The sequence below is a fragment of the Podarcis gaigeae genome (assembly GCF_964106915.1).
Source record: "Podarcis gaigeae genome assembly, chromosome: Z".
Classification (NCBI taxonomy): domain Eukaryota; kingdom Metazoa; phylum Chordata; class Lepidosauria; order Squamata; family Lacertidae; genus Podarcis; species Podarcis gaigeae.
In genome coordinates, this window is record NC_139691.1 from 32,268,809 (window position 1) to 32,339,438 (window position 70,630).

The 70,630-nt window shown below is 44.9% G+C and overlaps 4 protein-coding genes across 10 annotated transcripts in view; 2 read left to right on the forward strand and 2 right to left on the reverse strand.

Moving 5' to 3' along the window:
* The first annotated feature begins 2,774 nt into the window (after positions 1–2,774).
* Positions 2,775–10,807, forward strand: LOC310836768 (uncharacterized protein). Its single transcript, XM_083722627.1, has 5 exons — positions 2,775–3,868; positions 4,234–4,392; positions 5,633–5,673; positions 6,752–6,856; positions 8,662–10,807. Exons 1-5 carry the CDS (start codon positions 3,775–3,777, stop codon positions 8,824–8,826), a joined length of 564 nt encoding a protein of 187 aa, XP_083578753.1. The 5' UTR covers positions 2,775–3,774; the 3' UTR covers positions 8,827–10,807.
* Positions 10,808–13,152: 2,345 nt separating this feature from the next.
* Positions 13,153–35,290, reverse strand: LOC310836751 (chloride intracellular channel protein 2-like). Its single transcript, XM_083722550.1, has 6 exons — positions 34,431–35,290; positions 23,042–23,151; positions 22,205–22,330; positions 17,629–17,735; positions 15,975–16,156; positions 13,153–14,777 (listed from the first exon to the last, which is right to left on the reverse strand). Exons 1-6 carry the CDS (start codon positions 34,485–34,487, stop codon positions 14,616–14,618), a joined length of 744 nt encoding a protein of 247 aa, XP_083578676.1. The 5' UTR covers positions 34,488–35,290; the 3' UTR covers positions 13,153–14,615.
* LOC310836690 (protein eva-1 homolog C-like) lies at positions 30,513–55,053 on the forward strand. 3 transcript variants are annotated; one of them, XM_083722388.1, is made up of 8 exons: positions 30,513–30,596; positions 40,071–40,270; positions 44,421–44,544; positions 45,112–45,264; positions 46,960–47,103; positions 48,661–48,735; positions 52,465–52,554; positions 53,876–55,053. In XM_083722388.1, exons 2-8 carry the CDS (start codon positions 40,127–40,129, stop codon positions 54,259–54,261), a joined length of 1,116 nt encoding a protein of 371 aa, XP_083578514.1. In that variant the 5' UTR covers positions 30,513–30,596; positions 40,071–40,126; the 3' UTR covers positions 54,262–55,053. The 3 variants fall into 3 exon arrangements, with proteins under 3 accessions (XP_083578514.1, XP_083578512.1, XP_083578513.1); XM_083722386.1 differs by lacking the exon at positions 30,513–30,596 and adding an exon at positions 37,005–37,247; XM_083722387.1 differs by lacking the exons at positions 30,513–30,596; positions 52,465–52,554 and adding an exon at positions 37,006–37,247.
* Positions 55,054–64,735: 9,682 nt separating this feature from the next.
* The window catches only part of NHSL2 (NHS like 2), a 113,224-nt gene continuing 107,329 nt past the window's right edge, over positions 64,736–70,630 (reverse strand). For all 5 annotated transcript variants that reach the window (XM_083722075.1, XM_083722074.1, XM_083722078.1 and 2 more), the window contains one exon: positions 64,736–70,630. This exon is cut by the window's right edge and continues 1,296 nt beyond it. The gene's annotated coding sequence lies outside the window, so the exon portion shown is untranslated.

Here is a 70,630-nt window from a genome sequence, read left to right on the forward strand (position 1 = left end):
CAGTCTCATTACATTTCCAGCATTTACTATTGGGCAAATGATAAATCTTAGCAAGCTTGACTGGGGTCATGTACCACCTATAAATCATTTTCATAATGTTTTCTCTTAAGGCATTACAAGCCGTAAATTTTATACCTGTGGTCCACAACTGTTCCCAGTCAGCAAACATGATGTCATGTCCTAGGTCCTGTGCCCATCTAACCATTGCTGATTTAACAGTTTCATCAATTGTATTCCACTTCAACAGCAAGTTATACATCTTTGATAGGTTCTTAGTATTGGATTCTAACAATTCAGTTTCTAACTTCGATTTTTCCACCTGGAACCCAATTTTCCTGTCTTGTTTAAAGGCCTCCATTATTTGATAATAATGGAGCCAATCTCGTACCTTGGACTTTATCTTCTCAAAGCTCTGTAATTTAAATTCGCCACTTTCTATTTCTAAAATCTCAGAATATTTTGGCCAATTAATTCTCATGTTTATAGTGACACAATCTAAAGTCCTGGTATGCACTTGAATCCCTCTTGCAAAACACCATCGTTCAGGGTAGATAAAAGGAAGTTATCCTTCAAGCAGCTAAACTGTGGAACTCACACAAGCAGGAGGCAGTGATGGCCATCAATCTACAAGGCTTTAAAAGAAAATACTTCTGAATACTAATTGCTGGAAACCACAAGAGGGGTGAGTGCGCTTGTGCTCTGGTCCTGCTTGCAATTGGTTTGGCCACTGTGAGAATAGGATGCTGGGCTGGATTTGCCGCTGACCTGATCCAGTAGGTTCTTCTTATGTGCATGTATTCTAGAGGCACTCACAGTCATGTGGTTTAGAAAAGTAGTGGAATTTTTATCCGTTCCTTGGCTGGCTGCTCTTGCCAGCCCTACTGGCAATACTGGCTTCACCTCTTAATCCAGCACAAGGAAAAGATCACCTAGCCAATTAACAGTCATTAAAGTCACAACAGAACCAAAAAAAAGGGGGGAGCTCAGAAATAGGCACAGGTGGTGGTTCTGCTGGCAAGAACGGGAAAGATCCAGTTTGCAAGGAGGAACTTTGATTTGAGGGTTAATAGAGGAAGCTACAGGGGAGGGGAGGTCTCGCAACAACCGTTAGGCATAGCGCACCTGTGATTAGCAATGCTGGAGACAAAACAGTTGAGAGGGGCTGCTGATTTCATGTCTCTCCAGTCAGTGGCGTAGCGTGGGTTGTCAGCACCCGGGGCAAGGCAAGTAATTTGCGCCCCCTAACCCGTGGATTTGCGCCCCCTAACCCGTGGATTTGCGCCCCCTAACCCGTGGATTTGCACCCCCTAACCCTAACCCCCAGATGTTGCGCCCGGTGCGGCCGGCCCCCCCTGCACCCCCCACGCTACGCCACTGTCTCCAGTTGAGGGCTTCCTGGAGATCTGGCTGGACACTATTTGAAACTAGAACTTGATTTGTTCCAGGAGGGTGGGTGTCTCCTTTAAAACATTGGAGCAATGGGCAGCTGAAACTTGCCAATAGAAGAATAGCAATGGGACTCTTCTAGTAGCCTTCCCTTGCAGCGATTTCTTGGACTCTTATAATGGGGGTGGGACACTTCAGGCCATGGGGCCTGGAGAGCCACTGCCAGCCAGGGTTGACAATACTGAATGCAGTAGGCTAATGATCTGACCTTGTATAAGACAGCTTTACATGTTCCTATGATACTGAGTTTTGTTTGCCTGACAGGAGGATAGTAAGTATGTAAGTGTGTGCAGAAGCTACTATAATCATAATCATAATCATTTTATTATCTATACCCTGCCCATCTGGCTGGGTTTCCCCAACCACTCTGGGCAGTTCCCAACTGAAGACTAAAAACAGAATAAAACTTCAAACATTAAAAACTTCCCTAAACAGGACTGCCTTCAGAATGTCTTCTAAAAGTCAGATAGCTGTTTATTTCCTTGCCATCTGATGGGAGGGCGTTCCACAGGGTGGGCGCCCCCACCAAAAGGCCCTTTGCCTGGTTCCCTGTAACCTCACTTCTTGCAGGGAGGGAACCGCCAGAAGGCCCGCGACACTGGACCTCAGTGTCTGAACGATGGGTATATAATTATATATATATAATTCAATTTATATACCAAAAGATACATAATTAAGATACATTATGGAATGTCAATGATAAAAACATATAATAGCAAAAAGCATACTGACAGACAGCCTAATAAAAAAAATAGTTGTCATAATAACAGTCCTCCGTCCTCCCCCCTTTTACAGGCCCTAAACGGCTTCAACCCTGTATACCTGAAGGAGGCGCTCCACCCATATCGTCCAGCTCAGAGGGTCTTCTGGTGGTTCCCTCATTGCAAGAGGTGAGGTTACAGGTAACCAGAGAGAGGGCCTTTTCAGTAGTGGTGCCTGCCCAGTGGAACACCCTCCCATCAGATGTCAAAAAGATAAACAGCCAGTGCTTTTTTTCTTTAAAAAGTGCTTAGGGGTACTCTCATTTTGACTCAAGAAAATCACCATTTTATATTCAAATCAGGAAAAATAATTACAGTAAAGTACAAAGATTCACAAAATGTTTAGGGGTATGTGTACCCCTGAGTCCCCCCCCAGAAAAAAAGCACTGTAAACAGCTATGTCATTTTTAGAAGACATCTGAAGGCAGCCCTGTTCAAGGAAGATTTTAGTGTGGGATGCTGTATTGCATTTTTACTATTTTTGTTTGGGAGCTGCCCAGTCAGATGATGATGATGATGATGATGATGATGATGATAATAATAATAATAATAATAATGATATTTAATATTCATAGGCCTGGGTAAAGAGGAATGTTTTTGCCTGGTGCCTAAAGACATGTAATGAAGGTCCCAGGTAAGCCTCTCTGGGGAGAGCATTCCACAATTGGGGAGCCACCACAGAAAAGGCCCGTTCTCTTGTTGCCACCCTCTGAATCTCTGTGGGATGGAGGACATAGAGAAGGGCCTCAGATGACAAGCACAGGGTCTGGGTTGGTTCGTATGGGGAGAGGCGATGCTTAAGGTGTTGCAGTCCTGAGCCATGTAAGGCTATACTATACAAAGGTAATTTTTTTAAGTTGCTCCGCCTCCTTTTGCCTCTGGCACATGGCTCCCAGAAAGTTGCCCAGAAGGAAGTACAGCCCTCAGGCTGAAAAGGGTTTCCCATCCTTGCGCTTATGAGACTGTGCTTTTCAGCTTGGATGGACTCTTGACTCCAGCAAAACTTTGGCAGGAAGCAAAGGAAATGCATCATCACGGAGGTGGCATTTGCTACCAAGAAGCGTCCACCTCTGCAGGGCTTTTCATAAGGCAGGGGAAGTGGGTAATCTTTACACAGTAACATCCTGTGAAGCGGAAATGCTGGTTTGCATTTTGCATATAACAAAAAATAAAATAAAATGGTACCATCTATTTTTCTGTCCATTCCATTCAGTCCAGGCCAAACTCATTGTTAACTTCAGAGAGTTGTTGACGTCACGACATCTCATTTCTACCCCAGGTTCTCCCAGCCAAACCAAACAGTAATGAACTGTCTGATCTAGTCCAAACATTTGTTAAGGGCTACCTGTTCAAGCGACGATAGAATGGAAGTGTAAAAGGATGGTGGTGCATTAGGATGACAAACTGTCACTGAGATAGATGGATGACTGGGATGATGAGAATCTCTTGCAAAATAATAACATATTGATCCTGCAGAGATAGATGGGTGGAGAGGATATAAAGGAGGGTCCAAGCACGCAGGCCGCTGCGAGATCCTCACAGTTTGGCCAAGCTGCAAAGGAGGACAATGAAGATGCAGTTCCAGATTCTGGCGTATGTCATGGTAGCTATCTGCTGCGTAGAGGCCTATCCTGTTTACCCAGACATTGAGGCCATGCAAGGTAAGAAACAATCTTGATTATGATTTGGGGTGGAGGTTGGTCAGTGCTGTTGTAATGGTTTCACGCTAGGCTACAAATGCATGTCAATATAAGCAGAGCATTGCTAGATCAGACCAAGGCCCATCTTGGCCTTCGCTTATCTGGTGCCTTCTATAGGTTATCAGGCTCTAACTCTCTTCAGTCCTTCTTAACATGGTCAATGGGAGTTGTAGTCCAAAAGTCCAGTGGTTGTACTCCAATGGTCAGGGATGATGGGAGTTGTAGTCTTTCCGGAGAGCACCAGATTAAGGAACTTCTGATGCATCTGTCCTGCTTCCCATAGTGGGAAAGTTACAAGCACACATTTTTTAAAATGTTCTGTCCAGATTTTGTTCCTACGGATTTTAACTTGGTGGATAATGCTGTTGGATTCATACCTGATGATGCAGCTTCTTTTGGACTTCGTCCATCCCGGAATCTGAATGCAGCTCACTCTGCCCTGGAAGAAGGAATTAATCAGGTCCAGAAAAGTAGACAATGGAACGGTTAGTGTGGGTACATGATTTGGGGGCACTTCCCGATGGGCTGTTCATTCACACAAAATGTAGTTAACATCCCACACTTTTCTAGTGCAATCATCCCATCACTTTTCTAACCACAGGGAGTCCAATAAGAAAAATGACAGAAAATGGTAATGGAAAGTGCAGGATCACATCCGCTAGCTGGCATCGTCGTATAACCTCTGCACAAATGTATCTGCATGAATGCTAAATAATCAACTGGTCTAAAAAAAACCTTAAAATCCCCTCTTTTACTGTACTCCTCCTCCCCATCAGCTCTGCATCGTATCAATATCAATTATATTGATCCAATATCAATATAATAGGCTGGAATTAGGCTAGTAGGATGCTCCCTTAATTCTTTTTTCTTTTCTTTTTTTGCTATCTCAAAATTATTTTTATTAATTTTCCAAACTATTACAAATCAAACCAAATTAATTAATTAAATTTAATACAGTTTCTTAAAATCAAGTTTCCAGCTCCTGTTCCAAACGCATGACCATCATCATTTCCACACATTGCCTCATGGTTTCTTATTTGGAGTCCTGTTGATACCCTTCACTTGAAGTTAAACCATTATTCCAGCTGGCTGCTTTTTTCACCTTACAAAAAGCACCTACGTTACATCTTATAAATAAGTAACCCATTTCACATGTGTAGTCCTTCATATACATTGTTGTTCCAAACCTGGGAGAGTTAATTACTGTCTTCCATTGTTCAGTTCTTTGCAGTGTTTATCTGGATGGTATAAGGTCACATTCCATTCCTTCCGCTGTTTGCTGACTAGCATAAGAGCTGCAGCCATAAATAACTCACAGAATACATATCCAGTTAGGATTTATTCAGAAAGAATGGATGCATCATAGAATCATAGAATTATAGATTCCAGTGCTTATCTTGGTTACCTGGGGCATTAACTGTCAGACCAGATAGGTCCTGCCCCTTCATTGTTTGTGATGTCCAGAATGTGTTCATTTGTCCTTCTCAGCAAATGATGCTCATTACAGTTCTCGGTTTCAGACTGAGATTAGTTCCTCCTTAAAAAGTTGCTTCCAACAATAGAGTGTGCTTGACATTTTCTTCATTTTGCTTTCCAAATTACCAACTGGCATTGCCTGCCTCCCCTTTCTTCCTTTTTTTCCGCTTGAAAAATAACTGCGCGGCAAAAGCTCAGTTTCTTTCTGACTATTTGTGGGCCGTTTCCAGATGTATTCTGTCATTGCAGGAGTCAAGGAGTCACTGCAAGATGACAGTGCCAATAACCTGGTGAGTGTCAAAGACATGCCCTCCCAACTTTTCACAGATTAATGTAGGACACTCTTGTATACGTATAACATCTCTACCCTCAGCAAATGTGATGCTTTGCATGCAAAAGGTCCCAGGTTAAATCCCCAGCCCCTCCACATGGGACTAGAGAAAGCTCCTGTCTTGAAGCCTTGGAGTTGCACTGCCAGTCAGTGCAAACAGTACTAAACTAAATGGACCAATGGCCTAACTTAGTATAAATCAGCTTCTATGCTGCTAGATGTTGCCTGTACCTTTTCAGCCTCCAAAGCCTGTATCCATCCACACTAGCTCTTTTCTCTGGAACTCCCAAACCTTCATGTTTTTAATAGAGTATCCACATGTGAATGGCATTCATTCAGTGCATTTAGAGAATTCAGTTCCCAAAATGACATGGAAACCAAAACACAGCCATTCTTTGCAATATGCACACCTCTGAATTTTGCAATGCATTTCCCCAATCAAATAATGTGTACAGAAGTGCAGATACCAGGATAAAATGTGCATAAAAATGCATATATTGTGAAAATAACATACAAAACCGCATTCTATGGGGGGGGGAGTGGCTTTGCAAAATTGCATATAAAAATGTGTATATTAACAGAACTTGTCTGTAACATGTTGATTAATTTTCATGAGTACTTTAAAAAAATCACAAACTAATGTGAAAATGTGGGGAACTGAAATTATAATCTGCGTAACAAGTAATATCAAGAAATCAAAATTGACAGATTTGCCCATCCCTAACCCAGAGAATCAGATTGTTTTTTTTCTACAGTTCTTAAGTGTGTCTGTTCCTCCCTTTTCTGACACGCCTTTCTATATCACTGAGATCTGATTGGTAGTATAAAAATGCATGTCAGAGGATGAAACGTAGAAATGTGTATTTTGAGAGAAAATGGGTTTAAAAACACATGTGTAAATATGAACTTCCCAGGCAGATTTGAGGGAAGAATTGCAATATTATGTGGCACAGAGTTAGAACAGTCTTATGAATGAATACACGCAAACCTGACATGCCGACTACCAGTGGACTGATTTCTCCATCTTCAATTTTCAGGTAGAGGATATAAAGCCATTCTGTGGAAGCTGGCAGCAGCAGACAAGTTCCGCAGCCAGGCCTTTGTCAAAGCAGACCAGTCTCCTCAGAAGCCGAGCAAGAGAGGTGAGATGCCTCTGGATCTCAGTAACGTGGTTGAAAGGAGAACTTGAACTGCTTTCTAAAATATGCAGGTGGTAGAATTCTGGGTCATGTACAGGTGTAAGGTCCCTGGGCAGAGGCCTCATAGAATTCTCAAACAGGGTTGGAGAAGAATTTCAATTCAGTTTTCATTTAAAGGTGAATCTACCTAATTTGCTCTTTTAATAATAATAACCAGTCCTTTTTTCTGGGGGGATGCAGGGGTACGCATACCCCCAAACATTTTGTGAATCTAAGGGTGGCCTCATTGAGGGGCAGTATTTCAATATGAGTAGAAAAATGAGAGTACCCCTAAACATTTTTTTAAGAAAAAAGCACTGATAACAACAACAACAAATTTATTAAATTGTGTTGTTTTTTTAAAAAATGAAAAAAATATTGATATAAGTATATACAAAATACAGTAAAAGTAATAAATTGCTTTCAAGTTTTCCTCCCTATGGTAGCTTCATTTTACTTTTTCTGTTTCTGCATGCATGCATTTGTATTGGTTACTCTAGTTTGCTCTTTCTGAAACAATGCAAGAACCCAGAAACATCTAAAGAACACCACATGGCCCACCCCTGACTAAATGCATAGGGGGAAACAAGATGAATGTAATTTACACAATAGTGATTTTAAAAATAAAACAAAAAACAAATAGCAGATTGAGGGGTGGGAGGGATCTGGACTGGGGCAAAGGCTAGGGACAGGGAAGACATTCATACCTATATGAATATTGTAGTGCAGTTCCCCAGCCAAGTAATGTATACAAAAATGCATACGTTAGGATAAAATGTGCATCAGATGAGTAGATTGGTGAAAATAATGGATAATAATACAATTACATTATGGAAGACCACATTGCAGAAAGTGTGAAAGGCAAAAACTGCATGCAAAAATGTGTATATTAAAAGAAATTCGCACTAAAATACAGTGGTACCTCGGGTTAAGTACTTAATTCACTCCGGAGGTCCGTTCTTAACCTGAAACTGTACTTAACCTGAAGCATCACTTTAGCTAATGGGGCCTCCTGCTGCCACTGTGCTGCCGGAGCACAATTTCTGTTCTCATCCTGAAGCAAAGTTCTTAACCCGAGGTACCATTTCTGGTTTAGCAGAGTCTGTATCCTGAAGCGTATGCAACCTGATGCGTATGTAACCTGGGGTACCACACATTTTTGTATGAATACGGTCACATGAAGTGAGCAGTTAGTAAAGTGTTTTGCTGGTGCTGGGATGTGGGTGGCGCTGTAGTCTAAACCACTGAGCCTAGGGCTTGCCGATTTGAAGGTCAGTGGTTTGAATCCCCCTGAAGGGGTGAGTGCCCATTTCTCGGTCCCAGCTCCTGCCAACCTAATAGTTCGAAAGCACGTCAAAGTGCAAGTAGATAAATAGGTACCGCTCTGGTGGGAAGATAAGCAGCGTTTCTGTTTGCTGCTCTAGTTTTGCCAGAACCAGCTTAGTCATGCTGGCCACATGACCCGGAAGGTGTCTGTGGACAAACGGCAGCTCCCTCGGCCTATAGAGTGAGTTGAGCGCCGCAACCCCAGAGTCGTTCGCAACTGGACTTAACTGTCAGGGGACCTTTACCTTTACCTTTTGCTGGTGCTATGTATTTGGCCTGTGCTGTTTAATTTTAACCACAGGCTTAGCCACACATACCCACTTCTTTAGGTCAATTTGCGGTTCATAGACAAATTAGTGCATCCCAAAATAAGAGCAGTGTTTCTTGCCATTAATTGTGGTGACTTCTTCCTTCCTGCCCCCCCTTTCACTTTTCTTTGCCAGCTTGTTTCTGGAAGTACTGTGTTACCAACTGAAGGCCAGGATCCGACTGATCTTCTCTGCGCATGCGTGCCCGTCTCCCCAAATGCCTCCAGAGACTGCCTTCAAACCCAGTCTGTCCAGAATGTGGACTCCTTGCTTACAGCTGCGCTTCAGTGCACCAGTTAACCTTGAATCATGCCATGCCATTTTGGTTATGCAGAAGAATTTGCTTTGCCTTGCAGATAGAATCCTTCATATCACCACAACAGCCCCATGGTGGAGAACAGAAACCAGTTCTGATACAGCTGCTGGCTTTGTTCATGGCATAGCAGATGAGGAAAAGGGAGACAGCTCAAGGAAAAAGCTTGCACCTTCATTAAACTGGGTGGGGTAGTTGTGGAAGAGTCTGTTCTTCCAAAGCTCAAAGCCTAAACTCACCAAAACACATTGCCCTCCAGGTGGTGCTGAACTACAACTCCCATCAGAACCAGCCAACATGGCCAACGTTGAAGGGAGTTGGAGTCCAGTAACAACTGGGAGGCCACTGGTTCCCCACTCCTGCTTGGGCAGCAGGTGAATTAAACTGGGCCTTGGATTATCTTAAAATCAGATTCCATCATGAATAAACTTTGTTCCTGAAGTCAAAACACAACAGCCTGAGTTGGCTGTTGTGTGAAGCTCCCACAAAGGCAAACCCCTTCCAGTTAGCAGACTTCAGAAAAAAGCACCGGAAGAAGAACAGCAAGTTGCAAGATGCCTATTTTTATGTATTTATTTTATATATTTATTTGCTGCTTAATCCACAAAAAAAACCATAGGCTGTTTTCATAAAAACAATGTAAAATATTCATCAGAAAAAGCAAACTTTAAAATGGAGTAGGCATAACATTTATCAAAATAAAACCAGCAGTTTTTAAAATTAATAAAATTACATGCATGTAAATTATTAATACCATTAAGATAGTGACATCGGGATGAATGGCCTCTTGCAATGTTTAGCAATGCTTGGATGCAAGCAGACACTCCTTTATAAAATAACAATGGGGTGTATCCAGTACTAGTTCTAATCAGGGTAGCTCCATTGAAGTTACTAGACATGTTAGGTTCATTTATTTCCATGGACCTACTCTGAATAGACCTTAGTTGGATACAACCTAATTGATTTAAGACTGCCTTGAAAATAAGCCCACAAAATTTATTAGCCTGCAGAGCTGTATTCTTCACCCTTCTAGAGGCTGGCAGAGAAGAGAGAGAGGGAGCTCCCTCTTTTGGCATTTCTATTCTGGCTGTAAAGGAAATGTGTGTTCTTTCCTCTGGCAGGCCAGTTGTATGCTTGACACAGAGAAGGAGTTGGAGGTGCATTCTGTACCACCTCTTCCTCCCCTAACCTGCTCACTAACTTCTTATTGCAATGGTAGGGTTAGGGTATTGATTAGATTCAATTCACATTAAAAGCCAAACCTATCTAATATGCACTTTCTCTGAACAGAAACACAACCAACCTTCAAAATCCATGGCTCTCTGAATTTTGCAGTCCAGTTCTCCAGGGTACATAAATGCATATATTAGGGCATAATGTGCATAGAAATGCATATATCAGTGAAAATAAAATGCAAATAGGCATAATAAAGGGGGAAGTTGCTTCATATAAAATTTGTATACACAAATGGGCGTATTAGGATAAACCCTCACTAAAATGCTGGTGGGTTTTCATGCTAAAAAAACAATAATACAAACTTACTGTGGAAATATGGAGAACTGAACTGAAGATTTGGGGGGTGGGAAACTGAAATGGAAACTGAAATGGATAAGATGCATCTATTCTTAATTGCAAGTGATGGTTTGTTCCCCGAGTGCTGCAAGGCATCTGCCACAGAATGCTTACTCACCTGGGGAGCAAGTAAAGTCCTAGTCTGTCCCATTTGACCACTGTGGGTAATGATGCAAGTCTATAGGCCCTGCTGTGTAAGGGAGTGAAGATCTCATGCCACAACTGTTTAGACTGGGGTGATTATCCAAAGCAAGACCCCAAACAATGATGATTTTGCACAACATATTCCCTCATCCTGCTTCCTTCTGCATTAATATGACCTACTTCATTGATCCCCATGACAGCAAGCCTGTGTTGTTTTTCCTTGTTGTACTGATTAAAATCTTTCTGTATTTATTACTGGGATTATTGTCTTTTCGTTTGCATTGCTGCCTGTTTCCATGGTCTTGCCTTCAGCTAATTTTGGTTGTGCAATGCTCAATAAAGAACTGGCTATAATCTAACCTCTGCACAAACTGTGTACAAGCAAATCAGGTTGAATGCTCAAATAAACCAGTCATTTATAGGGGCCATAATGGGGAGGCTGAACTTAAGCGTTATTTGGACCACTATATTTATCACAGTGGGGCAGGCACATGGATGCCAGTATGAATTGTTCTGCATAGAAACAATTGCAAGGCAGCGAACTGACTGTGTGAAACTTTCTTCGTGCTGCACATACATGGCAAAAAGAATCTGGAAAAAACCTACTAACAACTGTGCCATCTTAAGTACATGGAGAAGACTGTAGTGGGAATTTCCACAGAACTGTGCTTTAACAGCCAACAAACCGAATGTCAAAATATAAAGAATTTTATGTAGGGGAGGGAAAGGGGTAAGACGAAAACCTCTTACTCATGCATGCACACACACACACACACAAACCTGCAAAAAAATAAAATAATGTCAGTCTCTGGATGCAAACATGACATTTTATTTCAGCATCAGTGAAGACTCCAGATTTGGGGTTTTTTACGTAGCCCACACACCAACAGTCTAGTTCTATGGCATATTTTCTTGCCCCTGGAAAGAAACTGGTTTCATTCTGAAAATAAAAGTTCATTGCCAATAATGGTGCCCCTTTGAAAATAGTCCTAGCAATGGGGAGCATATCCACAACTGCCCAATTATGTTGTGGGTAGGTGTACAACAAAGTTGCCACCACCACTTCCTTCTTAGTTCACTTGACATAGGAGCCAACTCATAGGGGCCAAGGGGTCCTCAGGCCCCCCAAATAAAATGTTTGGGACTCCCAAAGTTGATGGCATTGCCATTCAAATAGTGTCTGTGCATCACGTCATGCAATTGAATATGCAGGCCAGAGCTTACTTGGGTCCCCCTAATATTTTATTCAAGTTGGCTCCTCTCTCACCTGAGGCACATGCAGGGAAGAATAACCTAATCAAGAGAAGGGTTTTCAAATGTGTATCAAGTAATGACCAGTGGCGTAGCGTGGGTTGTCAGCACCCGGGGCAAGGCAAGTAATTTGTGCCCCCTAACCCGTGGATTTGCGCCCCCTAACCCGTGGATTTGTGCCCCCTAACCCTAACCCCCAGATGTTGTGCCCAGTGCGGCCGGCCCCCCCTGCAGCCCCCACGCTATGCCACTGGTAACGACACACACCCTTGTAGACAACAGGATCTAGAATGAATCTAGACTGAAAGCAGCACATTGAGGACAAGCATAAACATTGTCCCTGTCCCCGGACTCATGATTTAAAAAGGATGAGGAGGGAAAAGGTTTCATAATAAAACATATAAGCATGCAGCTCCAACTTTCATCATAAAGCGATACCATCCAGGCACAGTGTTGCCATTTCATTTGCTGTTGCTATTAGTTGGGCATTTTGCTAATTAGGAGGGATACAAACCAATAAAAGGCCTGCCTAATTCTGTCCTCCATCCAGGGCTGTCTTTACCTGGGGATGCAAGGGGTGCAGGGCAACCTGGCTCCAAATTCTGGGGGTGCCAGGTGGGCAACCAGTGCTTGCTGCTGAAGCTGCCCAGGCGCCTCCCTGCCGAAGAGCAGCGCTATGGCTGAGGATGGGCTTGGTCAAGGGCGCTAGCGGCGGCAGCAGCAGTGGGAGCTCTCCGAAGTCCCAGCTGTGGGCAGGGGAGGGGCGAAGGCAAGGTTCATTTTCTTCACCTAGGCTGACTTCCCAGGCCGCTGGAGCAGCCTGCCAAGGCTGCTACCTGTCCTGCGCACTCCTTGAGCCCTGATCTCCCTCTGTGAAGCCCCTGCTGCCCCCGAAAGCGGAGCTCGTGGGACAATGGCGCCAGCCCTGTTTTGCCCACGCGTGGCGCCGGGAGGAGCAGTGCAGCGCCGCCCTGGGCGCTCGGCAGGTTGGCCTCCCCTTTGCCCCCAGGCTCCCCTGCGTGAAGGCACCCCACAACCCCGGTCTCTCCTGCCTGAATGTAGGGTCCCCCTTCCTCAGCCACACACCTGTCTCCCCTGTGTGAAGGCAGCACCTCCCTTCCTCAACCACATACCCCCTGTCTTCCCTTCGTGAAAGTAGCATTTATTACTACTCGGGAGGCAGTGGTGGCGGTGGCAGCAAGATGGTGGCGCTGGGCGGATCTTTGCAACCTGGCGCTGCATATGCTAAAGACAGCCCTGCCTCCATCATGGGAAATGCAGCAATCATACTCAAGCAGTCTCCAGCAATGATTTTCCATACACATATCCAGGCCAAGTTGTGGAAGTTGTATATAAAATAAAGTTTATTATAAAGTTGTATATAAAATAAATGTTTTTTTAATAGACAGTAAACTGGCACATCTATTTTTTTAAGTGGAAAGTTTCCTTGTTCTAGTGCAATGGAAGAAGGCTAAGAGATTCCTTGAGAGACAAGCACACCAGCAAGTGCCTTTGTGGCACCTGAAACACTAATACACATTATTGTGGCATAAGGGACCATGGTCAGCTGACACAGACCAGACCAGACTAGTTACCTATTTAGCGTAATATTACCTCCTTTGACGGGCAGCCCAACTCTAGCTTCCTGGCCAAAGCAGAGTAAATGGCAGCCTGCCTCCCACTTGCATTAGTACCAATACTTTCAAAAGGATTGCCCAGAGTCATTCATGGGAAGAGAGAGGGTTAGGAATGTCTCCTGCCTGAAACCTAAGACCCACTCCCAGACAATGCTGAGCAATATGGCTCAATGGCCCAACTTTCAGAATAAGCAGCCTCCTATGTTCCTATGTGTGATGAAGTGGGCTCTGGCCAAGGTGCATTTATTAGGCAACAATACATGCCTTAAATCTTTAATGTGCCATAAGGACATGTCTGTGTGTTTGTTTTTTGTTTTGCTACAACAAACCTAGCTATTCCTCTGAAATTTATCCTTTAGAATCATAGAACTGTAGAGTTGGAAGGATCCTGAGGGTCATGTAGTCCATTCCTCTGCAATGTAGGGATCCTGCCCACAGCTGTCCCTGGGTGGCCTCAAACCATCAACCTTCTGGTTAACAGCCAGACGCACTGATCCAATGCGCCACAGGAGGGGCAGAGATATATTTAATTGTTTTCCCCAGTGCATGGTACATACCTGTATATTTGATTACATTGCAAACATTGCTACTACCCTCATACAGTATCATTAGCTATTAACTGGGGCGGGCAACCAGCACAGATAGGGCACAATCTTGTCAGCTGAGATGGAGCCAAAGGGGAACCTGGAGTGTTGTGGTTAGAAAATGGCAACATTTAGTGATGATTGCCTTCACCGGCCCCAAGCAAGCATTTTACAGGTGTATGTTTCCCAGCCCCCACCCATCAGCTCTGGCTCCACCTACTGTTGGCCTCCCAGCTTCCCGCCATACTAGTCTCAATGGCCACCAGCCCCCCACTGCCACATACCAACCATGTCCAAAGGTCATGGGTGGTTAGCTACTTCTGCCACCACAAAGTGGAATGTATAGCACTTCTGGGCAACTCATCATGGGAAGAAGGCACTCAGATGTGACAGAACAGAAAGAATGAAGAGACATCTTTTCCCCTAAAAAAGTTTGAAGAACTCCTTTAGGTCTAGTGTAGTGGAGTGTCCAGAACAAATGTGAGGGATGTCTCTTGAAGCCAGCATGATGAAAAGAACTTGCTGACAAGAGCCTCTCAAGAAGGAGAGTTGGAAATGCCAGGAGCCAACGTGAATGGAATATGGCTCTTAGCTCATCTTCTTGGCCACAGTGGCATAGGTGCGTTCAATCTCCTCATCAGCTGGGCAGGTGTGACTGAACTCATCGCGGGCGTAGGCGTTGTGGAGATAGCGCCAAACTGCTGTCATCTCCAAGGGGATCTCAAAGTTGCGGTACTTTTTTGCAGCGATCTGAGGGGAAGGGATGGATGTAGAGAAATAATAATAATTAGAGACTGATTTCCTCTTAAGCACAAAGTGTTGCTCAGGAGAGAGAAAAGTTGGGGCAATTAATTGGTGATTAAAGCTGGTGCCAGGTTTGGCATGATCCCTGGGCAGGATTATCCAGCACCCCACCTTAGCAAGCTTCCTTGGTGGTAGAATTCCAGTGGGAAATGTGCAGCTGTCTGCCCCTGGTTGGTTCCAAGAGGCAGCCATTTTAAATTGCCTACAGTGGCCCAGAGTGCAGAACATTGGGCGCTCCAAGGCATCATGGGAAATTTTAAATGGCAGTCTCCCAGAACCCACTGCAGAGAGGGGCTTGTGGCAGCCATCAGCACTGGTGGGCCCTGACGGAGTGTGTGGGCCTGGCCAGCTGCATGTCGATGCCAGATGTAGTTAAGGTAGAGAGCGTGACCTTGACAGAAGTTGACAACAGTCTCTCTGTGCTTTAGCTTACATAGAGGAACACAGGAAGATGCTTTAAACTGAGTCAGACCATTGGTTTATCTAGTTCAATACTGCCTGCACTAACTGGCAGTGGCACTCCAGGGATTCAGAGGGAGGACATTCTTATTCCTGCCTGGAGATGCTGGGAACTGAACCTGGGACATTCTGCATGGAAAGCAGATGCTCTGCCAATGAGCTAAGGCCCTTCCCAGCCCTTGTTTGTTGTATGGCAGAATTTGGGAAATTCTGATCCTGTGGTCTAGTAACAAATATTTAGCCCATCTCAAGTCAAGGCTGCAATCAAGCAACATCTTGGGTGGAAGACAAGCTGCAGTGGAACAGAAACAGTGCTGTTAAGTGACAGATGTGGTGTATAAGAGTGTTGAACTCTGACCTGGGAGACCAGGATTCGAATCCCCATTTAGCTGTGAAGCTCACTGGGTGACCTTGGGCCAGCCACCGTCTCCCAGCCCCACCAACCTCGTGGAGTTGTTGTGAGGATGCAATGCAGATTGGTGAACCAAGAGCACCACCCTGAGCTCCTTGGAGGAAAAGGTGGTATATAAATTTAATAACTAAAATAAAATACAATAATAATAAACATGGGGCAGAAAGGGAAATGCCTTCCTGCATCCCTACCCATAAGCAGCCGCTTGGAGAACTGAGCCTTGATCTCTGGAATAGACATCATCAGCTGAGTATACTGGGAAATGTACTCACCTTGATTATGTGGAGTTTAGGGAGCAGGTTGCAATCAGCTAATGTCATCCAATTCCCATCTAGGAACTTTCTCTTGGAGACCACCACATCTTCTGCACAATCTTGGTCAATTTCCTCTGGGAGTGGGGTGCTTAAATAATCATCCAGGCGCTTGAATTCTCTCAACAAAGCCTTTTCCATATCTGAATCGTAAGAACCAGCCACGAATTTAAGCGTTTGTCCAATTTAAACAGTTAAAGCCTCAGCGCCTAGGACTTGCCGATCGAAAGGTCGGCGGTTCGAATCCCCGCGGCCGGGGTGCGCTCCCCCTGCTCGGTCCCAGCGCCTGCCAACCTAGCAGTTCGAAAGCACCTCCGGGTGCAAGTAGATAAATAGGGACCGCTTACCAGCGGGAAGGTAAACGGCGTTTCCGTGTGCGGCTCTGGCTCGCCAGAGCAGCGATGTCACGCTGGCCACGTGACCCGGAAGTGTCTCCGGACAGCGCTGGCCCCTGGCCTCTTGAGTGAGATGGGCGCACAACCCCAGAGTCTGTCAAGACTGGCCCGTACGGGCAGGGGTACCTTTACTTTACCTTTTTAGTTCATCATTTCGCTTTTGCTTTCTAACCAATTTTATCTATTGATTGATGGACTGCCCTGAAATATGTCAACACTGTTATATTTTAAGGGCTTTGCAGATGGGCAAGATAATGGCTACATTTGGCTGCCAAGCTACAGTATACCATAGCTCAGCATGAACAAACCTAGGAAAGCCTTGGGCTTGCACAAACACCTTTCCTTCTGTCCACCCCTGGCACAACCAGGAGGAGAATGGGGGTGCTTGTTGCTTCCAGTTTTGCTTAACCATCAGGGCTGGTCCAGCCATTAGATGGGGTGAGGCTCCCACCGCAGGTGGTCGAAGCCCCCCAGATGGCAACCCTTTCATTGCTTCCGTCAGTGGCAGAGAAGTGATGCCTGCATCAGCACTGATTTTGGCTGACACCTTGCCAATTTCAGGCAAGATATTGCCGAAATCAGACAAGATCTCACAGAGCATGGGAGATCTCACTTGAAATCGACAAGATCTCACCCCAAATCAGTGCTGATGCTAGTGCCACTTCTCTGTCATCAATGGAGGTGGCAGGGCAGGTGGTGCAGGCAATTTGGTGATTAAAACCAATTAAAAAACCCTCGAGGAAATTAATCTGGATTTTAGTGCAAATCTATTCTTGTAAACACATTTTTTGCCCACAGTGTTCACTCACGTACAGACTTCTGTAATGCACTTTTGAATATGATTCTCACTAATATATTTGCTTTTATGCCCTAATATGTGCATTTTTGTAAACATTGTTTGGTTGGAAAAGTGGCACCACAAAATTTGGATAAGTGCACATGGCAAAGGACAGCGGTATTTTAGTTTGTGTATCATTTTGGGAAGGAGAAATTCAATTAAATAAATTTAAATACTTAACTAACTGACCAACTGCATCCCAGATAACTCGGTTCTGTCCCCCCTAACATGAAGCCTGCCCCCCTAAAATAAATGCCATGACTCCCAGATTATCGAGTCCCCTCTTATGAATATGATAATACAATTAGCATCACCCCTATGTATTATCCTTGCTTATTTCATTCTAGATATTTCCCAAAGGAAATAAAGTTAATAATCTTACTTTTGTTTGCTTCCTTGTGGGGGTTCTTGATGTACGCAGAGAACTTGGCAAAAATGTTCCTGCCAACAGCCATAGAATCCTGGTTTTGTGGGGTGAGCCGGGGGTATCTTAATTAGAAGTACAGAGTTAATTTAGATGTGCAGGAAAATAACTCAGAACTCTCATGCTTCCATTGAACTAGCCACTTGCTTATCTTATTGTCTCGAACCCCATCTCATAAGAGCTTGAAAGCACAAGAGACACAATTCTGGACACCATAACAAGGTATTCTAGAGACATGGCATACAACTGAGCACAACACAAGGTCTCTGAAGCCTCAGAAGGGTAAAAAGGGGCAGAGTCTGGTAGGGGAGGGGTGGAGGCTAGTGGTACCCAGCAGAAACAGGAGGTGGAACCTGGCAGGTTATAGGAAATACCTGGTAGCTGAGTAAACAGTGTTATCTCTCAAGCTAAGCAGAAAACAACCTGCCCCCCTGATTCTGGCTTCTCCCCACTAAGATTTTACACCTCATTCTGAAGACTCTAAGAGGCAAGCTAAACCCTGAAGCTTCAAGTCAACTGTTGAGATGGTACAGAGAAATCCTGTATCTAAGTGGAAGTGTTGTCTTCAGTTTTGCATGGAGGGTAAGTCCTGGACAAGATGCCTTCAGCCACCACTGTCTGGGCATCCACCTCCTCGTTGCTTTTGCCACTGTGTGCTGATTTGTGTTGTCAAAATGACATAAGGAAAAGCCCTGCTGCTGCACCAGGCCGGCCACTGGCCCATCTAGTCCTGCATCCTGTTTTTGCAGTGGTCATAGGAAACCCGCAAGGGACCCCTTGGACCAATTTGCATCACCACTGAAAAGGATGCTGCTCCTCCTCTTTGCTCAGCCCTCCAGCTTGCTGCTTTAGAGAAGACAGGCGAGCAGGCAGCAAAATCAAGGAGGAGGAAAATCAGGGTCAGAGGACTCTAGGGGTTGCCAGTGGGGGACCACTACTGGGAGCCCAATGATGCTGACCTTTTAAAAATAAGCTTTGCTACTAGGCAACAAAATTTGATCAGGCAGGGCTGGCAATTTGCTGAGCATTCAGCCTCTGCACAGCTGTTAAAGCCCTTCTGGTGCTGGTTTGTGGGAAGAGAAAAGCATGTAGGTACCAGCAATGCAACTTACAACCAGCAGAGGGTACTGCTGTAATACTTTGCATTTCCTTCGAGCGCTTGGCACTGACCTTTTAGGCTGTGGACACGCCATATATTTAAAGCACATCGTTTCCCCCAAAGAATCCTGGAAACTGCAGTTTGTCCCTCACTGAGTTATAATTCCCAGCACCTTTAATAAACAACAGTGCCCAGGATCCTTTAGGGAGTGTCACGTGGTTTAAACATGCTTTAAATATATGGCATGCCTTAGTGTAAGGGTGGCGCTGTGGGTAAAACCTCAGCGCCTAGGACTTGCCGATCGCATGGTCGGCGGTTCAAATCCCCGTGGCGGGGTGAGCTCCCGTCAAAGCACCTCGGGTGCAAGTAGATAAATAGGGACCGCTTACCAGCGGGAAAGTAAACAGTGTTCCGTGTGCTGCGCTGGCTCGCCAGATGCAGCTTGTCACGCTGGCCACGTGACCCGGAAGTGTCTGCGTACAGCGCTGGCTCCCGGCCTATAGAGTGAGATGAGCGCACAACCCTAGAGTCTGGCAAGACTGGCCTGTATGGGCAGGGGTACCTTTACCTTTTTATGCCTTAGTGTCTTAAGCTGAAATTTTGACACCAAAGTGTCTTTTGGGATTTTTTCTTTCTTTTTTTTTTTTACAACAAAGGGATGTGGAACATGAAAACAGCATAGTTCTCTGGGAGCAATCTATACTCTCGTGTGACACCTGAAAGACTAGATTCAGAGTGGCATACACTTTCTTTCTCCCCAAGAAGATAAGAACCATTGCAGCCTAGTGGTTAGAGCTGGGATACAGTACTTGTGGCCCTCTGGGTGTCATTGGACTCCAGCTCCCATCAGTCCCAGCCAGCAAAGCATCTGCGTTTCTCTTGCGCTTGCGACTGATTGCAAGGGAGACCCTATGCAGAGCATTAGTCCTTTAAAGTGCCTCCTGTTTACTGCAGCTGTAGCCAGAGAATTGAGAGAGCACGTGCCAACTATGACCGCATCTTGGCTATGCTCCTATCCTTAGCTCTCTTGTTTCCCTTGGCTTGGCTATGGATGCACAGTCCTTTAAAGAGCAAAGAGACCCCATAAGGGAGTGGGGGTGGAAATAAATTCTTGAACATCTCTGCCATTGCATCCCTACAATTGAACACTGGGGCATGCATGTAGTCTTCCCATCTGCAACCTTCTTTGTGCCTCTTCCACTTTCTTTGGGGCTCTCTGTGTCCTTCTCTCTCCTCCTCGACACCCCCCCCCTTCCCTGCAGTGATAGAGAACTTCCCTTTATTGTTTTTTAATCTCTCCAGCCAATACACTTCCTCCCCGATCCTGGTGGGGAAACAGATGGGTTTTACAAGCAGTCCCTGTCTCTCAACGGGAGGTCAAAATCACGGTCACTCCACCCCCTGCAAGAGGTCGTTGCTTAGTTGCATATGTTCATTTCACATTCCGAAAGACACAGCTATCACGTTGGTGAGCATCCTAGCAGAGCTAAAATTGTGTCGCTCTGGACCCTGTTGCTGTCGCCTTCTGTACAGGGGTCGGAAAATTTGGGGATGGGAAACCTGTGCACTTCAACTCCCATCAGCCCTAGCCTTCATGGTCAAGGATCAAGGATGGTGGGACTCACTAGTCCAAAGGCAAAGGACAAAATGCTGCCCCCTCTGCATTCCTTGTAGAGAATCCAACTAGATTGGCAATTGATTCTTATTACTTCAGTCCTGATGACAGGCCAGAATCCTCTTAGCACACCTGAAGGCATCAAATCAGCTTGAGGGGGAGCATGGCAGGCCAAGAAGCATGCACCGGTCTGCCCCACCATCAGACGAGAAAGGCCAGTGGATTTGGAAGGAACAACCAGAGAGCAGCTACCACTGCTCACCAGTGTCTGTTGCTTGAGGCAGTAGCCTCAGTGTGCCTTGTGGTAGGGCAGGCCCTGCCTTGAGTCACACATCCCTGCCACGGTGGAGGCAAAAACCAGTTTTGTCTGGTGAGGACAGAAAGAAAAGCAACAGGGAAAGGGTGGAGGCACTTCCAGACCGATGCTAATTTTTGGTGGGATTCAACCACATACCAGCAAAATCAAGCTGTGTAACTGGGAGACCTTTCACTTACTCTGACGCAACGTCATCTGACCTCCCTACAAACAAAGCAAGATGGATGCTCATTAAGTAGCCAATATTCAATAATCTCCGTGCATACATATTGGGGTGAATGCTCCATAAACAGGGTGTTTGGAAGCACTCAGAAATGAGTTTTTGGTTTCACCCGGGGAGCTGGATTTCCTAAATTAAAAAATTCCAAGTAGACTGACATTACGTGTTGGGCTAGCAAGGCCTGCATGTGTTTTTGCTTCTGCGCCCTTATATCTTTCTCGAAACACAAATGATTACGATGGCACAACCATTTACCAGTGGCCTAAAGAAAATAGATGCTGTAAGGGCTGGCCATGGGCTTCCTACAGTACATGGGAGGAGTCTGATATAATAGTGCCTTATTCTCCTTTCCCCAACAATAGAATGTTGAGATATTCTTTGGACGAAGGAGTGCTTTTATATGGTGTGTTATAAATAAATCTATTTATACCTCTTCTGTTTATAAAAAGGGTAGAGCATGCAGCACAAGCCGTGTTTATTTCCAAGGTCTGACTGATGCAAGTTCCTGATTCTAGTCACATCCACACCATACACTGAAAGCACTGTTATACCACTCTACAATCCATGCAAACTGTGGCTTATTAACAGCACCCTTAACACAGTACAGTTCCCAGGATTCCCCACATCTATTAAAGTGGGAGAATAGTCTTTTAAATGCATGGTGCAGCTGTGACCAGCCTTTTTTTTTAATCTGTTCCTCACTGCCAGCATCCCACAGCCCCTCATCTGCAGGTAACAAGCCTCCTGTCCCTTTAACCATGGCAGCACAGGTAAAACCTCAACAGATGCAGCTTTCTCCCTCAGCGGCAGCACCATGATAGGGAATACTTGAATAAAGTATGCCTTTCTATGTGCTTCACAGCTGTTAAAGACACTTGAAGCCCTGCCAAAGGTGGTGGTTGCAAAACCTATCCTCCTGGTTCATTTAGGGAGCATTGCACATTCGGTCAGAGTGAAAGGGACAGTCAAACAGATTAAATAACCCAATAGATAAGACCACAGCTTGAATTTCCCTGCTTAGTTTGAATTGACAGGATGCAGCTTTTACAAGTGATCGATTAGAGGAAGGCAGTTTCTCTACATTGTGCATCAAAAATGCAACAGGATTCTGCCTCAGCACCTGGCATTGCACATGAAGAAGAGAGTGCCTCTGTACATGCATCAAGTGCTTTTTCTGCACAACCGAAATAACATCTGAAATCAGGGCAAAGGGGCTAACATTTTCAGAGGGATATGTAGCTAGAAAGAAATGAATGGAGCCTAAGATGTTAAATATTGAGGTACTTGGGTGGTGGAAGAGTCTGCTCCAGGAAGTCTTCAATCTTCAGGAAGTCTGTTTTCAGCTCCTTGTTGAACACCATGAATGGAGGCTTGGTTCCAGGGGCCAGGTCCTTTAGCTCTTCAGGTTTCCTAAACAATGGGGGTCAACAGAAAAAGGAAAGGAAAAGGAAAAGAGTCTCCTTCTGCCTATATTGGAGGTATTCTGCCTATATTGGAGCCTAAATGGAGGCTCCATTTAGATATCATGGCTAGTAGCCACTCCTCTGAGCTTCTTTTGAAGACTGTGCATCTATTTCCACGTGGCTATCATTGCAACAATGGCCCTGCATCCCAAAAGTTAACCGTGTATTGCAGGGAACCTCAGGCCTGAGAGCCAAATGCATCCCTCCAGGCTACTCTATCAGGCCTTGGGGATTATCCCCAGGCCACACCCACTTCCCAGGTTGACACCCCCACCGAAACAGCTTTGCATCATCCTTGAGTGTTTTTGCCTGATTGAAATAGATGTTTGCCTCTATGGCAGACAGAGAGAGAGAGAGTGTGTGTAGATAGATGCACAGACTTTAAAAGAAGTTTCATCTAGAAAGATGCAGACCTTATGGCTACAATACAATGTTTTTTCCTTTCTTCCCCCAGTCACCCACCTCTCTGCTTTGTTTAACCAGTTCTGCCTGATTAACAATTCTCGAGAACTCAGAAGCTTGTTATGTGTTATATCACTATTGTTATATCACTATATATATATTCCTAACTAAGATGCTGCCAAACTGCAGCATCTTGGAATTTCTCTAATCTTTTGTGAAGCATGAAGGATGCAGAGGTCCACCTCCATCCTCTTACCTGGTCATATCAACTGTTGTCACGTTGAACCGGACGCCTTTGAGCCACAAGACCATGAAGAGGCTTTGGCCAAAGGGGCAGTTCCCAATGTTCTCTCCATCTAAGGCAGCCTGCAGTTAGAGGCAGAATGGAAAACACTCAATGGCCATCCCTCTATGAGAGGAGCTTCACAACACACACACACACACCCAACAAGGAAAGATTCTGGCAGTTCTAAACAGCTAATTTTCTGTGTTATACGGTGCACATGCAACAGAGAAATCTCAGATCATGCTGGCAGCTGCTTTGTGGGAAATGGTGGTTAAAAATGCTTTATTTATTTAGTGTTGGGTGTTCACAGAACTTAGAATTTTAGAGCTGAATGGGGCCTTAGAAGCAGGGTTTCCCCCCCCCCAGCTGGAACTTGCTGGAACTCAGTTCCGGCACCTCTCAAGTGGGTGCCATAGCCATTATAAGAGAACAAGGGAGGCGTTTATGGTGAGTTCTGGCACCTCTTTTTCCAGAAAAATAGCACTGCTTAGAGGTAATCAAATCTACACACCTCATTTAATGCAGGATTTGAAGTATGAGATACAACTACAGCATTCTTGGAAGGTGATTGTTTTCCCTTTGCTCAAATAACCCCAGAGATGGAGAGTTCACCTCCTCTCACTTTACATCCATCATAGTAATGCCATAAAGGAGGTAAGTGTCGGTATCCCAGTATTTTGGAGAAGGGGATGAGAGAGGTGCTGGCCACAGGAGAGGTGAGATTTAAATGTCAGTAGTTTTTACCACTACATTAGCTCCAGAGGAAACTCTAAGTATGGCAACCTGAGGCAGTGGTTAAGGGTGCAATGTCAGTATTTCTGGGTGGGATTCATTTGCATACCAGCAAATACAAGGTGCATAGTTATAGCTGATGGGGAGATCTTCTGCAACAAACACACTTCCCCACAACATTGGACTTTTTGCAATAAGGAAAGTGATGGAGAAAATGCACTGGAAAGTGTGGGATAACACTTGTTTTGATGCAACATCATCTAACCTGTTTGTTATTATGGTATGTATTTTAGTGTTTTTATATTTTAAGCTGCCCAGTGATCCTCAGATGAAGGGCAGTATAGAAATTTAATAAATACATTTAAAGTACAGTGGTACCTCAGGTTACCTACGCTTCAGGTTACAGACGCTTCAGGTTACAGACTCCGCTAACCCAGAAATAGTACCTTGGGTTAAGAACTTTGCTTCAGGATGAAAACAGAAATTGTGGGGTGGCGGCAGGGCAGCAGCGGGAGACCCCATTAGCTAAAGTGTTGCTTCAGGTTAAGAACAGTTTCAGGTTAAGAATGGACCTCAGGAATGAATTAAGTACATAACCACTGTACATTTAAAACACCTGACCTTCCTCAAAAAAATCCTGGCAACTATAGCTTGCGAATAGTTCTGTCAACTATAGCTCTGTGAGGAGTAAGCTGCAGTTCCCAGGATTCGGGGGTGGGGGGAGAGTCATGTGCTTTAAAAGTACTTTACATGTATGTATGTTGTATATGCAACCACTATCTAATGCTCCTGCAAACAAATCAAGATGAATGCACCCTCAACTAGAATTAAATTTTCACATAATATGTACATGTATGGGCATCTACTCAGATGTCAGTCCAGTTCTGTGGATCTTATTTCCATGTAGAGGTAAAAGTAAAGGGACCCATGACCGTTAGGTCCAGTCGTGGTCGACTCTGGGGTTGCAGCGCTCATCTTGCTTTACTGGCTGAGGGAGCTGGCGTACAGCTTCTGGGTCATGTGGCCAGCATGACTAAGCCCCTTCTGGCAAACCAGAGCAGCGCATGGAAACACCGTTTACCTTCCCGCCAGAGCAATACCTATTTATCTACTTGTACTTTGAGGTGTTTTCGAACTGCTAGGTTGGCAGGAGCAGAGACCGAGCAACGGGAGCTCACCCTGTTGAGGTAATTCGAACCACCGACCTTCTGATCGACAAGCCCTAGACTCTATGGTTTAACCTACAGTGCCACCCGCGTCCATGTAAGCATGCATAATATTACTAAGTTGGAGCGAGGGAACAGATGAAGGCAGGAATTGAGTGTGTGAGGGAGAGAAAGACGGGTTCCAGATGCAAATAGGACAGGTGGCTCCTGCAATTTTAATGGATGTATGGAAGAATGAACTCTTGCAAGCTGTAGCTTGTTATGCAAGCTGAAGCTACTGAAATGCGCTCCTCTACACAACTAAAGTGTAGCAGCCTAGCTCTCTTTCTCCAGCCACCTGAGAAATTGAGTCATTGCTGGGACATGGTACTTGTTGTGTATTGAGTCAAAGGATTTTATATCTGTATTATTATTGTCTGTATTTGCATTAGGGTAAAGTAACTGCCTTTTGGTTCCAGAGGGTACAGCTACTATTGGTTCATTTAAGCTGCTGTATTTGGATCCTCTGTCTTATTGGTTTCCTCCAAAAGGCAGGACTGTGATTGCCTGATATTGTTCCCTCCAAAATGTATCCTTTCTAGCGAGTTCCCTGTCCCTATAAATGTAGCTCTCCCCTCCTCAAGTCTCAGTCTTGTTGCTTTAATAAAGAAGTGTTACTAGAGAACTGTCTCCAGCATATTATGTCAGGAGAGCTGAAATCACAAACCCCACGTCACAACAACTGGCGACAAAGGTGGGATCCGGAATGCTGAGGAGCGGTTAAACGCAGCCCTGCCTCAGAGTCCGGATTGTAGCTAAGAACAAGACTCACTGGCCAGCTGAGAAGACGACCCTGCCCACAGGACAGTGGAGAGTCCAAGGGTATTGGAGCCCTTCCAGCTATCAGAGCCCCACACGTGGGAAGACTACGTCGAACGCTTCGAGTTCTTTGCAGTGGCTCAAGGGATCACCGATGCCAGCAAAAGAAGGGCCACATTCCTGAGCTACTGTGGGCCTGAGACCTTCAAGCTGGCCAAGGCATTGCTTGCCCCAGTGAAGCTAAGTGAGACATCTCTCAAAGATATTCTTGCCTGCCTAACAAGCCATTTAGCGCCTACTGAGACCAAGATGGCCCGGCGGATGGAGTTTCATAAGAGGCAGCAGCATGCTGGGGAGTCTGTATCTGCATTTCTAGCTGAACTGCGGAAGCTCGCTCAGCACTGCGACTTCCAAGATCTGAAAGAGACTCTCCTGCATCGTTTTATCGGTGGTCTGAGCAGCAAGAAAGCCAGAAGACGCATCGTGGCTAAAGAAGAGGTTACCCTTGCTTCAGCCTTGAAGGAGGCCACCGCCACAGAGAATTATGAAAGAGAGGAGCTTGATGCCAGTCGCAGGGTCCCTAAGCCACAGATAGAAGTTGCGCATGCCATGGACGAGCTAGAGGCTACTCCGAGCCAGAGCCCAGTCCGTGGGGTCGAGTCAGTGCGTCAGGCCTGCACAGTGCACAAAGATCACCGAGGCAGGTGCCCTGGTTGTGGCGGAAACCATGAGCGGAAGAGTTGTCGTTTCCGGGATGCTATGTGCTGGACGTGCGGAAAGACAGGTCACATCGCCAGGGTCTGTAGATCGGCGGCGTTGGGAGCGACAGGAGCACCTAGACTGGAGCATCGCAGATCGGCCACAGCAAACCATGTTCTAAAGGACTGCCACTACGTAACGGAGATCAACAGGAGGGTCGTGCAGTTTCCAGCGCAAGGCAAGGCACACGTCAAGGTGAAGATTGAGGGTCAGCTGTGCGACATGGAGGTGGACTCCGGATCTGGATTCACTATCGTGTCGGACCAGACCGTGAGGACATTCTTCCCCAGGGGTAAGTTGCCCCCTCTGGAGCCCTTCCCGGCAACTTTGCAGTCATACTCAGCGGGCCGCATCCATGTCATGGGAATGTGTACTGTGAGAGTACAGTTCCGGGACAAACAGGCGGTACACAAACTGGTGATTGTGAAGGGCAGTCGCCCCAGTCTCCTGGGCACTGACTGGTTTCCCGCCCTGGGACTGAGTATATCAGGGCTTAATTCAATCCAAACCTGCCCTGAGATGAGCGAGGCATTATGCAAAGAATTTGCTGGTCTCTTTAATGGAAAACTGGGTTGTTATAAAGGGCCCCCAGTTGACTTCGAATTGGACCCTGGGGTGGCCCCAATCCGACTCAAACCAAGGCGAGTGCCATTTGCACTGCAACCCAAGATCGAAGCAGAGCTGGATAAATTGGTCAAGCAGGGAGTTCTCTCACCCGTGGACTCCGCTAAGTGGGAGACTCCAATCGTCACGCCCCTTAAAGCAAATGGGGAATCAGGATCTGTGCTGATTACAAATGTACTATCAATAAGGCACTCAGGGGAAACTCATACCCCATTCCAGTCGTATCACATCTGTTGGCTAAACTGGCTGGGGCAAGGTGTTCGCCAAACTTGACCTGGCACAAGCTTACCAACAGCTGCCAGTAACCCCACAATCAGCGGAAGCACAGACTATTGTCACACATAAAGGGGCGTTCAGAGTTAACAGATTACAATTTGGAGTTTGTGTGGCCCCAGGGATTTTTCAAGGGCTCATGGAACGCCTGTTAAGAGGTCTGCCGGGGGTCTTGCCATTTTTTGATGACGGTTTGATTGCTGGAAAAGACCCACAGGAACTGGTTGCGAGTGTCCGTGCAGTGTTGCTCAAGTTCAAGGAAGTGGGGTTGCAACTAAAAAAGGGAAAATGCAGTTTTGGGGTGCCAACTGCGGAATTCTTGGGGTTTAAAATTGATGCATCAGGCATCCACCCCACAGATGCTAAGGTTAAGGCCATCATCGAGGCACCACGACCACAGAACAAGACGGAGTTGCAGTCATTCCTGGGACTTATTAACTTTTATCATTCGTTCTTACACCAGAAAGCTTCGGTAGCTGAACCATTACATAGACTGTTGCAGAAAAAGAATGTGTGGCGATGGGGGCAGGAGCAGCAGAAGGCTTTTGACTCCTTGCGAGGAATGCTGAGTAGCAAGAGCGTCCTTGCTCATTATGATGAATCGAAGCCGCTGGTCCTGGCATGTGATGCCTCTCAATACAGCCTGGGGGCGGTGCTGAGTCATAGGGAACCGGATGGGTCGGAAAAGCCCATCTCTTTCTATTCCCGTACGTTGTCGCCCACGGAGCGCAACTATGCTCAAATTGACAAAGAGGCGCTTGCAATTGTGGCAGGAATCAAAAAGTTCCATGATTATGTGTACGGTCGTCATTTCTCCATTGAAACGGACCACAAACCACTGTTGGGGTTGTTCAACCCGAACAAACAAACGCCACAAATTCTCTCCCCCAGAATGTTGCGTTGGTCTATATTCCTGAACGGGTTCCAGTACACCTTGACCCATGTGCCGGGGAAACGGTTGTGCCATGCTGATGCGCTGAGTCGATTGCCCCTTCCTGGCGGGAGCAATGAGGATCCTGCTCCAGCGGAGCACATAATGATGCTGGAAACACTTCCGGGGGCTCCTGTAACGGCTACTGATATTGCTGAGAAAACGAGGAAAGATGCTGTTCTCTCCTGTGTGCTCACTTGGGTGGGGAGGGGGTGGCCAGGTGGTCCGCATGAAGACAAATTCAGGCCTTATGCGACAAGGCAGCACGAGTTATCCATGCATAAGGGTTGTCTCCTGTGGGGAGATAGGGTGATCATCCCAGCACCACTGAGAAACAGCGTTCTTGAGACGCTTCACATGGGACACCCGGGAATGGTCAGGATGAAGTCGCTAGCCCAATGTTATGTGTGGTGGCCTGGAATGGACCAGAACATAGAACAATGGGTACGAACATGCAAGGCATGCCAAGAGGTGCGGCCAGAAGTGGCCAGAGCATCAGTTCACTGGTGGGAGCAGTCCAGAGCTCCCTGGAGCCAGCTGCACTTAGATTTTGCTGGGCCATTCCAGGGGAAAGTCTTTTTGGTTATCGTCGATGCATATTCCAAATGGTTAGAAGTGGCGATGGTCCCTAGCATGGCATCAGCTGCTGTAATCAAGGTGTTGAGGCAGCTGTTTGCAACCCACGGGTTACCTAAGACCATTGTATCAGATAATGGGGCAGCTTTTGTATCCCAAGAATTCAGGGCATTCTTGGCTGATAACTTCATAAGAGGGGTCACATCCGCGCCCTTTCACCCATCCTCCAATGGGCAGGCGGAGCGCATGGTAAGAACAGCCAAAGAATCCATTGCGCGCTTAATGGAGGGTAACTGGTCAGCTCGCATCGCGCGAATGTTATTTTTGCAGCATGCGACGCCGTGTACTGCGACGGGCAAGTCGCCAGCTGAGCTGCTCTTGGGTAGAAGATTGGTAACGGTGCTGGATTATGTCCACCCGGATAAAATGCCAAACCGTAATTCAAGAGCAAACCCCCAGGCTGAGACTGACACAACAAGGTATTTCGCCCCTGAAGATCTGGTCTGGGTGAGGAACTATTCACGAGGTTCGCGGCGGGTGGCTGGTGTGGTCACCCGGGCTAGTGGACCTGTGTCCTATTATGTGACTTTGGAAAATGGGCAAGTTTGGAAGAGACATATAGATCAGCTGAGGCGCCGGGCGCTCAGCAGAGAGGAGTCTGATAATTCATCCCTGGCTAACGACGCAGAGCTACAAGGCCAGGCTGAAAATGGCCCAGAGGTGCAGTCACCAGGGGCCTCAGCAAATGAACCAGGGTCTGCTGGTCCTCAGGATGACGAGGTACAGGTAGGGGACCCTGAGATGTCTGGGACTCCATCTGTTCCTGATGAAACCCCTATAGCAGCCCCCCTACCACAGGTGACACCCAATCCAGAACCGGCAACACCTGTTGTCAGGAGATCAAGTAGAAGTTGTAGGACCCCACAGTACCTGAGAGATTACGTCTGTTGTGCTCACTAGGGGGGGAGGGGTGTTGTGTATTGAGTCAAAGGATTTTATATCTGTATTATTATTGTCTGTATTGCATTAGGGTAAAGTAACTGCCTTTTGGTTCCAGAGGGTACAGCTACTATTGGTTCATTTAAGCTGCTGTATTTGGATCCTCTGTCTTATTGGTTTCCTCCAAAAGGCAGGACTGTGATTGCCTGATATTGTTCCCTCCAAAATGTATCCTTTCTAGCGAGTTCCCTGTCCCTATAAATGTAGCTCTCCCCTCCTCAAGTCTCAGTCTTGTTGCTTTAATAAAGAAGTGTTACTAGAGAACTGTCTCCAGCATATTATGTCAAGAGAGCTGAAATCACAAACCCCACGTCACAACAGTACTCATTCCTATGCAGCTACTCAGATGAAAGTTCCATTGAGGCTTACTCCAATGCAAACTTGCACAGAACTGTAGCCTAGACTCTGATTCTTGAGCAAGTTACCAGTCTCCAAATCTCATACCACTTTGAAATGGGTTTTGGGAACTGTTTTGTTGCAGCAGCAAATTAAGCCCTTAGCTTTGCTTGTTGTTATTCCTGAGTCCTGACGTCCAGCAGGACTCCACACCATACATTTAAAACGTGACTTCTCCCAAAGCATCCTGGGAACCGTTGTTTGTTAAGGGTGCTGGGAATTGCAGCTCTGTGAGGGGCAGTGCCCATAACAGTTTCTGGGATTCTTTGAGGTAAGCCATGTGCTTTGGACGTGTGTTGGATGTGTTTTAAATGCATAGTGTGGATCTGCCCTTATTCTGCCTCCAGCTGCAATGCCCCTTGCCCCCCACCCCAGGTGCAAGAGACAGCAGTCACCACTGAATAACTCTCATGAACAGATCAGCAGGCTAAGCCAACCCCATCTCAAACCCTGGGAGGTGCCGCTTAGCTGGAAGCTGGCATTATTTATTTTCTTTCTCTTGCTTTCAAATGAAATCGTACATTGCTTCCGTTTCCTTAGGTGGGAGCTGTATCAGGGGTGAAAGCAATACTGAAAGCCCTTGGTGTTCTTTGCCAGTCTATTGTGGCAAAACATTATCTTCTTGGCCTGTGGCTGTCAGGGCCTCGGGAAGTGAGATAAAGGAAAATACACAGAACTCTTGGTTGGGAAACCTGGAAGGAGAATGACAGTGTTTTGGTATTGTAGTCCAACAGGAAGGGAGTCTGCACACTGGCCAGGGAAAGCCTCAAGAGGGAAGGTGTGGAGGAAATAATACACTAAAGTTTTCCATAACAATAATCCCCATCCTTTTATTTCTGTTTCTTTTCATTAGTGAAGCTAAGGAGCCTATTCATCTTTTCCAGAGATCCAATCTGTGTTTTCCCCACAACAACACCCTCTTTGAACTCTTGAGATTTGATGTGGAAATAACTTCGCACAATCATGTTAGCCTGCTTTAGTTTGAAACCACTCTCCTGTACAACACTAAGGTATAGAAACTTATTTTCAGAAAATGAAGAAAAAGAAAAGAAACAATCACCTGGCAACTTCCCACTTTCCCAATATAGGCTTGTTCACATGTTACATTGAACAGAGGGACAAGTTGTCCCTACATGTGGACAAGTGTTTGTGTGAAAGTACAGGAGCACACAGCTCAACCACTGTGTTCACACGTACACAAAATGTACACTTTTTAAGCATAGGTTTGATGGCCATTTGTCATGGATGCTTTAGGTTAGGGGGTTGGACTAGATGACCCTTGAGGCCCCTTCCAAGTCTAAAATTCTAAATTCTACGATTCTGTGATTCAATTCCTACCTCTGCTGCAACATTTCATTACCGGTTACCCTTGTAATCTATAGTACAGCCGTAGCTTAGGCTATACCTTCAAAGTACATTTGAAACACATTCTTGTTTCAGACTCTTGGCTCTGTAGTTCACCCCTCACAGAATTACAATTCTTAAAAACCCCTAACAGTGCCCAGACGTCTTTTTGGGTATGTGTGCTTTAAATGTCCTTTAATGTATCGTGTATGCACCTTAAAGACTCAAGCTGTGCCCACACTATAACTTTGGAGTGTATTCGAAGCACATTCTTTCCCTCAAGGAATTCTGGGCACTGTAGTTCACCCCTCACAGAGTTACAATTCTTTTTTCTTTTTTAAACAATCAATGTTATTAAAAGGTTTTCCACATATAACACAATAAAAACCAAACAAAGGAAATATTCAAAGAGAGCAAAAGAATGAAAAGGAAAAGGAAAGAGAGAGGAAAAAGAAAAAAGCAACACACAACATATAAACGAATTTTTAAATATTCTATCAACCTTCTGTCTTAGACTTCAGTTCACAGAGATCCATGTCTTCCCAGCTTCCACCTGGGACAGTTCCTATCTTTCTCAGCCTCACACCTTGAGGAAAAACCATTCTATTCTGTCTCTCACACAGAACTCTTCTATCGATCTTTCAGTTATAATTCTCAGCAACCCTTCACAAACCACAATGCCCCGAAGTATGTGAGGGAAGAATGGGCTTTGAATGTGCTTTAAAGGTACAGTTTGCACAAAGCCTTAGCAAGAGAGGCTGAAAGATATAGCCTTAAAAGAATAACAACAACAACAACGAAATAAATACTGCAGCCATTTTTTGGGCACTGCACAGTTCTTATCTGTATCCTGTAAAAACATTCACATTTACTATGGGACAGATCTCTGTGACAGGGCTGATAAGTTAAGGGTGAACGTCAGGCACAACAACTTCCTGAGAGGAGCACTGCCTCTCCCCAAGCTGGTCCCCAAACTAACTAAGCTTCTGAAAACACCAAAAGCCAAGCAAATAGTGTAGAATCTGTGGCATGAATCTGTGGTGGAGGCAGACTTTGGTTGCACATGCAACATACATTTAAAGCACAGGCACCAAAGAAGCATGGGAACTGTAGTTTATCCCTTACAGAGCTACAATCCAGCACCCTGAACAAGCTACAGTTTCCAGGATTCTTTAGGAGGCGAATTGGCTTTAAATGTATAGTGTGTACCTGGCTCCCGTGGGTGCACTGTGTACATATCAGTACACTAAATCTTCAGTGTTGTGCAAATCCAAGCAAGTCCAAACTTTTGGGTCTGTGAACTGGCCACACCCAAGCATGCAACCAAAACTTCGGTGTGTCAGACAGGCTATTTATAAGCACAAAGAAGTGCACAAACACATAGGAACATAGCACATTAATGCAGTGGCACAGTTAAGCTAATCTTAAACTCTGGACTAAGTGGATGGTACTCAACTAAGATGCTGAGAGTTGTTAAGGGGTCTACTGTTCCCCGCCCCGATCTACAGTTTTCAGAGTTCCCTGGAAGAGGGATGATTGTTAAGCCACTCAAGGAATTGTAGCCCCATGATGGGGATAAAGGTCTCCGAACACTCTCAGCACCCTTAACAAACTACAGTTCCCAGGATTCTTTGGGAGAATCTATGAATGTTGAAACCACTTTAAATGGATAGTACAGATGGAGCCCAAATTTGCTCCATTAATTTCAACAGGTCTTCTGCGAGGCACATACCTCCACATGTGGTGGGAGTGCCCCAAAATCCAACTATTCTGGACAACAACCATACGAGAAATAAGTAAAATAACCAAGCAACTATTAGAAATCACCCCAGAAATGGCCCTACTAAACATCTTCCAAGACAACAATGCCCATTTACACCACAAAGAACTCATAACCCACCTACTCTCAGCGGCCGGAAGCATCATAACCAGACACTGGAGAGACCTGTCAGGAATAAGTATGGACCAATGGTACCAAATACTATGGGAAACAGCCTTACTAGAAAAATTAACCAATAAACTGAAACTGACATGGGGACAAATAAAAAAAAAGACACCTTCACCCTGGTATGGCTCCCTTTTATCATGTACACAGCCCAACAAGACAATGACAAAAATCCACCAACAGCATACAAATCAATATGGCTAACCTGATCCAAAACACCCACCCACCCACCCCACACATGAATAAAAAGACCACCACAGCCAACCACAAATGAACAGCCACACCCTAGGCCAACCTCAACCTCTCTCACCACCAAAGGAACACAAGCGAACAGCAAAGAACCTGCACAAGCAACGCTGACACCAAACCCTACATTTAGTAAGTAAAATAGAAACATCGCCACAAGACCCCACCCCCATCCATCTTCCCCCCCATCCACCTCCTTCCCCCTTTTCTTCCTAATGTCTCAACAAATGAAACTGATTTGTAAAAATGTTACATGGGGGGAATACAAGAGAGAGACATTGCAAATGCTTTTGTAAATCAAGAAAATCTTTAATAAAAAAAAGAGGTCTTCTGCGAGTAAAACTTAGTTGAATGACTCCTATAAGTCTTACAGGATTATTTCACTTAACTAAGCCAGCCCAACTGCATTTGGGGACCTTCCTATTCATTCTGGGAAGAAGGGAAAGCAGCAGCTGATCTGAGGCTGATGCAAAAATACCCCAGGGATTTTGTTGCAGGTCCCATTACTAAACATATTTTGCTGACCGGCTTCTGCCCCAAAGCTTCACCATGAATTAGTCCAACCCTTACCTTGACAAAGAGCTCAATCTCTGGTTCCTTCAGGGGGCTGCGAAGTCGACTTGCCATCGTCTCTTCTTCTGCCCACAAAACACTGTTGGTGAACGGTTATTTCGCTCTGGTTGTCTCTCAAGAAATGTCCACAGGGAAGCAGGTGGGAGTTCTGACAGTACGGAGTTTTTCTCCAGGCAGCCGTGAAGATGAGTCCCTCTCCAGGACTGTATGTCACTTGGCTATGAGTTCACCCCCGTCACTTTCCTTCCTTCCTCCAAACTATTTAAGCCAGGAGCTTTGAGGTGTGCAGACTGACCCCATGGGGTGGGGGGGATTTCCACAGAGGCCTACCAGGTTCCAGGCATGAGTCAGCAATGTTGGGCTATCAAAGAGCAACACACCACCTTCTCCTCTGGTATATCAAGGAAGCCAGATGTTGCCCTGACTCTTTGAGAAACATCCCAGAATAACTTCTGTTCTTTGAGTGCAATTCCACAGCTACCAGAGTTTCTATTACAGGAAACAAGCCGGAGATTTTCCTGTAGTGGTTTAAGAGGTCGCTTATTTAATATATCACTCCTAGATTTGGGGGGTTTTCTGGGGTGTGTGTGATACCTTCTCTCAAGCACTTTCAGTATACTAAGGTACTCCCATTTTTGAGGGCCCAGGGGCACATTTAGAAATCTAATAAACCTTGAAATACCCTTTCCACACACTGGTGATGCTCAGACACACAAAGAACTGGAAAAAACAGACCCTTGACAAAATTTCCCCATAATATATCATACTGCAACACACACCTGCAACCCCACAGACTCCAATGCATACAAATACAACCCCACATACCAACACAAACCCCGGTAAAACACACCTATTACTCCCTCACATCCAGAACCTCACAAACCCCAAAGCATCTGAAACTTCCACATCCCCTGCAACCCCACATCCCCTTCCTATGACCCCACACATTATTGCTAGAGCAGGGTGTTCCAATATGTGGCCCACATGTGGCCCTCAAGGCCTTTTTTGGTGGCCCTCAGTAACATTTTATGCCCCCCCCCCCAAGGCTGAGTGTCTGTGCAGGATGGGAGGGATGGGAATGAAGAAAGGAATATTCTGGAAGATCAGATAACTGACTGGCAAGAACCCTGGCATCATTCCACACTGCAACATTTTATTGCAGATCCCATGACCAAACTCAATATGTTTACACTTTATATTTTATTTCATTTAATAAACAAAATGAAAACAAAACTCTAAAACTAAACAAAAAACTATCACTCAACACAACTGAATCTTTCCCCTTATTTTGAAAGGAGGAAGTTTTCCTCTCTAAACAATTTAACAAAGCCTAGAAACTGGAGAAAAACCATGCTGCCTTTCTTCAGAGCAAGCCACGAGGCAAAACCGGCTGATGTTTGTCCAGTATGTTGTGTTCTGCCATAAATAGCTGCCTTTCACAGCTCTGTTTAAAGAGCTCCACTGGTGCTCCTCTGTGTCTTGCCTTTTTGTCCTTGCTGACCTCAGTTTTCAAAACCAGCGACAGTGGTGGATGAGACAATCTCTGGCTGTGGGGCATTCAACCAAACTTATTGATGTGTTGCTGAGGGATTAACCCAGCCTTCCCCAGCCCAGTGCCCTCCAGATGTTTGGGACTATGGCTCCCACCAGCCTCACTCAACACAGACTTTGGGGTTCAAGAACCCCACAGCCCCTGCTTTTGTGGGGAGGGAGCAGCTGCCTGGCTTTCTGTTCACCTCACCTTGGCCTAGATTTTACCAAGAGATTGTCCAGGTTGCTACTGATCTCTTGGCAAAACTGCTGCTTTAAAGTACAAACCAAAATTGATAGGCATCGTAACCCAGGTGTATGATGGCCAATTTAAAAATGAAGCTGAGGGGATATATATATCTGCAAGCTGAGTATGTGATTGTCTAGGGCCTCAGACCAGAAGGGGCATCTAAATCCAAAAAACAAGTTTTACATAACTGGTTTAAAAAAGGAAGGAAACAGGGAAACCAGACTCTACAACAGGTATCATCATTCAGATGTGACAGAAATATACTTATCAGCTGCACACCATCGTATTGTGTTTATAAATCTGTAAAGAAATAACCATAATCAAAATGTCACTAAGCCAGATAGCTGCTCTTGGTTTGGTGTACATTAAAGGTTTTAATATATGCTAAATACGAAATCATAAAGGTACTTTCATTTTGAAAGCATCTCATGTGCAAATACACTTATTGCAAGACATGTTTTAGTTAGATTTCTAGTTTTAAGATGCATCCTCACCTATCTTCCAGGATAAATGTAGATATAAATGTTCACTGCAGTGTTTTTATTTTCACTGTCCTTTCTGTTGGAATAATGCACGTTCTTTTGGGGCCTCTTAAACTTAGGGCAATAATGCCCTCCAGACGTTGTTGGGACTATCAGCTATGGACCAAGATGGCAGGGGTTGATGTAGAGGGCCCCACATTGACTACCCCAGGCTTAGGGGTAGTTAACCAAAAGAGGTCCAGTAAGTCCAATCAGGAACGTTGGACTTACTGGACCTCTTTTGGTTAACTAGGAAACACACCCGCACTGCCGGCAGTGCTAAGAACCAGCTCATTGTGAATGGACAATAGGAGCATTTGAGTTCCTGCAGCAGAAACAGATGAGAGAGACCACGAAGTCTGGAGCATAGGGGCAGGCAACAGCAGGAAAACCAGGACTGTGTGTATGATGCGATGCCCGGATCTTGGCTGATGAGTTGGCTTCGGATGTTTGGGGTTGTGCTGGGCTTCTTCTGTTTTTCAACTTTGCTGAAGGCAGCTCCCGAGTTTTCAGGTAAGTCTGTGAGATGAGCTAAAATTGAGAGGAGGGAGGCTCTTCTCCAGCATCCGTCCTGCTGCAACTGCTGTCTCCTAACAGGCAGTGACTGTAGAAGGAAGGCAGCCTCCACTAACCTTACACCCAAGATCTTAGAAATCTCTGTTCCATGCAGAGAGGTGGAGGTGGGAAGAAAGGAAGGGGGACAGTGGAAAGGCTGACTCAAAGAGCCTTTTTCTTAGACGAGGGGTGGCCAACTCCCAAGAGATTGTGATCTACTTACAGAGTTAAAAACTGGCAGTGATCTACCGCCTTTTGGGGGATTCAGGTCAAAATTGTTGAGCTTTATTTAGGGAGGAGGAAAGTCCCATTTTGGGGGGCTGCAGGGCAACTATGTTGAGCTTTTTTGGGGGAACCAAAGTTGTTGAGCTTCTTTTGGGGGAGCCAGTGATCTACCAGTGATCTACCACAAATGTCCAGTGATCTACCAGTGAATTACAATCTACCTGTTGGACATGCCTATCTTAGACTATTGATTGATGACTCCTTGAATCACAGAGTTGCAAGGGACTTCATGGGTCATCCAGCCCAGACCCCTGTTGCAGGAAATTACAGATTCCTTGGCAGGAGAGCCCACCACCTTCTGAGATATTTTGCTCTACCATTAGGAAGTTTTTCTTCCAGACCTTAAAAAGAAAACTGGGTGACATTTTGCTGGTCCTCATTTGAAGAGCACCCTTGGAGTATTATTGACATGAATCTAGGAGGGCAATTCTTCAGCTCATTTCTGAATTTTTCAAATGCCTTTGAAAGCACTATGTAGATATGTACATCTTCCTAATTTTAATGCATTCTTCCCTCACCCCTATGCACCCCATAATGGAATTTTTTGCCACATTTGGGGTTTCTAAGTGAATCTAGAACTTAAACTACTCCCAGGGCTACACTCTAGGGCTGCCTTAAAGGAAAGAACATGCAAAAAGCAAAAATGACTAAGTACAACAAAGAGTTTAAGGTGCTATAGTATGCATTATTTTTGCTGCAACAGACCAACGCAGCTGCCTTTCTAGAAATAGCTAAGATGACTACCAATGTGATCATAGTCACATCCCCATAGACACACCTCTTGTAAGACTGTACAAAATTAAAATCAACTCAATGCAGACATGTATGGCTGCAAGGGTCCCTTCCAACCATACGATTCTATGATTCTAATAGCAAGCCAGCTGTTATATCACCCCCACACCTTTTGTTTATCATCCAACCTGAAGGAAATTTCTGTTGGATTCAAGCTGTTCCTCGCAATTCTTTTGCATTTTGGGTGGTCATGATGAAAGAATCTTGCCATTTTTCAAACTAAAAATGCATGCTATTGCAACCCACCTCTTTGTCTGCCCCACTCATTTGGTAGGTTTCTCTTTTAGAAAAGCTGGCTTATTTGGCATGCAGAGAGGAGGCAAATAGCACCCATGAGAAATCATAGTCTCTGCATATGTGGTGATACTTTGCCTCTTTTAGTGCTTGCTCTACAGCACCACTTACCCACAATGTTAAAACAAAACCACATTAGAACCTTGGCCCCCCCCCCAAACCCAGCTAAAACATCTAACACGAAATCCCACTGCCATCTTACTTGTTTTCCATGGATGATGCTGGATTTAGTGGTTTCAAATCAAGCTGCAACAGCAGGTACAGTGTTTCTTGTGGTTCCTTTCAATAAGGCTGTTGTTCCATTATAGGGCCAGAGCAGACTGCAGAGTGACTGAATCCAGCATGGTTATGCTGACGTTCTTGAACATTTTAAGTCGGGATGGCCAATGTGGTGCACTCCAGGTGCTGCTGGACCCCAACTCCCATCACCCTCAGCCAGCATGGCTAATGGTGAGCGATGATAGGAGTTGTAGTCTGGTGCCATCTGGAGGGCATCACATTGGCAAGATGTTATGGACACAATAATAGTGCATTAGGTAAAGGTAAAGGGACCCCTAACCGTTAGGTCCAGTCGTGGCCGACTCTGGGTTTGCGACGCTCATCTCGCTTTATTGGCCAAGGGAGCTGACATACAGCTTCCAGGTCATGTGGCCAGCATGACTAAGCCGCTTCTGGCGAACCAGAGCAGCGCACGGAAACACCATTTACCTTCCCGCTGGAGTGGTACCTATTTATCTACTTGTACTTTGACGTGCTTTCGAACTGCTAGGTTGGCAGGAGCAGGGACCGAGCAACGGGAGCTCACCCCGTCGCAGGGATTTGAACCACCAACCTTATGATCGGCAAGTCCTAGGCTCTGTGGTTTAACCCACAGCGCCACCCACGTCCCCAATAGTGCATTAGTAGTGAGCTTATCCTGCTTTAGTTTCTTCTGTGATGCTTCCCCAATGCTACCGTATTATTGCTGTCTAGAAGGACTATAGCACAGAAAAAATGGGGCCAATATAAACCAGAACATTTGTGGTATAAATAGTTGTAGTATTTCAGCAGGCAGTTGTAGCATATGCACTGATTGGAAATGAATCTGTGTAACCACTCCAAAACTTTTGCAGGTGCAGAGAATGCACACCTGGGGGCTCCTCTAAGTGATGTTCCTACATCATGAGGGTCTCAAGAACCAACCCGAACTCATCACATTTCTTGATGGTGGCACCAAGAGATAGAAGAGTGTAAAGATTGGTGGACACTCAAGTTTTTTTAAAAAATAGCTGTACTAAGCCACTTCTGGCCCAGAAGTGGATGGTTTCACTTATTTCTATATTTACAAATGATAGGAGATCAGCAGACTTATATTTAGCATTATTTTCTTTCCAGAGACACCCAAACCCATTTGCTTTGTTTATCCATCAGGTTACTTACAGAAGATTTTGAAAAACCATACTGCCCACGCCTGTGATAGGGAGCAGATGACAATAATTTGCCCCCACAAAACTTCCATTAGTGTCCTTTCTGCATTCTATGGACGCCGAGTGCCCAGTCGAAACCTATGCCCAACCACAGAAGACCTCTCTTTGGAAAGCACCGATTGTGTGTCTGCCACAGCCCACCAGGTAAGAGGCCCTCACATTTACATAGAACAGCACAAAAAATGTGTCGATAGAATTAATAACAGAGAACTGGGGCACTGCTTGCCTGAGCAGAAATTAACATGCTATTTTTAAAAATTGGAATGTGCAAGTTTTTTTTACCCTTTTTTAAAATCAAGCAGCTGCAGCTCAGTGATAGAATATCTGCTTTGCAGGTAGAAAATTCAACCCCCAGCTTCTCTAGGTAGGGCTGGGAATGTCGCCCATCTGAAATCAGAATAGACCTGGCCAGAAGGGCTCAAGGTTAGCCAATGAGCTTCAGTTAGAGTGTTGAACTAAAATCTGGGTTCGAATCCCCACTCATCCGTGAAGCTTACTGGATGACCTTGGTCCAGTCACTGTTTCTTATTCTAGCCTAATCTTCATAGGGTTGTTGTGAAGACAAAATGGGGAGGAGTGTGTGAACTCTATGCTCCTTGGGAGAATGGTAGGATGAATTTTTTATAAAAAATGCTCACAAAAATTAGGACACCTATCCACTAAAATACAAATGAATATCTGTGGGGACTTTTTTTGAAATAAATAATAATTGCAAACTGATATGGAAATGCAGTGAAATGAACTTGCAGTTGGAAAAATAAGAAATCAAAGAAATCAAAACTGATGGACTCATCCACTTTCTTCACAATATACTGGCTGCTTAGAGTACAAAACCCATCCAAGATGACCTAACAAAGTTTGCTCAGTAAGCAAGCCAGCCAGCTATGTTTATCCAAGATTAAAGTCAAGGCATTTCCTCATTTGCACAATTCATTTGGCAAAGAGCGGGTCTGATGGGAAGGGTGGGAAGGAGGCCTGAGAAGCAAGCTTGTGCTCTAGTAATTCAGAACCTTGCATCAGGATCTGACTCACTGCTGTCACCAGGAAACTCCTTCTTTGCATAGCTCACTATGTCTCCTTAGCACTGCATGCACACAACATGTGTGATCTTCACTCATGTGATAATCAGCATGGAGGTAGCACTGTATTCTCCTTTCCCATGCAGAAGGGGTTTCTAGGTAGGGATTTTCCTTGCTTTCATGAAATGGCCGCAAGTAGCAGCTGTAATGTGGTTGCTACAGGAGTAGCTGGTGTCAACAAGAATATGCCAAAAATGCAGAGGATGGAACGAAGCATTTCAGTGTGCTGGGCAAGAGGATAAGTCTACTAATGGCTACTAGTCATGGAGGCTGGCTGATGAGGACAAATGAGGTGCTGCCCAACCAACCTCAACCAGCCTTACCTTCCTGCCATCTCACTTACAAGTAGTCGTGGGGATGCCTCTGCCTGTCATTGACTCTAGCTCTGCCTACTGCTAGTCTCCCTGCCCCACCAGTTCCAATGGTCAATAGCCACCAATGTAGCCACTCCTACCTCCATGGTCAGAAGCAGAATGCCTTTACATGCCTGTTGCTGGGAATCGCAAGCAAGGAGGAAGCTGTTGTATTCACGTCCTGCTTGTGAGCTTCCCATAGGTTTCTGGCTGGCATCTGTGAGATCGGAATGTGGACTCGATGGGCCACTGGTTAGACCCAGCAGAGCTGTTCTTATGCTCTTCAGATTCACTAAAAGAGATTCCTAGGGAGAGGTTGTATGGGTAAGCTCACAGTAATGGTCCTACAGGGAAGAGGACTCTCTGAATGTATAATTTGCAGTATCTGATAAGTCAACTCTTTTTGCTGCCTTTCTATACCTTGGGAAACAAGCGATTTGCAGTGGTGCAGTTAGTTAATTTTAGGCTCTGGGCTTAAAGGGCTTACAAGGAAGGGGACACTCCATAATGATAATGTGCATTCCTTCACGTACTTCTAAATGTGCTAAGCCAGACCTCCCTCTGATGGGGCTTCTGGATTTCTGCCCCCAAATTCTGCCCTGAAAGCACCACTGGCTGTTTGGACTGCTGGGTTGGTCATGAGTTGAACAGGCTTTTATCTAGTCAGGAGAGATAACATGAGCAGCTGCAGGGCCTTCTAAAAGCACATCACTCCATCTAGTGCTTGGCTGAAGACTAGCAATTGGCAGCCATGGTTTCATGAGTAAACATTAGAATTTAAGTAGAGCTTGTGGAGAAATAGCCAGACTTGTGTGTATTTAAGAGACATCCACATGTGTATTTTAGTTGTGATAGTCCCTGTTAATCATTTAATTAGGATGTGTGAAGGGGCTAATTGAGTCAGACCTCTGTGCTAGACGTGTACCAGACATCACTAATTCTGTTATGTCAGCATGGGTTCAGAGGTAATAGAGTTCAACCCAATTTCTTTGGAGGTAATGATCCATTAGCACAACAAAGCATCAAAGAACTAGGTGGGAGAATGCAGGTGAATGGGGCCTCTCTCTGTGGTGTAGTGGTTAGGAGTGGTAGTCTTGTAATCTGGGGAACCGGGTTCGAGTCTCCGCTCCTCCACATGCAGCTGCTGGGTGACCTTGGGCTAGTCACACTTCTTTGAAGTCTCTCAGCCCCACTTACCTCAGAGAGTGTTTGTTGTGGGGGAGGAAGGGAAAGGAAAATGTTAGCCGCTTTGAGACTCCTGAAGGGGAGTGAAAGGTGGGATATCAAATCCAAACTCTTCTTCTTCTTCTACTAGGGCTTAGGTTAGCTAGGTTAGAACAGGTGGGATGTGACCATTCTTGGGGAAAGGCAAGCAGCAGGGCAGGGATGCAGCTGCCTTTGGAAGAAGCTGGCACTGCTTGGGATGAGATTGTCAGAACTAGGGCTGCCATACGTCCAGGATTTCCCAGACATATCCGGGATTTTGACCTTGAAAATTGCATCTGGGAAATCTCGGATGTATGGCAATGACACCTTTTTTGAAAAATAAAGTTCTAAAAGTGGTGAAAATAAATTCCAAAAGAAGGAAAATATGCCCAAAGCACTCAGCATGTGTGTTGGGCAGCAGTGGCTGAGGCGAGAGACAGGCTTCGCTGGACTGAGGGAGAGAGAAGGCATGTGGGGCCTCAGCTCAACTTTTGCACTTGCCTTTCAGAGGCAGCGGCTGGGGCAAGAGGCTCCCAAGCAGGATGCTGAGGCAGAACCCAGGGAACACAGCGCCTGCTCTGCACTGGGACATTCCATTGAGCAAATTGAACCGAGGAAGGCAGGGAGCGGGCTGGGGGTTGAGGGGGAGAGAAAAGAAGGAAAGTAGCGTGAGGAGAGGTAGCCAAGACAGCTCTCGGCACCAGCTGTTCTTGCTCCAGTTGTCGAGTCAACGGGGGCTCCAGGAGGCAAGCCAGTCACCAGTATGCAGCCAGGGAAGGGGATTTTCAAGCAGTGTTATGATGTCTCCCCCCCCCCAAAAAAAGTCTCAAAAGCTCAACAACTTTGGTGTCCGGATTTTCACTTTTTAAAATATGGCAACCCTACTCAGAACCCCCTCCACAGTAGACTCAGGTTGTAAATATGTGTAAATAACCCATATTTCAGAAAGATACCACAGTGTCCCCTGTGCCTCATTGTCCAAAGGGAAACACAGACCCCCTGGTTAAAGCACCAGGAACCCCTGGAATATCACACCGCTCATGGAGATTGGAATGGAGTGCAATATGTTAGGATCTCCCATGTGGGTGCGCTGAAGGTCAGTGGGACGTGGGAGAGGATGTTTCTACCCACATATGTTGTAGTCATCCTTTGCTGCTTTTGGGCTCTGGCCGAAACTATGAGGCAGTTGCCTTGGGCAGCAGAACCCAAAGGGGCAGGTGCTCAACCCATCCCATCCCCTCTACCATTGGCAGACAAGTGGTGGCAGCTTCTGGCGAGATATCATACATGCCATGAAATCTCACGAGACCTCGTCAAAATCTCGTGTGATTTTGAGAGCTCACCAGAATCCAGTGACGACATCACCACTTGGCAGGCACCACTGCACAACCCCAGTGAGAGTGACTTCGGGCAGGAGGCTTCCATAGCAGTGTGGCACCTTCCCGTTTTGCCTCAGGCGGCAAAACGGGACTGGATGTCCCTGGTATTGACTTTTATGGGGAGTTGCACTGGAATTTGATGGGAGTTGTAGGGAGCTGTATTCCAAAATATCTGGAGGCTACTAGGTCAGCAAAGTTTTTTCTAGGCATAAGCGATCACCTTTCTAACAAAGAACTTAACTCTGGTACTACTTTAAAGCCTCTCCTTCTCCTACAGAAAATGATGGATGAGTGTCAGGACCAGCGATGGTGTCATTTCTCTGTCCACAGCCATGTGTTCGGCCCTGATCCATGCCCAGGCACACACAAATACTTGGTGGTCTCCTATAAATGCAGACCAGGTGAGTGAGTTCAACAAGGTATTAACTAGGCCAGGGTTCATTGGTGTTAGCAGTTTATGATTCTGATGTTCCTTTTGAAGTCACATTTGCTTTTCTTATTTAAGTAGTCCGCAGTCAAGCAATGTGTACAAAAATGCACATATTGTGATAAAAGCACGAATAAACTGAAAAAATAACGCATCTATGTGCATAAAACTGCATCTATTGGTGAAAATAACATGCAAAAATGCATTATAATAGGGGAAATTGCATACAATCATGCATATTTGAGGAGACCAAAATACTGGTGAATCACAAATGGATGTGGACAGTGCTTTTTTTCCTGGGGGTATGCAAGGGTACGCATACCCCGAAATATTTTGTGAATCTTTGTACTTTTGTCCATTTACTATATTTAATTCCCCCGATTTGAACTATAAAACAGTGATTTTCTGAGATGAGAGTACCCCTAAACATTTTTTAAGAAAAAAAGCACTGGATATGGAAATGTGGAGAACGGGTGAGTGGAAAAAATGAAAAATTTCAGAGAAACTGAAATTGACAGATTTGTCCATCCCTGTGTCCCAGCCAACCATCGCCTCAAGACTGTGTGTGAAAATGAAAAACTGAGACTGCAGTGCCGGAACAAGTCCATCCTAGCTATTTACTCTGCCATCTATGGGAGGCCTTTGCGGGGAAAGCCAGAATGCGAATCGGTGAACAGGACGGGACCTGACATAGGTATGAAGGGAAATTCAGGTGGCCTGGAGTTTCCCAGGACAAAGCTAAGAGCTTCTGGAGCTTCAACAGTCACCAAAGGATTAAGAGTAGATCAATTTTATTTATTTATTTTGCCAGATTCCATTTCTGAAATGCTCCCCTCAAAATATCTCAAAAAATTTTCAAAGTACCTTAAGGATTATCTCATTTCTTATGCTCCAACCCCAATCACTGATATCGTCTGGCAGGGCACTTCCTGTGGCTCCCTATGGCTTTGAAGTTTGGTTGGCCTTCACAGGGGACTGAGCCTTTAGCATGGCAACCTCTGTCCTGTAGAACTTCCTGGCACTAGATGATTAGCCAGAACCATCCCTCCCTTCTTCTGAAAACTATCTTCCTTAAAAACAGGACTTTGCAATATGAATTTCCTTTTTCTTTTTAGCCATTCAATATTTCTTGATTTGTTTTTGCTGCTTTGAAAATGATGTTTTTTATGGATAGTTTTTGCAAATTTTATTCTTACACAACCAGGCACAAGAAATCTGTGGCAGGTCTGGCTGGTCTCCCCACTTCGACCAAGGGACTGCTTCAGTCATGCCACACCACCTGCCCTGTATCTGATGTCACATACAGTAGGTGAAGATGCTGCTCCCTGCCAAATGTTGGGTTTGAAGACACTGCACATCAGTAGGCAGGTGGCACCTGCAGTGCCCTGTGCCGTTGCCTGCATGGGTTGATTTCAAATCACACAGGCAAATCAAGATGCCCCACTTGAAGCCATTGTGATGCAAGGTGATTGACAGAAGGGCAGCACTATCCACCAGTCAAAAAGACCCACAGGGATTGGGGCACCTAAGCATTGTTTCACCAGCTAGAAAGAGTTCCCCACCTTGGTCAAAGGTGAATAATATATACTAACCGTCTGAGAACCTGGCACTAGGGGTTGGTTTCCATCTGAGCTGAATGCCAACTACTGGAGCACCCTAGTCCTGCTTCTTCTCCTTGCTGTTTCTCTCTGTTCACCTTTCTGGGTAGAAGAAAAATTATGGGAGCAAGGAGTAGCAAATTTCTCTCATCTCTCTCTCCTCCCCGTGACAGTTGTATCATACCCTCCAACATTTTCATCTCCAGAATGGGAACATCTGAAGGGGCATGACTTCTGGTCTGGTGGTCTGGCAATCATCACTTGGGTCATCCCAAAGTGCTGGACTGACCCTGCTGACTTGCGCCAGAGTGAGTGCCAGGCCACAAAATGGGACATTCCAGGATGCAAACAGAAGCTGGGATTGACTTCTGTGGTTCCTGCTTGGGTGCTTGGAGGTAGATATGCTGTAGACTTCAGGCCGAAGAGGTCAGTGAATAGGCAGCAGCAACAGAAGTGAGGAGAAGGGCGCCATTGCCCCAAATCCTTGCAAAACCTGAAGCCAGCAGTAACAGAGCCTAAGTGATGAGAGATAACCTTCACACTGATGGAGACCATTTAAATTTACACAGTGGAAGAGAACTTTCAGAATGCCACTGTTAGTCACAATGAAATTTCAGAAGTGTGATATCAGGTGATTGTCAGGCCTGTAGTGGGTGGGGGGTTGGGGAAGGCAGGATTTAACCTACTTGCCTTATGCTGTTTCCTACCCCTAAGTTTGTGGTTGAACTGAAGCCAGGTGTGGCACTTCTGCACCGTTCTTTGGGACTGAATGCGCTGTGTCCATGCTTTAGAGTGTCTGGCTCCTGATGCCCTGAGGAGAGTTTCCCGGAGGTGTCACAAGAAGGAGAACTGCACCATTGTTGCTGATAAAGCCACTTTCGGAGACCCCTGCTTCCCTGGAGTGAAGAAACAACTGAGAGTCTCCTATACTTGCGGTAAGCTACGTAAAAAAACCTGTATCAAATTGTGCTTGATTGGAAAACTGGCACTGTAGAAATCAGAGGGACAGGAGAATGCTTAAACTGCTTAACAGCTGAAAGTTAAGATATGGATGGCACTCCTACCTATAAGAATTGCCGCTGCCACAAAAAAATCCCTGTGGCCAAAGGCCCTTCTAGGCCAGCATTTTGTTCCTCATAGTGGCCAACCCAGATACCCCGAGGAAGCTCACAAGCAGGACACAAGGACAATAGACCTCTCCCACCATTGTCTTCCAGTGACTGGAATTCAGAAACCCTCTGATGCTGTAGGTAGTAAACAGCCATCATGACTGGCACAAGAACTTAAGACCAGCCCTGCTGGATCAGCTCAGTGGTCCATCTATTCCAGCATCTTATTTTCATAGTGGCCACATAGATGCATATGGAAAGCCTGCAACAGCACTCTTTCCTCCTGTGGTTTCCAGCACCTAGCATTTAGGAGTCTCTTGGGCTTGTAGATTGGAAGGTCAGTGGTTCGAATCCCCGTGACGGGGTGAGCTCCCATTGCTCTATCCCAGCTCTTGCTAACCTAGCAGTTCGAAAGCATGCCAGTGCAAGTAGAAAAATAGGTACCGCTCCGGCGGGAAGGTAAACGGCATTTCTGTGCGCTGTGGTTTCCATCACAGTGTTCTGTTGCACCAGAAGTGTTTTAGTCATGCTGGCCACATGACCCGGAAAGCTGTCTGTGGACAAATGCTAGCTCTCTCGGCTTGAAAGTGAGATGAGTGCCGCAACGCCATAGTCACCTTTGACTGGACTTAACCGTCCAGGGGTCCTTTACCTTACCTTTTTACCTTTTATTGAAGTAAATACATGTTATCTCATGTGCTTCCTGTACTTTACTGTTTCTCTCTCTGGGAAGCAGTGACATTAAATAATTCTAGATGGAAGCATTTATTTTATTCATGTGTCTCTATTTACCAGTACTATTCCAACTGTCTCTTGTCTACCCAAACCCCCAAATCTTTATAGTTCCTTTTCATTAAGATAAAACTTTTAAGTTTAATCTTGCTGTTGCTTGCATATTTGATTCTAAGTGTTGCTTGCTTGTTCTTATTAGACTTGGTGTTGTCCTTCTCCTTAGAATAGTTTTGATCTGATGAGTTTAAGTTCAGTGTGTCATAGTCTGCTTTATTTAGTCTGTCTTGACTGCAGCCATGTTATGTTTATGTTATTTATCAAGCCATAGTCTGTCTTGTTAAATTCTTAAGGTGCTATTCTTTTACGTTTTATTCAGAGCAGACCCACTGAAATTAATGAACATGAGTAGGTTAGGTTAATTAATTTTAATGGATTTATTATTGATAAAGGGTTGAATACCACCCCTTGTGCCTTGTGTATATGGCTGTTTCACAAACACACTGACAGTGTGCTACTTCATGCGCAATCATTCACTGTTGCACACAGTAGCAACTATAAAATGGGCATCAGTCCTATGAAAGGTGGCAGCAAACCCTCCACCATGACACACACAGCCCAATCACAAACAGTGATTCCTCTTCCCCTTTTTAGTGCCAAGGCAGCTGCTGGAAGAGGTGGGCCGCAACTCCCAAGAAGACCCTTTCTTAATCTCAGACTACACACATGGTAAGTATCCCGCTTTTACCTTAATCACAAGTAAAGCTCTGCATTTAGAATCTGCTGGTAGAATCCTCTACCACCACAATCCATCTAAGGCGGGCAGGTATATAGTGGTCTTCTGCATATAGTGGTCTCAGGTAGTGAATGCTGAGAGGACTGTATCCTAACTGGGGCCACAAAGAGAGAAGAGTGTGCTATCAGCATGATAAGCAGAATCGTGAGATTTGCAACTTTTTAACCCCACCAACTTTTCAACCCCCCCCCCTTTTCTAAACAACCCAATGGGTATTCCAAAATGTAGCCATGAAGTAGGTGGAAAAAATAAAAATGGAAGGTGAGTGGTGGTTAAGTGTTCTGTTTGGAGGGAGTGATTGGTTGCAACCCTCAATAAAGCATTTTGTGCAGGTCAAAATTGTTAATTAGATTCCCTATTGAACAAACTAAGGCCCTTCTGAGCCTGTTTTTTGTGCAGAACAGAAAGCATGAGGGACAAAGCATGTTCCTTTCCTTTCCATTAGCTAATTGCCTTGGCCTAATAGCACCCAGAACATCTTTATTGGCTTCTCCCCCTAGTATTCACTGTATTAAAAGGACACAAGTCTTGTGTTTCCCAGGGGTCTTATCTGAACCTTGTTGAGCTGCATCTCCTTAATTACTGTATTGGCCTAAATATAAGCCACACATGAGTATAAGCTGCACCTTTAAAATTGGAGGGGGGCAGGGAGAAAAAAAAGTATCCGAATATAAGCCACGGCGGTCTGGCTGCATGCCTTTGCCCCGTGCTCCTGGTCTACTCTGCTTTGCCAGCGGCCCCCCTTCCCCCCTTCGATCCAATGGCTCAGGGTAGGCTTTGGAGTGGCGGGCGGTAGTGTTCCTGGGCTGCTTCCTGGGGGGGGGGGACCCATACCCCTTTGCCAGCAGTGTAAGGTCCTGAATATAAGCCACACTTTAACTTTTCACAATTGGGATTTGGAAAAAAAGTGAGGCATATATCTAACCCCACTTGGAAGTTTATCTGGTTGTTATACAGTGGACCCTTGGGTTACGTTACCTTCGGGTAACATAACGTCCGGGTTGGGAACGCGGCAAACCCGGAATTGCATACTTCTGAGTTTCGCTGTGCGTGCATGCACAGAAGCGCTTTGCGCACCACACATGTGCGCAGAAGCGGTGCCTCATGTTGTGGACTTTTCGGGGTATGTACGGACCCCTGGAACAAATTAAGTTCATATCCGGAGTGTCCACTGTATTTCTTTAAATATTTGCTAAAGTATTCCCACTCTTCTTTTATATCCAACTCATCTTGATTTCTTATCTTTGCAGTCAACATTGCTAACTCCACATATTCTATTAGCTTATTCTGCCAGTTTACTTTTGTGGGACTATTTTCACCTTTGGGCATAAAAATCCTTTCACCTTTGGGCATAAATTATTATTGCCGCTGCTGTTGCTTAGAGGAAGAGACTAAATACTTTCTTGGGTATTTCACCCTCTGCTATACTCAATAAGAACATCTCCGTTTTTGTGTTTTTTTGAGAAATGAGAACCTTACCATCTTTTTTTTTTAGTTAGTATATCATCTCCCAATACTCTTTGGCTTTCTTACAACCCCACCACATATGTCCCTTCAATCTCTTCACATTTCCAGCATAAATTGGTTCATTTTGCCCAATTCCATGCCCACCACTTCTTTTCTCAGTTTCTATCAGTTCTGCCTTGAATGGGGGTTCCATTTCCCATCTTTGTTCTCCTGCGACTTTCCCTCACTGCTCAAGATCCCACCTGGGCTCACCTAATCTCCTCATGTTCAGAGGGAAATTCATTGCCCATGCTTATTCATGAGGGGCAAGAGACAAGCCATGTATCCAACACAGAAACTGTGTCAGTGAGTCTATCCTGAGTGTTAACACTGTGAGATGAGCAACCATGGATGGAAGCAGCAGCTAGAAGCCAGTTAAAGTATATTAAAGTAGCAATAGTGGTGATGGTTGGGGGGGGGGCTTGCATCATCAGCTGTAGTTTTTGTTTAGGGAAGGAGAGTGAAGGCCACCTGGCCATGAAAGAGAAGACCAGAGAGGACAGGAAGCACTGGATTAGGCCTAGCCCAGAACAGTCTGCCCCTTGAGGCAACAGGACAAGTTAGTGCCTATTTTTCATCTCGTGTGCAGAAGTGAACTGGGTTGGCAGATAATAATAATAATAATAATAATAATAATAATAATAATAATAATTTATTTATTATTTATACCCCGCCCATCTGGCTGGGCCTCCCCAGCCACTCTGGGCGGCTTCCATAGAAACCAAAAATACAGTAAAATATCACATGTTAAAAACATCCCTGAACAGGGCTGCCTTAAGATGTCTTCTGAATGTCAGGTAGTTGTTTATCGCTTTGACATCTGCTGGAAGTGCGTTCCACAGGGCAGGCGCCACTACCAAGAAGGCCCTCTGTCTGGTTCCCTGTAGCTTTGCTTCTCGCAATGAGGGAACCACCAGAAGGCCCTCGGTGCTGGACCTCAACGTCCGGGGAGAATGATGGGGGTGGAGACGCTCCTGACTGCAACATGGCTGATGTGGCAATGCCCTCCATTGCATCAGTGGCAGCATGCTAGTTTAAAGGTGTGGCAAGACAGGTTGGGTGGTGTACACAGCTCTGTCCTCCAACAGAGGGGAATAGTTGGGAGGCATAGGATAAATAGCCACCTCTGCTCTCTGCCCCTGCTGCCTGAAGTCTCCACCACCCTTTGCATAATGGCAAGGCCAGCCTTGCATAGGAAGTGGCCTTGAGTGTAAGGCCTTTGGTCCATCTCTCATGGTATCGTCAACACTGACTGACTCCAGATTGCAGCCAGCCCCACCTTGCTGTAGATGATGGTTCAATATCTGGATGCCGCATAACTTGTTTATGGTGGTTACCTCATCCTCAGAATGCACACCTGTCACCTAGCAGAGCAGAGGACTCTGAGATTCATTCTTCACGTGAAAGCAAGGGGCAGTGTGGTGTACTGGTTAGAGCACTGGACTGGGACCAGAGAGACCAGACCCAGTCAGCCCTGAAACTCCCCAAGGGACCTTAGTCTCGTCATGCACTTTCAGGCTAGTCTACCTCAAAGGGCTGTTATGTGGATAAAACCAGGGTTGGGTGGGATAGAAATGGCTACACACGTAATAATAATATCCTTCTGGTCCCTGAAACGTTTTTGGTTAGCAGACATAAATAGGAAGCAGAGGAAGTGAGAGTGAGAGGAGGCCAAAGCTCACCCAAATGGTGTGATGGTGACAGCCCCTACTAATCACCTGCTGTTACATGCTAACTGCTTCTGGACATGAAAGTCCTACTGAGATCTCATGGTTAATAACCATGGGTAATAAATCTGTTCTTTCTCAAGTTGTCGTCACTACAACTTAAAAGCATAGGAAGTTGCCTTATCTCAAGTCATACCATTAGTCCATCTAGACCAGCATTGTTTATACTGATTGGCAGCAGCTCTCCAGGGTTTCCGGCAGGGGTCTCTCCCAGCCCCACCTGGAGGTGCCAGGGATAAACCTGGGACCTTCTGCATGCAAAGCAGTTGCTTCACCACTGAGCCCTGGTCCTTCACCTTTGTGATTGTGAGTTCCATAGATTACATGATAAAGGAGATGCAGTTTAAGGCTGAATGTCTGTTAGGCAGGCTTCCCTTCTCTCCCGAAACCCTTGTCAGTAAGAACGTGCTATCCCCTTGTTTGCTGCAGGTGGCTGGTACACTGGGCCGAGGCTTTCCAGGCTCCAAGAAAATCTGATGATATTTACTAGCTCTCTGGAAACTTTTGCCCTTTTCTGGGGTATGTCTGACTTCCCTGGGTGTGCAAGACGGGCAGAGTTGGGATGCTGGGGGAAACCAGGCCAATCAGGGCCATGGCGCACATTATGTGGGTGGCAAAGCTGTGACTGGGTCTCCCGACCTTTGCGGTAAATGGGGGTGGCACGTAGTTACCGCCAGAATGGAGGAAATGTGCCACTCCCAAAAAAAGAGAGGGCAAAAGGTTTGCACATGCTAAATTATGTGTTAAGAGATTCTGATGTAGAAGTGACTGTCATAGCTGAAATAGAAATGCAACACGTCTTGCCATAGTGGTCTGTTCTGAAAACAGAGGACTGCTTTCTGTAAAGCAGGATAGACTTAACTGTTAAGCAGTTCTTTTAAGCCATTTTTATCAGTTCAGCAGTGCTAGGAGAAAGTTGCTTCGCCTATGTCTCCTACCCCAGCCTTTTCCAGATCTGAAGTATCTGTTAGTCTCACTGGAGAAATGCAGGGACAATACAGATCCCCATCTTCTCACCACAGCAAGACTGTTAGCAGCTTTCAGATGGGATTTAGAAAAAGGAAACAGCACTCCACTCACTCCAATAAAAACTGAAACCTTAAAGTAAAACTACAAGAAAAGGGTGAACCCATCATGGATCTCACATATCACATTTGACCTTTTGGGATGCCTTTTCTGTGGGTGCAACCCCCACCCTCTTTAAAGACACCACCCTAGAATTGCAGAAGGAAAGCCCACTGGAATGAATGCACAGGGGTTGCATGTTGTCATCCCCCCACCCCATTTAATCCAGATTTGACAGTTCTGCAGATATGCAGTAAGTAAAAACTGGGTGTGGCGGTGGTAAATTCCAATTAGACAGGAAAAATAAATTTGGGGTGGCATTTTGATGACAACAGAATTGTGTGCGACAGGGAAGGGGAACCTTTGGCCCTCTAATAGGTTGTTGGACTGCAACTCCCATCGTTTTTGACCACGAGTCATGCTGGCTGGGTCTGATTGGAGATGTAGTCCAGCAACATCTGGAGGGCCAAAGGCTCCTCATCCCTGGTGCAGGCGCTGTAAACTTGCATGCATGAGTCACACTGTGTGCAAAATAAATTGGATGTGTCCTCTCTGTTTATCAGTCCATCTCTCTTTTCCTCCAGTTAAACTGCAGACTTAGGTATATGAGGAGGAGAGGGTGGCTGGAGCAGATGCCACATTCAGGAGGCTCTGACACCCCAAACCATGTCCTCTCTGCTATTGGCCCCTCCCTCTCAACACCCTATCTCTGCAAGGGAGGAGAATGTGGGTTGACTTCCCCCCTGTTGAGTCTTACTTTCCTTTTTCTTTGCAGGCGTTCCTGAGAAGGTGGGCTTTTATTTCCTGTGCGGAGTCTCAGGAGGCCTGGTGTTCCTCCTCCTCCTCTTTGCACCCAAAGTGGCCTTCCTCCAGGATTTAAAGGAGGCTTTCAAAGCTGCAGAGCTGAGCGAAAGCCTAGAGCTGGAGACCACCAAGCTGCAGGATGAGCAGGATGACGAGAACCACGATGACAGCTCCTCCGACTCCTCCTTCCGCCGCCTCACTCGCACCTACCGCAACTCCAACAATATATTTGGGCCAGAGCTCACTGCGGCCCTGGAAGGAGCGGCAGACCATATGGGCCACGAGGGAGATGAGATCTGGATACCCAAGGAGTCCAGCCCATATGCCATCCACAAAATTAAGTCTGCTACCAAATGAGAAAGAATTTGCCATGGGAACAAGGTCAGAGCTGTCTGTTGTAAGCTGAGGTGGACTGAGCTCAATGGCTTCGTAGAATTATAGAATCATAGAATCACAGAGTCGAAAAGAATCCCCAAAAGTCATTTAGTTCAACCCCCTGCAATGCAGGAATCACATCTAAAGAATCCCTGACAGATGACCATCCAGCCTGTTTAAAAACCAATGAATTAAGAGTCCACCATCTTCCGAGGTAGCCCGTTCCGCTGTCCAACAGCTCTTACTGTCTGAAAGTTCTTCCTAATGTTTAGTTGAATCTCCTTTACTGTAACTTTAATTGGTTTGGGTCCTACCCTATGGAGCAAGCAGAAAACAAGCTTGCTCCTCCATCTTCCACATCACAGCCTTATAGATATTTGAAGATGGCTGTGATATCACACTTCAGTCTTCTCTTCTGTAGGCTGATCATACCCAACTCCGTCAATTCCTTACAATAAAGGAGATTCATAATGTCTCCAGACCCTTTATTGCTGAGGCTTTGCGAAGTTGGTTTTGTTATCTTCTTTTCCCATTCCAAAGTATTTGGGGCAAGGGGTTAGAAATGTAAAATAAGTGAGTATGTTATGAGTAGGTCCCCATTTGCACCTACATTTAAAGCGGTGTTATACCACTTTAAACTGTCATGGCTTCCCCCTTACAGAGCTGCAATTCACAGAGTGGTTTAACAATCAATCCTTTTCCCCAGAGAACTTTGGGAGTTGCAGCACTGTGAGGGGAATAGGGGGTCTCCTAACAACTCGCAGCACTTGTTAACTACAGTTTCCAGGATTCTTTCAATGCCTAGTGCAGATGGGACCTTATGTTACAGAGATAGGGAGCCTGTGGTGACCTCCAGATGTTGTTGTACTATAACTCCTACCATCCCTTCCCATTGGGCATGCTGGCTGGGGATGGTAGGAGTTGGAGCAAGGTGATGCCTTCCAGTTGTTGATGCACTACACCTCCCATCATTCATGACCACCCCTGGTTGGGGTTGATGGGAATTGTAGTCCAACAGCAACAGAAGGCCATCGCTCTGCTCTTATCATATTTCTTTCATTTTCTGAATGCCAAACTAGACCAAGTTAGATATAGGAGGAAGAACTGCCGGGTCTGCCTGGTTTCAATGGCCTTCAGCAACACTATCCAGAGATCCAGTTACAGATAGGTAGCCGTGTTGGTCTGCCATAGTCAAAACAAAACAAAAAAATTCCTTCCAGTAGCACCTTAAAGACCAACTAAGTCAGTTCTTGGTATGAGCTTTCGTGTGCATGCACACTTCTTCAGATTTGTGCATGCACAATTCCTTCCAGTAGCACCTTAAAGACCAACTAAGTCAGTTCTTGGTATGAGCTTTCGTGTGCATGCACACTTCTTCAGATTTGTGCTTTCGTGTGCATGCACACTTCTTCAGATTTGTGTATCTGAAGAAGTGTGCATGCACACGAAAGCTCATACCAAGAACTGACTTAGTTGGTCTTTAAGGTGCTACTGGAAGGAATTTTTTTTTTTTGTTTTGACTATCCAGAGAAACATTGATGTGGAAACCTAGTCTTTGTTGTTGTTTTAAAAAATACTCTAGCTCAGTATATGTAACACCTGGAAGCTGACTTGACATAAAACTATGTAATGTGAGTTTTGAAAACAGGGAGAAGCTGCTGCATTTAACAGATTTGCTCTTCCTACTGCATTTTTAACCTTATTTTTCAGATACGCTCATGAGCAAAATCCGGCAGCACCTGCTTCCTTCTCTGGATATGTTTAACAGTCCTGAATGCCAAGAGCTGTAAATCTGAAAATAAAAATATTTTGCACAAAATTTAAAGTTTGGCCATAGTAGTATGTTGTTGTTGTTCTAAAAAAAAAGGTTGTGACTTATTTATGAGTTCAATGTACATTATTGGTAAATACAACAATTGCAAATTAAGGTGATTACAATTCACTGGCTTATTTGCTGGAGCAAGCCCTGTTGTAATCAGACTTATCTAGTCAAATCTTCTGCTGATGCAGGAAAAATCCTGGTTTGCCACCCCACTGTGGCTGGTGGCATTTCCTGGTGGAAAGTCAGCAGGGTCACAGTTGGTGGGCTGGCACAGCTTAGGCTCCTACTGTCCAGAGGACCCAATCAGCAGGTTTAATGGGCTCAAGGGGGCTGGGGCATGTTCCAGGTGGCCATTCAGCTTTTGCTCAAAAATGTTTAAGGAGGAAGAGTCCCACAACTGCTGAGGCAGTCTGTTCTGCTGTAAAACAACTTCAGCCACCTGACTTTGGGCCCTATTATTTGGAGCAATAAAACCCCCAAATTTGATCTATGTGACAGCTCTTCAGATATTTGAAAATCTATATTAAATCAGCTCCTAATTGGCTCTTCTTCTGGCTAATAATCCCCAACATCTTCAGCTAAATGGAAACTGAGATCACATTCACACCATACACGTGAATTTCCCCAAAGAATCCTGTAAATTGTAATTTAGCCCTAGCCAGCCCTTAACAAAGTACAGTTTTATTTAATAATAAAAACTATAGCAATATTTGGGGAAAGCCTTTTGTTTTAAATCTGGACAGTGCTATTTTTCTAGAAAAGGAGGTGCCAGAACCCTCTATGAACACATCCCTCATTCTCTTAGAATAGCAATGGGGCCCACCTGAGAGATGCCAGAACTGAGTGCCAGTGAGTTCTGGGTGGGGGGCGGGAGCCCTGGGTGTGGATATGACCTCTGCAGGAACACTCTGATGCTCCCTCAGGGAGCTCTTTTTCATTTCAAAGGGGCTTGTGTAGACGAACACCCTATGTATTTGTGCCCTCTCTGTTCTTTAGTAATACCTCCTATCCCCGCAGCAACACCTGTGACTGGAAATAAAGGAGGGAAAATGGAATGTAAATTCAAACGTCTGCAAGCAAATAGGAAAAAATTCTTAATTCCACCAGTCTTTGAAGCTTAGGTTCCTTTAAACACACACACACCCACACACACACACCCACACCCCTTTCTTTTCCTTGTCCAACAATGGTTCTGCTGATGGACATCTTTGTTTCTTCCAACAAAGGTGTTTGCTTGTACAGTCAGTATGTGAAAAGATAACGTAATTACACACACAGGCTTCTTGGATGTGTGTTGTGTTAAAAGTGGCTGGAATGCCACTGCCAAAAAGAGAGAGGCCTATTATGTACTTGGACCTCCTTATCACTTGTACTAATCTAGGGGTATCCAACTTTTTTAGGCCCTTGGGCACGTCTGGATTTTTGAGTGAATTCTTTGTGTGCCACCTCCTCTTGCCATGTCTCTCCCTCCTCTCCTACTTTTAGAAGGGTTCTTCTAGGGAAAGTCAGGTCCAGAAGCATTAATCTGAGTTGCTCTTCCAACTTCCTCCTTCAGCTCTATGCACTTTTCAAAGAGAAAAAGGCAACCTCCCTCACCAACTCACAATGAAGGGACCAGCTTGCTGGGGTGTGAGGATTCACAGGCTTTGCATATTGTTTCGGAAACTGCGGTGTAGGCATGTTTGGATTACATTTTCAACCGTATCAATTTTCTCCCCCATTCCTACATTTTTAGTCATACTTTTTCAATATGGCTAAAAGCAGTGAAAGCTAAGGAGAGAGGGAGAAGGCAATTTTAAAGCCGAAAATTAGCATGGAGGAAACCCAATGCCAACCTTCTGTATTCACGTGTGCCCGTTGCAAGACATAGTGCATAATAGTTTAAAACAAGAAAAAGTATGCTTTCTTCAGAAGTTTTGCTGTACTCACTTGCATATCTGTGTAAATTCAGTTGCTTAATCAATCACTTAATCAACTCATTCATACAATGGATTATTTAAACTAGTGGCAGCCCTAGAAATAAACAAGGGCAGAACCAATTACAGCAGAGCGAAGGAGGGCGTTGTAGAAGGAAACCTGAGATGTGTCCTCAAGGTTAACACATCCAACTTGCCTGAAATCTTCCAGCATGGCTTCCCCCCTCCCCCCTCTTTGCTCAGAGTGTAATTCACCCTCTGAGGCTTCTCTTCGCCCTCTCCATCACCTTTGCAACCCACAGGTTCAAGGAAATAACATCAGACTTACAAGACAATCATTATTGTTTTTTAGACATTTAGATAGTGTATTACCAAGCTTGCAAGGAGTTAAAAAGTACAACATTCAGAAATATAAAAAGTCTCTCTATGCATCTCCATATACTGTACAGTGGCAAGAATCTGAGTTCAAAAGAGGGTGTGAGCACCCCAAATCAATTTTTCATTGACACGCACAAAAGGAGTCAATAAACTGTTTCCGTCATTCTTGTGTGACCGGTTCACGATAAGACAGACTAATGCAAATATAGAGATAGCTAGATTAAAGTATAGGTAGGAGACTTAGGTTACCTAGGCTGTACAGAAATACCTCAGGAGTGGGGGTGGGGGGGAGTTTATATAAATCCACTTAGGTGTAGAGCAAGGAAAATGGATTCCTAAGAGAAGCAGGCTTGAAAAAAGAATAATCACTCTCTAGGCATTTTGTTTTTTAAAAAACTGTAACCCAGTTAAAGAAAAGACAAGCACGGGTATCCTCTAGCAAAATGAGGATTTGAGTGTTTTTTATGGGTGTAGTGTCAGGATTAATGATTGTTTTCCATTTTGAGGGCAACCCTAAACATGTTTACTTGGAAGGCAAACCCCACTGAGTTCAACAGGACTTGCTGTCAAGTAAATATGCTTAGAACTGCAGTCCAAAAATGGATTTTTTTATTCTACAGAAAATCAAAAGGGAGGAGGGCAAGGTTCTGAGGCAGATATGAATGAAAACCAATGTGCAAATCTCTTGCTAGCAGGAATCCGGCAGCCTCAACATTATAATGCAATCAAGTAAAGGTTTAGCCACCACTGCTAATTTCTCCATTTCACCTCCTTTTCAATGGTTTTTCTTTTCTTTTCCTGAGCAGTCCTATGTGACACTATACAAAGTTTAATGGCATTTCATTGCTCACCGGCCACACATTCAGGCAACAGTTTTTCTAGAAAGCATCCGGCACTTATCTTTGTAGATTCACCCTGTAATGTGGTGGTGCTTGACAATTAAAAACAAAAAAAGCAAAAAGCAAAGCAGACTGCTTCTCCTTGCACCTCTGGTGTGTGTTGTGTGGTCAAAATACATTCATGGGATGAATCTTCATTAGAAGTGAAAGTGCTTGTTTGAAGCCCTTTGTGGGGAATTTTCAAAAAATATATCTATATATCTCAAGGACACAAGACCAACCCCTCCCCTACGATCGGCGATGATTCATCTATGAGAAAGTACACTTGTCCTGGTCAACGGGTTTGTTACATTGGGAGAACATTCATCCTGTTGGCCCAGTAATGAGCTAAAATGGTACATTCATGTCTCTGCAGCAATTGCCAGCAGTTAGGGGTGGACTCTCTGTCCTGTGTCACTTACACTGACACTCAATCTTAGGTCGGTTTGGTCTTGTTTTGTGCAGTGCTTTTTTATTTTTAAAAATGCATGAAAATTTCGTAGTTGAATGGTTCACATGACTGCAGACATTTTTGTATGTATTCTCCCAAGACAAATGCCGCCCCCACCCCTACCCCCAGTGTGTTCCCACCAAATATGCATTTTAACTGTAAAATACATACTTCCATGCACACATTTTTAATTATTATTATTTTTTGTACTTGAAAACTGCACTACCGAATCCAGAGAGTTTTGTAATCTGATCAGGGGTTGTGCTCCTGCAAGCAAGTATAGGACCATTGGACTGGGCTGGTCTGCTTTGAAAAGTGGACCCAGCGAATTCCTTCCCTACCATCGATGCCACATCCCACACTGGCTTTTGCTGCTTGGTTTTCCTACGGTAGATAGTCATTCAACCACCACCATTCTATTTGCATGCTGCCTTTCCATAGTCAAAACCATGCTGAAGTGGGAGTTTTATGGGAGCACACACACACAAGGTCTGATTTCAACTACAGCAGGAAGTGGTTATGAGGAGGGTTGGTCGAGGCTGTGCCTTGACAGTCAGAAGCTGCCAGAAAGTTTGCAAAATAATAATGATAAATCCCCTGTCAAAGCTGTGATTGAAAGAACACACACATATATCTATGTAGGAAGATGGCTGCGAAGCAACGCAGTTATTTTACCCTGTTAAATTCAAATGGATTCGCTGGTAGGTGAAAAGCAAGGATAACCCAGAACTACTCATGGCAAAAGGGGATCAATCCTAAATCTGGAAAAAAATTGCACTCAATTTTATTTAATTTTTAAGAATCTGAATGGCAGGTTTTCCATTTTGAAAAAAAGGGGGGGGGGGAATCAGCATTTCAACGTTAAAAACAAAACCTGCAATTCTATAGAAGTCTACTCAGAAGTAGGTCCCGTTGAGTTCAACAGGGCCTCTTCCTAGGTAAGCATGCATTGGATTGCAACCTGAGTCTATCTGATTGATTTTTAAGCCCATAATGTTAGGTATTAACTTGGCAAACCCAAAACTTTTAGAAGTCTCCCTACCCCTAAATTTAACAGGATCCAGACTTAGGAATTCGGGTATATACATCCATCCCCGGCCCCACACCAAAGCAGATTCAAGATTGGAGAATTCCACCCACCCTACTCTATCGATTGCATGCTTTGGAGAATGAAAACCACAGAAGGCACCCAGCAGGCAAATGATTCTGCCACCAGGACTTGTCTGGGGAAGCAGAGGATATTGTATCTGCTCCTGGCCTTAGGACACCTGCTCTGAAAAAAATGTAAAGAATCCAGGTTGTTAGGGTTTACAATCATTGGTACTTCAGCACATTCCTGAGTTTTGCTTGAAGGACAAGGATAGCCCCATAATCCCACTTTTCTGGGCCTGGGGACACATTTGAAAACCGAAGAAAAATGTTGAGATCACCATAAAATACCCATTTCACAGCGGAAAATCTGGTGATGCTCAGATCCCAACACCCTCCCCCCCATCAGCAGGCAAAACACAAACATCCCCCAAACAAACAGAATACGGGGGGTGGAGGAGGCAGGCAACACCCTTCTCCCAAAGACAACTTGTCACAGAACCAAAAATACTCTATTAATATATATATGTATATGTATATACAGAAATAAAAACTGGGAGGGGTAGGATATCTGTGGACACCAAGGTGTGCATCTGAGGGTACCATGGTGCTCACAAGCACCACATCAGGGACCTCAGAGCTCCGGGCAGAAATTTCTGAAACAACTACAAAGCTTTCCCCTTTCCTGCATTTCTCCCCTCTGGCACAAGTTCTATTTGCCTGGCTGTTAGATTTGGAAAAGGGAAGTGCCAATCACGTGGACCTTGTTAATGAGCCACTTGTGGGTAGGAGGAGAAATAAAGAACTGCATAACAGGATGGTGCCAGAGCCCCCAGAAGGCCCTTTTGGTTCTCTGGCTTGTGTTTGTTCCAGTCAAGCTCCAACCATGCTTGGGCAGGACTTGGAGGGCATGAGCAACAGACAAAAGTTGTAAGCGGGATCAATGGTAGGGAGTGGCGATCTGAATGCAGAGGGTTGGTGGGAGGCAACAGCTGGGAAAAAATCCAAGGGAAGAAAGCTTAGAGCTTGGGGACTACTGGTGGGATGGCAATGTGTGGTCAGAGGAAGAAGAGGGAGAAACCTGAGAGGAGGAAGTGTCAGAAGCTGAAGAGGTAACAGGCCTTATTGAGCAGGGAGAATCTGTGGCAGAGAGAAGTCCAGAAGGAAAAGCAGAGGCAGAAGAGGAGATGGAGGGGAAGGGAGGGGGAAAGTTTCACTCCTGTTCCTATTGGACAGCTTAAATGGCAGGTGCATGCTTAATAAACTGATGCATATCTGGTTTGACCCTTTAGGGAGTCTACAAATCACACCCAGCAAGTGCAACAAATAAGTCTGGGATACAGAAACAGAGGGTCCTAAGAAAAAAGAAGAGAGGGTTGAAGGAATGGAGACCTGGTAGATTCTCCAAAATCCAGGGAGGGAGCTAAAGTATAATTTGCTTGTGTCAAAAGGAGGGGGGCCTTTTTGTGACTACAGAAGAAACAGAATCAATTTGTGTAAAATTAAGCAGCAGTCACACAGCACTTGTGTGCTTTAAAGAAAGTATTGGGTTGTATGTAACATAGTGCTAAGTTAAAGTCACTTAGTGGTACACTGTGCCAGCAAAACCTTGCTGTGCAAGATTTTGCACGTGCAGGCTACTCATAACTTTGACAAGCAGGATACTGTACAATCTGCTGCACAACAGATTCCCACTAATGCAAGAGTTGCATTTGATCCCTCTGTTGCACATTAAAACTTGCCCTTTGAACTAGCACAAGTTCTCTGTGATCGTGGTTCAAGGATGTTGGATACATCCCTATATATTTAACCTGCTGCTATGTGAGACTCCCAGTGGACTGTATCTAAGAGACTGGTGGGGTCTGCACACTTTCATTAATTCTGCAGCAAAAGATGCTCTCAAGACCATTCAGTGGGTTAAGGTAGTGCCCTTTTTACATCATTCATATAGGAAGCTTGAGTCACCTCATATCATTTTCTTTTTCTAATAAGGAAAACACTGTCTTGTTCATAGCTTTTCATCCTTCTAACTACCATCTTCCTTAACCTCATTTCCTAAGCTAGAACCTCACCAGATCCCCTTTTATTGGAAAGGGGACTAATCTGCAGTGCTGCTACCTGGTGCTGACCCACTTTGTAGGTGAAGGGATTGATAACATTTAGCCATGTTGATGGGACCACCGAAGAGGACAATCCCTCCTCTTCAACCACCACCATCACAATTTTGTATATTTCTAGCCTAACTGGAAAAGCAACAGCAAAAGCAGAACCAAAAAGAGCAGGGGGGGAAACCCTCACAATCAATGAAGCGTGGACATTTTTATGATATATTTTTCTTGAACGTCTGAGCTGGGAAGTTAATTACAGACCTAACTGTGCAAATCCATGGCAACAGATGGAGGAACATGTAATTAAAGCCAAACTAACAGTGGCAGCAACTGGAGCCAAGCACATTTTAAAGCAAATTCTGGTTCATCCAAGCAGAAGGGGCAGGTAACACCTCCTGGGAAACAAAAGAGTATTAATAGAAAGAAGCCTTGCTGCTTCTTAGGATGATTGTTGCTGAAGCGCTTCATGCAGGAAGGAGAGAAACACTTTGCAGAGGGACAGAAGAAGCCTGAGCTTTGGTTTTGGGCTGTACAAAGGAAATGTCCAGGAACACATTACAAACACAGAAAAGGTCGGTCACTTCACTGGCCAGAATACATTTAAAAAAAACAAAGAAACCTGAAACATCTCTTGACACTACAGATGTAGATTCAGTTATAGGTCACTCATTAATCTTCCACGTCAAATGAAAACATTCAGTTATTAGTCATGTCAGACCCGCTAGAGATTGAAGCTTTTTCCATGTTCTTTTTTTGGCTTACAGAGGCTAGAGACTGAATGCATTCAGGTCAGTAGGCCTTGGTGCTATTGGTCCAAGGAGTTGGCTAGGCAAATATCAGAAATGGAATGAGCAGTTGTCCACACATGAGTCTATTGCTTGGCCTCTCACAACTGAATGCATGAACTGCTTTTGTGTGTCACTGGCTGTTTTTGCACATAACAACAGGCCAGATTTTCTGTCTTGTTGTGGTTTATTGTGAGCCTGATTGCTCACCCCTGGCACAAACAGGATAAACAAACTAGGAAGCCTTAGCTTCTGGTCACATTGAACCAGTGATTATACTTTGTTTCTCCCTAGCAAGCCATAAGTATTAGCCTACCTTAAACCATGCTTCGTATTTGATTTCCTGTTCATGGCTTCTTGTTAGGGAGCAACAAACCATGACACACACCCCGGTTCAGATGTAACCAGAAGTCATGGCTTGTTGCATTACTATATTGTTCATGCCAGTAAAGGATTGAATCAGAAGCAACTGGGCTGTACAGACTAGCAATACCACTTGTTCACAGTAAAACACAAGAAGACAGAAAGTCTGGCTTGTTGTTATGTGTGAATGTGGCCAGTGTGTTTGAAGCCAATGTGATAGGTCCTTCATACATTCCAATGATCATTTAATGTTGCAACCAACAAGCAGTAGACATGTGTCATCAGGCTCTTCCTGAATAATGTGGACCCAGAAATCTGCAGAATAGCTGCTATACAGTGATTATGTAGGAAGAGGAAAACCCAAGAAGATCCAGATAGGTTTGACTAGATTTCCAGACTTAGTATGGCGTTTGACAGCCATTAATTGAATTGTTAGACTGCACAGCTAAGCACAATGATGAAGAACTGTCAACATGAGGCAATAACTGGGCCAGGCCAAATTAGCCACCAGCTGTTGATGGAGTAACTTTCTTCACAGAGGAGGCAACACAGTTGATGGTTGTAGGGTTTTTTTGTTTTCGCAAGACTTTTAAACTATGGGGGATAGCTTTCTTCAAAATCCACATGCCTGGTACAATTCAGAAAAAAATCAGCAATGATATTCACCTGCAGCAAAAAGACAATGGTAATAATCAGCTGTGATGCTAAAAAGGCTTCTTTGTCTGCAGGGCATCACCTCTGAATGTGGCTGATGTGATAAAGAAAGTGAAGGAAGAGATTCTTTTTAAAAGAAAGAAGAAAAGAAAGAAAAAGCAATGTGCATTCCAGTTCATAGCATAATAAGGAGGAAAGCAAGTTGTGCGGAATCCAACAGTTGTTTTGGCCTGAAGCTACAAAACTACTTCCCAGGCTACTTCCCATTTCTTAATCACATTTAATTTCAGAATATGCATTTGGCTCATTGTCCTCTCTCGGCTGGGCTTTGCATCAGCCTGGCACATATTCAGCAGGGTTCTCGAGCACAGGTACCATGGAAGTGTGCTGACTCAACTCACAGATTAAAGCCCAGTCTTGAGATAATGAATATGGGCTCAAATAGCAAACATCAGGAGGGAGCTGTCTATAAACTTGGCTTCTTGAACTGTTGGAAGAAGGAGGGCCCCAAATTGCCTTCTCACCTAGGGGGCAGCACAAAACCCAATATATATCTTTAGACTCTTGCAAAGAAAGAAAGAAAGAAAGAAAGAAAGAAAGAAAGAAAGAAAGAAAGAAAGAAAGAAAGAAAGAAGAGACAGAGAGAGAAAGATAAGAGGGAGAGATAGAGAAAGAAGAACGTTGCTAAGAGCCCTACCATTTCACTCCTCTGAAAATAAAGCATTTAAATCTCATCAACAATTGCTGACTGTTGTTTTGAAATGGGAGTCTAAAGTGATGAATAATTGCATGCTTCACCAAGGACTGGAATGGCTCACAAGAGTGTGCATGCTTTTCTTCCAGCTCTTCGAGAGTACGAGAAACCAAATGTATTTGATGCAAGTTGGACCAATAAAAAGGAAGCCTTTCTTTGTGTATGAATGCCACACTTCAACTGAATGGCACTTCTTTCCAGGTCAGTGTGTTTAGGATTGCAGCCTAAGAGAACAATTTAAATGTACTGCTGTTCTTCCTGGACTGCCCTGCTTCAGACTGCTGATTGTGGAATAGCATGTTTCAAAGCTCCCCGGTGCTAAATTTCAAAACCTAATTTCCCTGCATATACAGTGGTACCTCGGGCTAAGAACTTAATTTGTTCTGGAGGTGTGTTCTTAACCTGAAACTGTTCTTAGCCTGAGGTACCACTTTAACTAATGGGGCCTCCCGCTGCCGCCGCGCAATTTCTGTTCTCATCCTGAAGAAAAGTTCTTAACCCGAGGTACTATTTCTGGGTTAGCAGAGTCTGTAACCTGAAGCGTCTGTAACCCGAGGTACCACTGTACAAAGTTAGCACATAAGGCTAAGCTAAAACCCTGTTTCTTTTTCAGAAATTTCATTTAAGTGTGCCTGCAAACCTTCGTTTGCCGACTCAGGCAGCATTATGTACTTCTGCAGATTTTTATTTTTTTTAACGCTTTCAGTGTCATTATTTCCTAGGACTAATCACATTGTGTACAATTTTCTCATTAGGAGTTGACCACTTGAACAGCTGAGTTTCTGCCCAACTGTTGGGAAATAGGTCATCCTCCTCGGTTTCATAATGATTTGAGAGTACAAATACTTTCCAGCCAATTTCATGCTGGCTATGTCTTTATATAAGCAATATATGACCACTTATGTTACCATGACACCATTTCATTCCTACTCCCCAGCACGCACACATAGATTAATGCATTTGTTAAATGATAAAGCCAAGATGGCTAGAGCAGTGTCATAGCAAAGCAATAATGCATATCCCCTCCACCTGATGATTTGAAAGACCAAAGTTCTGCAAGAGGAGACCATCATTTGAGGATTAGCTGATACGGGCAACTATACTTGATTTGACCAGCATTAATGCTATACATCACACACACACAGCCTCACACGAAGGCACACAGAGAAAACTAAGTCCTGCTGCAACCCAACATTATTAATCCTGGGCAGGATATGTTTCATTTCATACAACTGTACTGTATAGGGTACCCTGGAAGTCATACAAAACTAAGCACAGTATTTTAAAAACACCCTGTTTTCACTTTTTTTATGAAGTTGCAATTGGCTTACATTAGCTATCGGCTATCATTACTACCCTGTTCCATTAGGGGCACTTTTGGTAATCAGAAAATCAGATCAGTGACCAGATGAACGAGGAAATTCTCCTGTCCCTGCCAGCAAGGCAGTCAGGTACTGCATGGAAAACAAGTTTTGAGACACAGTATATAACTGGATTTGTATGTATGATTAAAAGCAAGCATGGGGAACTTGTTCCAGCCTGAGGGGAGAATTCCCACATGGGGAACTTGCCCAGGACCTGAAAACCAGGGGTGGGAAGGGCCAGAGGCAAAAGTGGACACTTTAAGGGATGTGACTGCTACATTCCAGCTACATAAACGATAAATGTTGTGACACCCATGCATTTCTCCATCCCCCATCCAGACAAGCAAGTAATTTTATTACAGTTAAAAGATACATCCCAGCCAGGAAAAGCTCTCCAGGGGAGTACATAGCAAGGCAGGGAAAATGTCCTTGTAAGATGAGCAGAAGCTTCTACTTTAGATTAGTCTCGGTTTAGTGCATTGTTTGAAACCTAAACTGTGGCTAATTTTAACTATAAATTGAACAAGCCAGCTTCACAACCTAGGCTGTTAGCTTGTTTCAAGTAACTATAGTTAAAATTGAACAGTTTTCCTAGCAGGATAAATGGGCCTTTACCATGAGTGTTTGTTTTGCTAGGGTTTTAGTCTTGATTCAAATGTGTTTTGTGTGTTTTTGTGTGCGTGTGTTTTAAAAAATTATCTTACGTGAAAATTGCCTTGAGATGGTTGTTTAGAAGGCGATGAAGAAATATATGATGATGATGATGATGATGATAGTAGGCACATTTTTTTTGTAAACATTATTTGGCCGGAGAACTGCACAACAAAAATTTGGAGGAGTGCAGATTTTGAAGGCTAGCTTTTTCAGTTCACATATTTTTCAGAAAGTGTGGGTTAGATTGGTATGCATTTCAATACAAACAGAAGCAAATTTCTCCTTCATCCCTTAGTTGCAACCAGTTTCAGGCCCATTTAAATGCCATAGGTCCAGACCAATGAACCTGGAAACTATAGGTGAGGAAATTAAAAAAAAAAAAAATTGGCAACCTCATACAACTCCAGTTCCCAGGGTTACTGGAGCAGGTGTCTGTGTCTGTGTATGTGAGATGACATGAGTTCTACCTTCATTTCAAACTAGCTAAATTTTGCAATGTAAATATGCCCCTGGTCTTTCCAAGCAAGCCCCTTTGGATATACCTAAAAGAAATTATCTTTTGCCAAGTTTATCTGTGATTGCTATAGCCCTTCCCCATGTTCTAACAATCACTGAAACAGGAAGTAAGAATGAGTTACGCTTCCTATTTTCACCATAGCATTTAGAAAAAGAGAATGTTAAGCACTAATATGTACATTCTGTGGGGACACCGTTCAGTTCCCAAACTACAAGGGTGACGCAAAGGGCCCCCAGACACCTTACCTTTTTATAATTTCCCCCTTAGCTCCCGCTTTTCCAAATGTGGGACATGTTTTGGCTGAAATTGGGGAGGATTAGGGCACCAGTCTCATGAATTTCACTAACCCCCTCTCAGAAAAAAACCCCAAAACCCTATCTACCATAATTTGAACGCTGGTCTTTTTTCGGTATTTTGCAGCATGTGAAAGCATCCTGGGGGGGGGGGGGGATCTTTGTATTGAACATGGGTAGATTGATCCTAGGAGGTGCATGGCAAACCCTGGATTCCTACAGAGGATCTTGTGATTTTTGCTCACATCAAGTTAAATTGGCAAGGTTTAAGATAATCACTGGAAGGAGCCATACGCTACTGGGGAAGGAGTTGGGTATTTTACTGATCCTTGTCATCTCTTTTTAAACGACCCACCTTCCATACTCCCTAGGATCCATGGAAAACAGGAGCCTAAAACTCAGGAGGAGATGTGTCAGGTGTAGCTGACCAGATGCTACTGGCATTACACAGCAGGGAGCAGTACAGAAGGTGAGTAAAATAGCATCATTCAGTAGTAGCAATAGCGCTGGGCATTTCTAATGATTGTCTTTTCACACACCCCCAAACCCATCAGTTTTTCTTGCTTTTGTTTGCTCCTTGGCCCAGTCAGCAGGATCCCACACACTAGCTGTGTGAGAGGGAAAAGCAGGAGCCAGATTGTGAAAATCAGGGAACGCAACTTTCTGCCTTGAGAGAGGAACCGCAGGGCAGTGGGGAGGCAAGAGAGGGACTCTAATACAGTGTCGCTCCCTGACTATGGACATTCACTGCAAGGCCATTAAGTTGTATGAGCATACCAGAGGTTGCAAAGTGCTAATCAGCTGAAAAAATGGTATACCGGGGTTGAGGGGGTGGGGGAAGAGATTCAAGACGCTGCCCCAGACAAAGCCTTAAGTATCAGCAAAATGCCTTTCATTGAGACAGGTAGAAACATGGAGAGGGAAGGGGCTTTTATATTGTGGTATGCCCTTTGGTGCGTGCATTTGATGCTTCTTTAGCCATCTTACATGTGAAGATTATGCACACACATACACACTGCACTGCATTAAGGGCTGGTTCACCCAGACTTAAGAGTGGAAGGTAGTGTTTGCCCACATGGCAAGCATTATTATTATTATTTAGGGTCATCTTGTGGATGATCAATGTGGTTACATTGTTTACCAGGTGTGGGGAACCTCTATCCCTCCAGACGTTGCTAAACTAAAGCTCCCATCATCCCTAGCTATTGTTCTTCTTGCTGAAGTTGATGAGATGTGTAGATCGGCAAAATCTGGAGAGCCAAGGGTTCCACATGTCACCTGTCCTCCAGGTGTTACACAACAACAGCTCCTATCACAGGCACAGACAAACTCAGCCCTCCAGATGTTTTGGGTCTACAACTCCCACCATCCTTAGCTAACAGGACCAGTGGTCAGGAATGATTGTAAATTGTAAACCACAGATTGTAAATTCTGTGGCCAATTGCCCTCCACCATTTAAAGTATGCCCTTCCCTTCGCTCACATGTATCCCAGCTTAGGAAAACATCTAGTTAATCAGAATAAGCAGGCTCTAGTATATGAGAGCTTGTGCCACAATTCATCTGCAAGTGCATACAGTGCTGCAAGATGCTTTTAATTCTTTTTTCATCTTCATGATGTAAAAAGAAGAATCCTACCAAGGACGGAAGTGAAGAATCCGACCAAGATAGCTGCTGCAACCATTATTCAGCCCCAATGTTTTGCATTGATCCTTAAAACAAAGATGGCACTGAACAACCAGCCCATTAGTCTAAGTCTGGTGTCTGCAAAGAGCCCCATGGTGTCCCAGCTGGACAGAGTCCATTGTGTGCAGGATTCAGCTCTAAAGACACAATTAGCTCAGGAACCCAGCAAGAGCTACAAGACCATTTGCTTTTGTTCCATTTAAGGCTGTGAAGAGAAGCAGGTCAACAGCATTAACGAGAGCTTCTGGTCAGATAATGGATTTCTGGTTCCAAGGATATAGAAGGGTTAGGGAAATCTTTCAGATTCCGAGCTAAATATTTGCATTTAAGGCAGTGAGGGAATCAATCCTGTATCAAAATGTTCCGTGTGCCAGCCCTCCCGAGAGCTGAACGAATATTTCAAAATTCTCAAGGGCCAGCATAGAAATATTAGGCTGAAGGATGATGAGGCCAGATTGGGAAATTTTGCCCGCCCTGAGCAAAAGAACAGCAAGCAATATGTTAAGGACACTGGAGTCATAGGGCTCATCCTAAGAATCACAGAACTGTAGAGTTGGAAGGGAACACGAGGATCATCTAGTCCAACCCCCTGCAATGAGGGAGCTTTTTCGTTCAACGTGAGGCTTGAACTCACCTCCCTG

What these genes read in the sequence shown, in the direction of transcription:
- LOC310836768 (XM_083722627.1), top strand. Translation starts at nt 3,775, where the DNA reads ATGAAGATGCAGTTCCAGATTCTGGCGTATGTCATGGTAGCTATCTGC. An exon ending in AGACATTGAGGCCATGCAAG is followed by an intron (nt 3,869 to 4,233) that starts GTAAGAAACAAT and finishes TGTTCTGTCCAG; the next exon opens with ATTTTGTTCCTACGGATTTT. An exon ending in TCAGAAGCCGAGCAAGAGAG is followed by an intron (nt 6,857 to 8,661) that starts GTGAGATGCCTC and finishes TTTCTTTGCCAG; the next exon opens with CTTGTTTCTGGAAGTACTGT.
- LOC310836751 (XM_083722550.1), bottom strand. Translation starts at nt 34,487, where the DNA reads ATGGCAAGTCGACTTCGCAGCCCCCTGAAGGAACCAGAGATTGAGCTC. An exon ending in ACAACAGTTGATATGACCAG is followed by an intron (nt 22,331 to 23,041) that starts GTAAGAGGATGG and finishes CCCATTGTTTAG; the next exon opens with GAAACCTGAAGAGCTAAAGG. An exon ending in CCACAAGGAAGCAAACAAAA is followed by an intron (nt 16,157 to 17,628) that starts GTAAGATTATTA and finishes CTTACGATTCAG; the next exon opens with ATATGGAAAAGGCTTTGTTG.
- LOC310836690 (XM_083722386.1), top strand. Translation starts at nt 37,148, where the DNA reads ATGCCCGGATCTTGGCTGATGAGTTGGCTTCGGATGTTTGGGGTTGTG. An exon ending in CAGGACGGGACCTGACATAG is followed by an intron (nt 45,265 to 46,959) that starts GTATGAAGGGAA and finishes TCCATGCTTTAG; the next exon opens with AGTGTCTGGCTCCTGATGCC. An exon ending in AATCTCAGACTACACACATG is followed by an intron (nt 48,736 to 52,464) that starts GTAAGTATCCCG and finishes TGTTTGCTGCAG; the next exon opens with GTGGCTGGTACACTGGGCCG.